The sequence below is a fragment of the Rattus norvegicus genome, chromosome 12, assembly GCF_036323735.1.
Source record: "Rattus norvegicus strain BN/NHsdMcwi chromosome 12, GRCr8, whole genome shotgun sequence".
NCBI classification, from domain to species: Eukaryota; Metazoa; Chordata; class Mammalia; order Rodentia; family Muridae; genus Rattus; species Rattus norvegicus.
In genome coordinates this window covers 9,446,678-9,518,766 of record NC_086030.1, presented here as the reverse complement: position 1 = coordinate 9,518,766, position 72,089 = coordinate 9,446,678, and the positions used below count along the sequence as shown (strand labels likewise).

General features: G+C 43.7%; 1 protein-coding gene and 1 pseudogene across 1 annotated transcript; both read left to right on the top strand.

The window, feature by feature from the left end:
- Nucleotides 1–36,582: 36,582 nt before the first annotated feature.
- Rps29-ps3 (ribosomal protein S29, pseudogene 3) lies at nucleotides 36,583–36,761 on the top strand (annotated as a pseudogene).
- A 6,856-nt stretch (nucleotides 36,762–43,617) lies between these two features.
- Zfp958l1 (zinc finger protein 958 like 1) lies at nucleotides 43,618–68,810 on the top strand. The gene is made up of 4 exons (XM_063271846.1): nucleotides 43,618–43,774; nucleotides 61,837–61,963; nucleotides 62,286–62,346; nucleotides 64,807–68,810. Exons 1-4 carry the CDS (start codon nucleotides 43,709–43,711, stop codon nucleotides 66,017–66,019), a joined length of 1,467 nt encoding a protein of 488 aa, XP_063127916.1. The 5' UTR covers nucleotides 43,618–43,708; the 3' UTR covers nucleotides 66,020–68,810.
- The last annotated feature ends 3,279 nt before the right edge of the window (nucleotides 68,811–72,089 follow it).

The following is a 72,089-nucleotide window of genomic DNA, read 5'->3' as shown; positions in this document are numbered from 1 at the left end:
TGCAATTCCATTTCTTTCTTTTTTTTTTTTTTTGGTTCTTTTTTTCCGGAGCTGGGGACCGAACCCAGGGCCTTGCGCTTCCTAGGTAAGCGCTCTACCACTGAGCTAAATCCCCAGCCCCTGCAATTCCATTTCTAAGAAGTTGGAGGGAAGGTGGCTGGAGAGATGGCTCAGTGGTTAAGAGCACTTGCTGCTCTTCCATAGGTCCTGAGTAAAAATCCCAGCAACCCCAGGGTGGCTCCTAACTATCTATAATGACACCTGATGCCCTCCTCTGGTATATCTGAAGACATCACAGTATACTTATATATAATAAATAAGTAAATCTTTCTTTTTTTTTTTTTTTAGAAGAACTTGGAGTGAGAGTCAAAAGTTTCTGGACAACCTTAACTATTCAGGGGGTTCATGGCCTGCCCAGGCTGCTTTGACTGGGTTATTATCTTGAGAAAGTATCTTTGAGTAGCAATGGCTGTTCTACCACTGGCTGTGTAGACCAAGGTGGTTTCCAACTCAGAGATCCTCCTGCCTCTGCCTCGAATGCAGGGATTAAAGGCTTTCATTACCACACCCAGGCTCGGTCCTTGCTATGAATGTCTGGCACTGAAGCATCAAACAAGCTGGACAGTGAGGTACATGCTTTTAACCTCAGCACTCAGGATAGTAGATCTCTGAGGTCAAGACTTGCTTGGTCCACATAGCATTCAGGGAGACCAAGTCTATACTGAGAAATCCTGTCTCAATAAACCTAACCAAATAAACAAAATTCTACCTTTAGACTTTTCTGAGGCATAGAGATAATAGTTCATTGTTCAAATGGGGCACAAAACAGGGGTGGATTCCTGCCCACCTTTAATCTCAGCACTCAGGTAAACAGAGAAGAGGAACTCCCTTTGAGTTCAAGGGCAGCCTAGTCTGCATAGTGATTTCCAGGATCAACAGGGCTTTGTTGAGTCCCTGACTTTAACAAAACAAAAATAAAAACAGGTCCTATGTTAACTACGCTTGAGTAATGATACCAAACTTCACTAAAAGTAATCACACACATGGACACACATGCCTCAATATGACAAGATACTTGAAGCAAGCCGTGCTATAAAGTTTTAGCTGACAGTTTGAGAAGCTAGGAATCCAAATGTTACTGGTTGGGCAGTGTCATACTATGGTGAGAAGACTTACATGACTGTGTACTTGGTCTCTTCCCCCTCTTCTTCATAATGTTACTACAATTCAGATATTAGGTCTCTACTCACATGATCTTAATCCTTTCCCAAAGGGCCCTTTGTAAACACCACAGTCTGGTTAAGTATCTACCCTCTTACTACCATTAGACTAACACAGGCCTGCCTTGAATGCAGGGAACAAGTTGCAGCTTTCAACTCCTAGCTCTTTTTTTAAAATGTTTTTTATTTATTTTATGCATATGAGTACACTGTGGCTGTCTGCAGACACACCAGAAGAAGATCTCATTACAGATGGTTGTGAGCCACCATGTGGGTGCTGGGATTTGAACTCAGGACCTCTGGAAGAGCAATCAGTGCTCTTAACCACCGAGACATCTCTCCAGCCCTCAACTCCTCGCTCTTACTGGTTCTTAAAAAGTCACATCTTTCTTACAAACAAAAAGCCCATTAAATAATCCCAAAGTCAGGGTTGGGGATTTAGCTCAGTGGTAGAGCCCTTGTCTAGCAAGTGCAAGGCCCTGGGTTCGATCCTCAGCTCTGGGGGGAGTGGAGGGGTAAGCAGCCACTTTAAAAAAAAAATCCCAAAGTTTTAAACTTATCCAAGCACAGGGTCACAAGACTCCTCTCAAACTCACCTTCTCTCCTGTGGGCTTTGCTGGACTCCACCCCTGCCTCAACCTTCATGGGCTGGGGTCTTCTTGTGTTTCCGCTGAGGCTTGACTACCTTGAGGATCAAGGTACATCATAACCTCATACTCTTTGCAGAGAGACTCCAAACTAAAGACTACCTTCCTGCTCTCCCTGGGTTTCTTCCTCAGTTGTGGTGAGAGACCTCCGGCCTCCATAGGTCTCTTCTTCAGGCCTTTACAGGTCCCTGTGCAGCAGTGATAGCAACAAGGCCCGCAGAGTGTAGAGCTCGCATCCTGGCCCCTCGGGATCTCCGCTGACTCTGAGAATCCTTCTGCCAGCAAACTCGACTTCCCAGAGAGCTTTGGGATTCTCTTCTGGACTCCCCTCAAGGGATCCTCCTCATTGCCAGGATTCCCCACAGGCAACCTCAGTTCCTCAGCTTTGATCTCCTCAGTCAGGGCTTCTTCTGGAAGGCCTTTTTTCTTTAGATGCCGGTGGCTCCTCCTCTGGCTTTTCTGTCCCGCTTTCTTTTTAGCCAGCTTCTCCTTCAAATGATCCCGTTGCATTCTCATTCGACAATAAGCCATTAATAGCAGCCATGCTGCAGCCTGAATGCTTTGGTGTTTCCTGATCTCCTCTGCTAGGTGCACTGGTCGAGCCTTTGGATGTTTGTTCTTCCAACATGACTCCGGACAAGGACACAAGGAAGCCAAACTCTGAGCCACAAGGAAACAGGGATGGTCTCTATTCCAGTCCCCAGCCTGGTTCTCCTTTCCATCAGAACCCTCATCTGCATGACCTTCAGAGTCCGCATTCCCAGCAGCCTTCCGGGTCTCTGGGCCCTCACCCAGACCCTGGGCTGTATAGCAGTCTGATCTTCCCGTAGCCTGCTGCTCCATTGTCTCTGTGTCCTTCCCTCCTAAGGAGAACTGAAAGGTTTGCCCCAGCAACATTTTACTCTAGAGAGCAGGAAGAGGTCTACTTAACTCTGACCTTCTTGAAGGCAGGATGTCCAAGAGAGGATAAGGAAGGAGCTGCCAGTGGCTCTCTGTCTGTGTCTGTCTTATAAAGCCACCATGAATTCAGAGGCCACGCCCTACCCAAATTGTTTAATCTTGTCTCACTACCCAATGTATGTCCCTAGGAAGACAGATGAATCCACCCAGTCAATCTATTTAAATAAACTGGGGGTGTGTGTGAGGGTGTGGTTTCACACACCTTTAAGCCCCCAGGGTGTCACTACCTATCTTTAAAATTTCAGAGGCATTCCAGGAAGTTGTCCAAAGTGCCTTTAATCCCAGAGATCTGTAAGCAGAGGCAGGCAGATCTCTGTGAGTTTAAGGCCAGCATGAGTGAGTTCCAGGACAGCCAGGGCTACTCAGAGAAACTGTCTCAAAAAAACAAAAACAAAAACAAAAACAAAAACAAAAACAAAAACAAAAACAAAAAAAACCAAAACAAAAAACAAAAAAAAACCAACATAAAGTGAACAATTAAAAATAATCACATGACTGAGGATTTGTGGCCACCATCTTGCTCAGCAATAACGGGCTGCTCCCAAGTGTGACAACCAGAGTTCAATCCCCTGGTCCCACACAGAGGACAGAGAGGAGCCAGCCCCAACAGCTGTCCTCTAACTTCCACATATCTACTGTCACAGACACATTCATCCACAGGAAGACAAAGAATACGTGTAAGCAATAAAAAGATTGTGGATTGTGTCCTGCAGCTCTTCCGTGGGACAGACTTTGTACACAGTTAGCCACAGTGAACTCCTGCTCAAAAATATTAAAGGGACATGAATAAGGGTCACGTTGACATATTCACACTGTTACTCCATTTTTAGTTTGGAGGGGTTTATTTGTTTATTTATTTGATTTCTTTGACAATGTATCCCTGATTAGCCTAGAACTTCACTGGTAGACCAGGCTAGCCTAGGACTCCCAGACATCCACAAGCCACCATGTGGTCTTTGCCACCACACCTGCTGACAATTCATGAAATTTCCTCAGAGCTGAGTTCATAAAGGAAAGACCAGGAGGGCAGGGCCCAACACACTTTCCAACCCAGCACACAACCACAAGGCAGAGGCAGGCAGATCTCTGTGAGTCTGAGGGCACATGGTCTGCATAGTGAGTTCTGAGAAGTCCAGGGCCACATATATAGCAGGACCCTGACTATAGAGAAGACAGAGCTGTCCATGTGTCTGACTACACTCGGCCTTAGGAGCAGAAGGTGCCCCACCAAGTCCTCTCACTGTGCACCCAACCATTTGTGTCCTTTCCAGTTAAGCAGAGGCACTTGTAGAAGGACTGAGATTGACCTCAGGACCTTGTCCATGGGAGACGAGCACTGACACTGAGCTGCATGCACAGCCCAAGCAGGCAAGACTGTAAGGGACGTCTCTGTCTATGAGAGCATCTGAGCTACCCACAGTGATTCATTGTTTACATAACACAGTGGTTTGTGTTTGCCACACAGGCCAGGGGGCTTCTGATGTTGTTTTGTTTGTTCCTGCCAAGGTCTCACTGGGTAGCCCCAGCTGGCCTACTGGGTAGCCTAGGCTGGTCTCAAATTCCTATTGATCCTCCTGCCTCATTTTACCAAATGCTTTGATTCCGGACATGAACCACCATGCCCAGCTCCCTTAACGTATAGAACCTGACTGTCTGAATAAATAGACTCTGGGGACCAGATGTCTGTCCCTGAATACATTACGTTTCTTTTAAACAGCTGCGGAACACGTCCAGAGAACTGAGTGACCATCAGAGGAACCTGACAGAGGCCACTGCAGGCATCTCCACGGACCCACTGCACATCGAGGAGGCGTGGTCAGAACCACCCTTCACATCCACAGAGGCAGCCATGCAGTCCATGCTGAGTGCCTGAAGAACAATGACCTTTACAAAGCAGCACTGTGACAGATCAAGGAGTGCAGGTGACTCCACTCTTCCTCCCAAGGGCGCTTGTAGAAAGGACAAACTGAATTCTGAACGATTGGTGGGTTCCGACCCCTGTACTTCAATAGGATCCCCGTTCAGGTCCCAACACCCACAGGGCAGCTTACAGGGATCTGTGATTCAGTTTGCTGGCAATCCAGTGCCCCCTTCTGGCCGCTGTGAGCACTGCACACATTTGTATTGCTAACAAAGACCTAAACCTCCCTACTGCCTGCCTCTAATCTTGGCTGTGCTTTCTTTCCACAGAAGCCTGTGGCCCAGGGAGATCTTTGGACACAGCTCTGAGGACGAGGTCCAGACACTCCTGAATATTTATTTCCGGCACCAAACACTGGGACAGACAGGAACCTCGAGTCCCCCACGTTTTCTAAGCTTGCACTGCTGCCATGCTGGAACGACGTCATCAGTGTCTTCTCAGGCTTCACAGAGCTTGGACAGAGCATTCCCCTCTAGTTTCCTGGAGGACATTTTCTAAAGAAGATGACTCAACTTCCAATGTGACAATACTCTCCAAACCGAGGCAGCCTAGGACCTCCTGAGACAGACTCTACCCATCCTGATGTGTGGCTACTGTTGACCAAGCAAAGGCACCCAATACTGGAGACAGGACTTTGGTTCCCTTACCACAGCTGAGCAGACAGAATGGCGCCATCCCTTCAAGAGACACTTTAGGATTGGCAGAAGTGCAATGCTTTTCTTCACAGGAAAACAAATTTTTATTCTGAATGTTGTACATTCGTTCCCTTCCTTTCCCTTCCTTTGGGTTGTCTTTTCTTTCATTCATATTCTCTCTCTCTCTCTCTCTCTCTCTCTGTCTCTCTCTCTCTTTCTCTCTCTCTCTTGCTCTCTCTCTCTCTGTGTGTGCGTGTGTGTGTGTGTGTGTGTGTGTGTGTGTCTTCCTCTCTCTCCTCTTGAGATGTGTTTGTTTTTTTGTTTTATTTAGTTGCAAAAGGAAAGAGAGAGAAAGAAGCTGGCCACTGAAAACCTGTGAGATGGTGAAAAGCTGACAGCCTGTGTGCTTGAAAAAGTAATTGTAAATGAGTTACAGTTTCATGGACACGGTGTCTAAACCAGGCTTTTATGAAGTACCTTACTTAAGGTGCTAGGCTGCCGTTTCTGAAAACCCTGGATCTCTCTGTGCCAGGAAAGATCCCGATGGAATCGTTTTCAGGATCATGGCTGCTTTTTACACACAGGTTGCTTTAATAGGCATCGGTTATACCACAGAAGACGAGTGTTCGTTTGCATTACCTTTGCCATCTTGTAGAAAAGCAAGTTTTTCACAAAAACCCCAAGTAGTGTCATCTGTGTGCGTGAGTCTTTAGTAGCCCTGTGGAGAGCCACAAGTAGAGATACACAGGGAAACCATGAGTTGCCGCTTTAAGGATGATGACCTATTTGATCTGTAATGAATCTTTCTCTCTTTTTAAGGTTTATTCATTGATTAGATATAAGTACACTGTAGCCATCTTCAGACACAGCAGAAGATGGCATCAGATCCCATTACAGACGGTTGTGAGACACCTCGTGGTTGCTAGGATCTGAACTCAGGACATCTGGAAGAGCAGTCAGTGCTCTTAAACAGTGAGCCATCTCCCCATCCCACTAAAGTGTCTTTCTTCAAAGCAGCTCAGGAGCCACCCTGAACTAAACAGTGAGTTCCAGGACAGCCAGGGATACACAGTGAGACCCTGTGCCAAACAAACAAACAAACAAAAACCAAAACAACAAAGCAACCTTAAAAAACCCATAACAAACAAACAAAAATAGACTTTACAACTTTTTTTTAAAGATTTATTTACTATATATAAGTACACTGTAGCTGTCTTCAGACACACCAGAAGAGGCCATCAGATCTCATTACCGATGGCTGTGAGCCACCATGTGGTTGCTGGGACTTGAACTCAGAACCCCTGGAAGAGCAGTCAGTGCCCTTAACCTCTGAGCCATCTCTCCAGCCCGACTTTACAACTTTTATTTATTTATTTTTTCCTTCCCCGGAGCTGAGGATCGAACCCAGGGCCTTGTGCTTGCTAGGCATGTGCTCTATGGCTGAGCTAAATCCCCAACCCTAAAAATAGACTTTAAAAATGTCAGAGGAACCCCTCCTCTAGGATGTGGCTGAGCTGAAGCACACAGGCGGGAGACTCTGCAGAATCCGCGGCCCTGAGCATCTGAGCGTGCTTCAAGTCTCCGATTAAATTTTAAAAATGGCCTCCAGGAAACTACATTGCAAAAAATGGGGAAAAAAAAAAAAAACAGAATGGAGAGAGTAAAAGAGTTGAAGAGGCAGAGCCTGAAGAATTTGTGGTAGAAAAAGTACTGAACCGTTGTGTAGTGAACTATTTCGTGAAGTGGAAGGGGTTTACAGATGCCGATAATACTTGGGTACCAGGAGAAAATTTAGATTGTCCAGAATTAATTGAAGCACTTCTTCATTCTCGAAAAGCTGGTAGAGAAAACGATTGTCCAAAAAGGAAATCTTTATCTGATAGTGAATCCGATGAGAGCAAATCGAAGAAGAGAGCTGCTGCTGACAAGCAAAGGAGGCGAATATGAAGTGGCCTCAGATGGTCATCGCCTTCTATGAGGAGTGGCTGACTTGGCATTCTTGTACCGAAATGAAGTACAATAGTTGTTTGCATATATGAGTACACAATATTATATATATATATATATATATATATATATATATATATATATATATATGAATGAATGGATGGATCTTGGGTTTTGAATTACTAGTGTGGAACAAATAGCATCCTGATGAAAATCAAGTCTGATATGCTAGTTTTGAAAGTATTGGCAGTAGTTGGGAGATTTTTGGTTTTTGTTCTGCGTCAAAAGGCACTGACTCCTTTGAGCGAGTGAGAGCTCTCTGTAGTTGCTTCCTGTAACAGTAGAGTACTTGACACCATGTTGTATTTCCTCGGCTTGAAGAACAGCTTTTCTTAAACGATGGGGAGATTTTACAGTCATGACTCAAGTCAGAACTTATTTTTAACTGGGACACGGAAGGACCATTCTGGTGTGTGTGTGTGTGTGTGTGTGTGTGTGTGTGTGTGTGTGTGTGTGTGTGTTTGTATGCAGTGTATGCATAAAACACTTACATAACCTGTCTGTTTTAGCTTGTTTTTAATACACAAAAGAGCTGAACGTGAAAACACAGGTTGATGAGAGGCCATCACCCTGAACATTTTCCTGAAACCATAACCTTTCAGATTAAGCAGAGTCTGTAATGTATTGGATAGTTTAAAAACAAGCCCATCAGAATTGATGTATTATCAAGTAAATACAGTAGTTTATTTTCATACCAACTCCACCTTCAGAAAACGGAATTAAACAAAGTAGTAGCTTGATTTAACAACAAGACTTGGCCTAGTGTGGTGGTGTGCACCTTTAATGCCAGAACTCTAGAGGCAGGTGGAGCTGTGATTTAAGAGGCCAGCTGATCTACAGAGGCAGGTCCGAGTCAGCTGGTCTGTGTAAAGGTTCCTCTGGTTGAACCATTCCTTTGTAGGAAGTTAAAATCTGTACTAAAAGGTTATGATTCATGGAATCTGTTTGATGTGGAAGTAGAATCATGGTTAGAGCTGATGTTGGCCATTAAGTCCTGCTGTGGTTTAGTCCCTGGAAGCTCTGGTTGGTTGGTGTTGTTGTTCATATGGGGTCTCAAGTCCCTTCAAGCTCTTTTAGTCCTTTCTCTGATTTCTTCAACTGGGGTCCTGTTCTCAGTTCACTGGTTTCTGGCTGGCATTCACCTATGTATCTGCCGTATTCTGGCTGTGTCAATAAATAGTTTTATATTCCTTTAAAAAATGTCAGAAGAGAAACGGAAATGACAGGATGTTCACAGAATTAATTTTTAGCTTCCCAAAGGTTTCTCATTCTCCTCTCTAGGTTCGTTTTAGTCCTTCTTCACTACACATAACTTCAGAACTGAGAAGTAAACTCATCTTGTTTTCATAGATGGGCTTTAATGTCTAAGCCCATCCCTGAATATTGACTGGCACAGCTCTCTGACTACCAAGCCCGCGGCGTGTGATTTCTTAGATATCAAGAATTCTCTCATCCTGGAAGCTATTTAGAAACAAGTTCATGTAACACTTAATCCCTGTGTACATAGCAGAGGAGTGATTCACTAATTATATAATGAGGAGTAGGAGAGGGAAGAGAGGAAGGAGGAGAAAGAGAAGGAGGAGGAGGAGATTAAGAAGGAGAAGAAGGAGAAGGGTTGGGGATTTAGCTCAGCGGTAGAGCGCTTGCCTAGCAATCAAAAGGGCCTGGGTTCGGTTCTGAGCTCAGGAGCTCAGGAGCGCTTTGAGTATTATGAGATGGGAGGAGTTTTTTTTTTTCTTTTTTTCTGGTCCAATCTATTTGGAGTTCTGCAGGCTTCTTGTATGTTTATGGACATCTCTTTCTTTAGGTTAGGGAAGTTTTCTTCCATGATTTTGTTGAAGATATTTACTGGTCCTTTGAGCTGGGAGTCTTCACTCTCTTCTATACTTATTATCCTTACGTTTGATCTTCTCTATGTTTCCTGTATTTCCTGTATGTTTTCCAGTATCTTTTTCCATTTTACATTGTCTCTAACAGTTGTGTTGATAATTTCTATGGAATCTTCTGCTCCTGAAATTCTCTCTTCTTCCTCTTGTATTCTGATGGTGATGCTTGTATCTACGGCTCCTTGTCTCTTCCTTTGGTTTTCTATATCCAGGATTGTCTCCCTTTGTGCTTTCTTTATTGCTTCTATTTCCATTTTTAATTCCTTCACCTCTTTGATTGTGTTTTCCTGTAATTCTTTCAGGGATTTTTGTGATTCTTCTCTATAGGCATCTACTTGTTTCTTTATGTTTTCCTGGGTTTCTTTAAGGGAGTTCTTTATGTTTTTCTTGAAGTCCTCCATAATCATGGTCAAATGTGATTTATAATCTAGATCTTGCTTTTCTGGTGTGTTTGGTGGGAGAATTGGGCTCAGATGATGCCATGTAGTCTTGGTTTTTGCTGCTTGGGTTCCTGCTCTTGCCTCTTGCCATCACGTTGTCTCTGGTGTTACCTTGTTCTGCTATTTCTGACAGTGGCTAGACCGTCCTATAGGCCTTTGTGTCAGGAGTGCTGTTGATCTCTTTTCCTGTTTTCTTTCAGCCAGTTATGGGAACAGAGCATTCTGCTTTCAGGTGTCTAGTCTTTCCTTTCTACTGGTCTTCAGCTGTTCCTGGTGGGCGTGTGTCCTGAGTCCACCAGGCAGGTCACTTGTAGAAAAGTTGGTCTTCCTTCTGGTCTCAGGCCTGAAGTCGCTCCTTGGGGGCTGCGTTTCAGCTCTCTGTGAGGGCAGCAACCAGAAGGGCCTGCCCCACCTTTTCTCGGGTCCCTGTGCACAGGGGGCCCAGATGGCACTAGGCTGGCGCTAGGCGATTTCCTCTAGAGTCAGAAATGTGGCAGAGTGTAGTCTCTTCTGGCTTCCCAGGCGTGTCTGCCCCTCTGAAGGTCTAGGTCTCCCTCCCACGGGATTTGGGTGCAGGGAGCTGTTTGACCGGGTCCCTTCAGATCTGGGTGGTGTCTGGACCACAGGGGAACTGCAGCTTAAGTGCCCCTATCTTCCTGTACCCAGAGGACCTATACAGTTTCCTCTTGGGCCAGAGATGTGGGCAAGAGTGGGCAGTACTGGCGGTCTCTGCTGCCCTGCAGCCTCAGGAGTGCCCACATATCTGGGTGATGAGCTCTCTCTCCCATGGAGTTTGCTGGTTCCAACTCTTAACGATCTATATTGACTGTACATCTCTCAGAAGTTTTAGAGATTATTACTGTGTGGCCACTGAGGAGGAAGGTTGTCTAGAAGTATGTCTTCAAAATGTAGTTAGATTTCAGAGGCCCTCGAGCCTTTCCCTGAGCTCCCAATAGTAAACTATTTTCAGATTGATATATGACATGGGGTCCTGGTCTTTGATATTTCTTTCTCTCTCTCTCTCTCTCTCTCTCTCTCTCTCTCTCTCTCTCTCTCTCTCTCTCTCTCTCACACACACACACACACACACACACACACACACGCTAACAACAACAACAACAACAAAAACAACAAACACATTAAAGGAAAGGTCTGAAAATTGCTGGTACCCTAATTATTCCAGTTTCTCCCCTAGAGGGCGCCAGAGGCCTTCTGCCAGTCAGGGGCCATGCAGGCCATCACAGAGCCGCCTTCTGCAGATCTGGCTCACATTGCTACCTTCAGATGGTTGCATCTTGGTTTCAGGTAGGAGTAGACAGACAGAACAAAATAACAGAGAAAGACATGTATGCAGCTCAAGACTCTCTAGGGTGTACGAGTAGTTTATAAGATCTGTCAGCAGAGTCTCTGCCTTTCATCCTGTGTTTTCCGTTTGGCACATCTCTTCCACGGCACCCATAGAACCCTTGTGATTTCCAACAGATTTTCCCAAGTATTGTGTCCTAGGAGCCTCGGGCTTCTGCGAAGACTGCAGAGAAGGCTCAGAGGCCCGCATTGTCTTTGGCCAGCAGGGCTGTTTTATTTGGGACACTGAGATGGTAGGGTGGGGAGAGATTCCCCCACTCAGCTAACCCAGGACCAGCTCCACTTTGTGTATGAGGAGGACCAGGAGCCAGGTTCTGAGTTAGCTGCTTTGGGGTGGGTCCTGAGAATGAGCCTTCTCAACCGCCACGCCCCCATGCTACCAGTCCAGAGACTGAGAACGGCTTTAACACTTACCACATGTTTGCTAATTTGATCCACACCCTGTAACTACATGGGTGGTGTCCCCGCCTGTGGAGGAACTCACCTCAATAGCCAGTCTGTTTCACTGCTGAGGAAGATAAATGAATAGGTGTAAATACTGGGTTCCAGGGGCACATTGACAGAACGTGGTACTGTCCAGAGCAGGCCCAGGTTGTCTGCTCCTGAAGCTGTCTTTGAGAATTTTCTTTAATAGCAGGCAGTTGTGCTTTTCAACTGTTACTTGGAAGATGCTTGACACTTAACAGGGAAGGAACTGGCTTGAGTCGATAACTGTTGAACATATCCCACTACAGTTATGTCATAGCTTCCCTCCCTGGTTTCATCAGTCTCTGCTCTTCAGCAACCGAGTAAAGTGTTTCCTCCACACAAGCTACTTCGGAAACTCGTTTATTTGAGCTTTACATGGAGTATAATGTAAGGAAGCAGGAAGAGAGGACCTTCCCTGTTTTCATCTATGGTATAGTGTAGAGATAAAAATACCCTTGAGTGTACCTAAAATTATCAGAGGAGAAACAGAAAATGCCAAATTTCACCTCTTTAGAATTGTCTGTGTAAATGCTGTTGGGTTTCCAAAAATAGTAAAGTTCAGCTCCAACAGAACTATTTGTTTGCTTTTGACATTGTCTCAATGAGTAACTGCTAGATCTATAAAAAAGTTCCTGACTACAAATCCAGTCTCCAGCTTAAAGGAATTTACAGTGAAGTCGGGGAGAAGCAAAATGTTCATAATTAGCTACAGTACCACGTCGGGCAAATGGAAGTCCACACACGAGGGCCGATTTCACTTAGGGAGGATGGATGACAGCTGCAGAAGAGGGGGTATCAACAAGGCAGGAGGACCTTGTCTGTATGTCTTCCAGACAATGAAAGTCATGTGCGAAAAGACTCAGGTGGGCCCCTTTATCTTTGGACTGTGCAGAGTGACTTCGGACTGTGGAGTGAGTCCCTGAAGACCTTGGAGACCTGCATGTGGGTCAGAGCCATGGTACAGCAGAAGCCAGGGCAAGGCAGCTTTCAGGGATGAGGTGAGAAGAGTGTTATGTGCAACAGTAGGAAAGCCGCCCTGCCCCATAGGCTGACAGAGTTAGTAAGCTGTTCAGGGAATGGGTTCACTAAGTTTGCTGTGACAACTGACTCCTTGGACTTCGGTTTTATCACCTGGTGCTGTGTAAGCGAAGGGTGTTGGGTGTACCTGGAAGAGAATGGGGGACAAGGGACACGAAGAAGGACGCCAAGACAAGAGTCTGATCAAGGCGACAATTTTATATTTTCCCAAGGCTGAATTTATACCATAACAGGGATAACAGAGGGAGGAGGGGGAAGTAAGAAACATCAACGCAGGCCAAGGACACAATATTTGTGTGCCTTCACACGGATTTCAATAATAAGTAATATTCGTCAGGGGATCGACTGATGTTGACAGGATGTCAGAAAGGTCACAGGTTTGTCATATATATTAGCAGGATGTTGGTTTTTCAGAAAGGTTACAGGTCATCACATTGGGTGTCTTGACGTATCATATTATTATTCATTTTGACCACCAGATTTGTATTAGTCTTCTATAGCTGGCTGGGGATTTTCTATGAACCCAGCTATACTTAATTCTAACCATAATAATAACATCAACAATGGAGGGCTTCAAGGGCATCGTTCCCAACAGTGCTGGGTGATTCTGTGATTCCGTGTGATTCCCTTGTGATCTGTGACTCCGAAGGAAGGCCTTATGCTTGGTGAGCATAACTCCGGGTGGCTAAACTCACCTTCTCACCCTTCAGATTCCCAAAATGATGGGATTCTGTTTGGTGAAATAAGATATAACCAAAGGTCCTCTCGACCTAGCTGTGGTTTTCTAGCAGGACTGAGAAGATAGAATTCCTGACTTAGACCTTGAATTCTGACCCATCTTCTTTGGAACTGACCTGTGTGATAGCAGCTTTTCTTTTTTTTGGTTCTTTTTTTTTTTTTTTTTTGGAGCTGGGGACCGAACCCAGGGCCTTGCGCTTCCTAGGCAAGCGCTCTACCACTGAGCTAAATCCCCAACCCCGTGATAGCAGCTTTTCAAACATAATGTACAAGCAATATTCATCTTACTGGGCTCATAGACATGAGAAGGCATGGTTCCGGTTCTGAAATCGAGCAGGTGACTTAGGTTCTATCTTATAAACACAAGGGTTTGTATCAGGGGCAGAGATCAGATTTCATGGCTATTACCAGAAATCTCAGACAACAGAAGAATCCCACAAAACATCACTTCAGCCAGAAAACAAAGTATCCTACCCATAGCCCTTAATCTCAGAATACTTAGGGAAACCTAAGTAAGTTGGAGGAGCCTGGGGTCTTGGCCTGTGTGTTGTGGTGTGTGTGTGTGTGTGTGTGTGTGTGTGTGTGTGTGTGTGTGTGTGTGTGTGTGTGTGTTTGGGCACGGGCGCACAATGGTCTAGCTCAGGCTCCAAACAAAAAACCTTTTGTTCTCTGGGGGTTGGGGGTGGGGTATGGGAAACAAAGATCAAGCCACAGAGAAGATTCAGGGGAGAAAAATGAATCACCAGCCACCAGGAAACACCAGGAGTTCTCTAAATAGAGGGGAATCCTGTGCTTGGGTGGGGCAAATGACTTAGGAGCTGTAGTGGAGACAGGCTAAAGGAAGAGACGCTCCAGGAATGCAGCAAAGGAACAAATCCAAAGCAACATGAGGTTCTGGCAGGAGCTACCTAGGATCCTTAGTGACAGTCCACCAGCAGCTGCCCCAGTCCCCGTGTCTACCACGAGCAGCAGCATCTGCTTAAATATGTGGAGAATGTTTCCACTGTTCCGTCCTTGTCCAAATCGGCTTTGTGAATGAAGGGGCTGCCCATGCAGCTGGTGCCTGCACCTTCAAGCAGCAGCCTGGGAACACTGACCTCTGACCTCAGCAGGAGCTGCTGCTCACTGAAGAACGCACCTATGGCCTGGGGAGGTTTTAAGCACTCTTTGCTAGCTCCTGAACCCTAGACCATCATGGGATTTGAACTGAATCTCTTTTGATGTACCGTACATCTTTAATTAATTTGCTTTATTATTTTTAAATCGTCCTTATGCTAAAAGCTCTTCATTCTGCTTGGATCTTCTTTAGTATTTATAAATAAGTCTTCTTTTTTTTTTTCTTCAGTAGACTTCATAATTTTTTGACAGTTTAAGGTTGTAAGATTAGTAAGGAGACATAAGGAGATACCATAATGAACTGGCATGACCTAACTCATTTCTACAAGTGTTCTGCTAAATTTGTTCTGCCCCTGTCCACTTTTTCTCTAGGTATACTAAGTGGGTCCCAAATTTACAAGGGTCATCTGTGAGTGATTTGAAACTTACTTATAGCACATAAAGCTTTTTTTCAACATGACAATACTGCTACATCTGTAACAAGAATGATTTTCTTTTTGTATCATAACATAACCAGCATCCCACTCTCTTTTAAACTTTAGTTTATTGGGTCATGGGGTCATGGAATCATGGGGTCATGGGATCATGGGGTCATGGGATCATGGGGTCATGAGGTCATGGGGTCATGGGGTCATGGGGTCATGGGGATGAAGTCCAGAATGTCAGGCTTCTACTGAACCTTCCCTCCTGAATCTCCACTTCCTCTGCTTGTCTAACATGCACCCCTTAGAAGTGGGTTGTTTGAGACCCATGCAAGGTCCATACATAGATATCAGTTCCCGGCCTTTTACCATGCTCTTTACTTGAGGAGAGGATCCAGTCATGGGTCCTACGGAATTTCCCGAATTTCAGACTGGCTTATTGCATTCTTGTGGTGTTTTTTCAAAGAACCCTTATTCCTTTTAATTGAGACAAGGACTTAGAGACCATAGACTCTGGTCAGGACACATTCTTTGTTCCCAAGTTGTTGTTTATGGGTTTTTGTTTTGTTTTCAGAATAAACAGAGTTGAGGAACACATATACATTTAAAAATGAGAAATGAGGACTTTGTCTCCTAACGTGTAAAAGCTTGGTTTGCCTCTTTGCTGGTAGTTTGTAAGTATTTACTAATTTGAGTATATCACACAGTTGTAGTTTTAAAATCCCAGAATCCATGCTACTTCCAATGAAAGTAAGTTTCTTCCAATGAACATAGGAATGTTGGTTAGGTTTTGTTTTGTTTTGTTTGTTTTGTTTTTGTCAACTTGACACAAATTAGGGTCATCTGGGAAGAAGGGACCTCAATTGAGAACTTTTCTCTTTAAGATTACCCTGTAGGAGACTCTGTGGAATATTATTTTTCTTTTGATTGATGGTTGCTATGGGGAGCCCCAGCCCCATTGTAGATGGTGACATCCCTTGGCAGGTGACTCTAGATTGTATAAGAAAGCGAGTTGAAAGAGCTGTGAGGAGCAAGCCAATAAGCAGGACTCCATCACGGCCTCAGCTTCAGTTCCTGTCTTCAGCTGCTGCCCTGCTTTGCAGCATGACAAACTGTAAGCTGTAAAACAAAACGAACCATTCCCACCCCCCAACCCCTAGTCGCTTTTGATCCTTCATCACAACACAGAAACCAAACTAGAATTAAGGTAAGATTTCTTTGCAGGAGTCCTATACGGGTAATATTATCTCTTAAGAATCCAGGGGTATCAATTATAGTGATTTTTTTATATATATAGTAATGTTTTCCTTCGTTCTTTTGTTTCTGTTTTTATTCTTCAGGCTTCTCTAAGTATTTGCTGATACCTGGCTGTTGTTTCAGAGATAAAAGATGCTTAAAACATACATATTAGTAATAGGGAGACAATTCAATACATGTGAAAAATCAAAGTAATTGAGTAGATGTCCCAAGGATTCCTATTTATATTAGAAGTATCACTGTGACCTCGATTTTTTCTCTTAATAAAAAGGGATTCATGTTTTACAAAAAATGCTGTGGATCAAACTTATTCATGCTAGATAGCATACCACTGAGCTAGATCCCCAGACACGTAACAACCATTTAGATAGCACACACACTGTTTTGGATACCAGTAATCTGAAGAGGACTTAAGGTAGGCAAGAGGGTGTGGGTGGGTTACGTGCAAACCACATGCCATTTGATTTAAGGAACTTGAGCATCCACAGAAAGAGGAGAGCCAATCCCCTTCAGAGACTAAGGGGTGACTCTGAAATAAGTACAAGTTCTGGCTGTGTCACCCCAGGCATCTCAGAAACAGGCCTTTGATGTCTATTGGGAATCACAGTATTTCTCATTTTTTCTGTAAGCAAGGCTAGAAGAAGATGTGTATGCTTGGTTAGGGAGAAGAAATAATTTACTTTTGCACAGCTGGTATCTTCTTTCCAGTTCACCAAGCCAGGTGGTGGTGGCACACACCTTTATTCCCAGCACTCGAAAGGCAGAGACAATTGGATGTCTGCACACTCAAGGCCACCATGGTCTATAAACAGAGTTCCAGGGCAGCTAACACTATCACACAGAGAAACCCTGTCTCAGTAAAACACACAAACAAAACAGAACAGAACACAAAAAAAAAAAAAAAAAAAAAAGAAAAGAAAAAGAAAAAGAAAAGAAAAAGAAACAAAATCAAGTGCTGGAGAGATGGCTCAGGGGTTAAGGGCACCTGACTACTCTTCCAGAGGTCCTGAGTTCAATTCCCAGCAACCACATGGTGGCTCACGACCATCTGTAAAGAGATCCGATGCCCTCTTCTGGTGTATCTGAAGATAGCTACAGTGTACTTATATATAATAAATGAATAAATCTTAAAAAAAAAAGAAACAAAAGCAAGAAAGCAAAAGAAAAAACCAAAACAAAAAAAGAAACTCACATTCAAAAGAACATTTGTTGTTGTTGATGATGATGATAATGATGATGATGATGACAACGATGGAGGAAATGGGTCTATAATCCACACTCAATATCAAAGGAAGATGCCCCTCTTTGCCTTTTTGAGTTTGGATTTATATAAGCCTCAGATGGCTGGATCTCAGGTGAATTTGGTAGGGTTTTCCCTCCAGTCTGGGAAGTAGTTTGCATAGAGACACTTGAATAATTTCAGGGCACCCCTCCAAATGAGAAAGCTTGAAGAGCAAGCTGGGTCACACCTGGGCAAAGGCTGTCCCACAGCATGAGCCCTGGGGGATCTCAGCAGTACAGAGAGTGAAGTTCTCAAGGAGAAACAAGCACGAACTATACAGTGCCAGAAAGTGTGTGTGTGTGTCTGTGTGTCTGTGTGTGTGTGTCTGTGTGTATGCCTGTGTGTGTGTTTGTGGGCATGTGTGTGTGTATATGTCTGTGTGCGTGTCTGTATGTGTGTCTGTGTGTGTGTCTGTGTGTATGCCTGTGTGTGTGTTTGTGGGCATGTGTGTGTGTATATGTCTGTGTGTGTGTCTGTATGTGTGTCTGTGTGTGTGTGTGTGTGTCTGTGTGGGTGTCTGTATGTGTTTCTCTATGTGTGTCTGTATGTATGTCTGTGTGCGTGTCTGTATGTGTGTCTCTGTGTGTGTCTGTATGTCTGTGTGTGTGTCTGTGTGTGTGTGTCTGTGTGGGTGTCTGTATGTGTGTCTGTGTGTGTGTCTGTATGTATGTCTGTGTGCGTGTCTGTATGTGTGTCTCTGTGTGTGTCTGTATGTATGTCTGTGTGTGTGTCTGTATGTGTGTCTGTGTGTGTGTCTGTATGTATGTCTGTGTGCGTGTCTGTATGTGTGTCTCTGTGTGTGTCTGTATGTATGTCTGTGTGTGTGTCTGTATGTGTGTCTGTGTGTGTGTGTCTGTGTGTGTGTCTGTGTGGGTGTGTGTGTCTGTGTGTGTCTGTGTGTGTCTGCTTGTCTACGCATGTGTGTGTCTGTGTATTGTGTGTCTGCATGTCTATACTGGGTCTGTATGTGTCTGTGTGTTTGGATTATGGCTAAATATTGTGGTTTATGTTTTTTCTCCTTTTTAGGTTATATGTACTAGTGTACCATAAAGAGCGTGTTGAATCTCTGTAACAAAAATAAAACTGTGAAATACATTGTTACTTTTGAGCTTCAAAGGAGTTTCAGTGAAAAAGCAAGTGCTTTTACCATGTGAGCTGTCCTCTGTGTTTTGGTAAGAGGTGACTCCAACTCTGAAATTAACAAGAACAAAGAGAAAGGGTAAAGAAATACAGTAGAACACAAAGTATAGGAAGAACCACAACACTGTGGAGCAGTTGTAAATACAGCAGACCACTGAGCATGCGGACAGAGCCCAGGACGACTCAGCTCTTGGTCTGAACAAAGAAAATTAACACAGCAGCAGAGAGAGGGGCTGAACCTCTCCACAGAAAGCTCGTCCTACAGGGCTGAGCAGGGGAGCTGGGATCCAGTCAGCCCTCTGGCTGGGCCTTTCATAGCAGAAGGAACACAATCAGATCTCCAGGACGTTGGGTGGGATTGTTCTGGTCAGCCCACAGTTGGTTGGAAATGCTTTCCTCACACCTACCCTACAGAAGACAACAGTTCAGTTGTGGTGCACTGCTCCGTTTGTGACTATCCATCTGACTGGGACCCACTATTGCTATAGAGAGTTACTTACATAATTAATTGCCCCTGGCCCAGGAAGAGATCGCATTGTAAAGCACACAAACAAGAACAAACTTGAGGAGTCTCCACAGTGTAGGGCTTAGGAGGTCTCCATGTAGTCACCCCAGGGTGGTGGCTCAAAGTTAGCCATAGAAGAGTTTAGTCCATTGCATCTCAACTATTCAATTTTATCCGTGAAGACTGGGAAGCCAGATGCTGGGGTGAAAGCCTGCTGACTCAGGGAGGCAGAGAAAGCACAGAGGTGACCTTCCCCACCTTCCTGATGTCACCAGGAAGGCCCCCCTCTCACAGCCAACCTCCCTTTTACATTCTGTGTGTCTCTCGCTCCTGCTTCCTGATTCCTTCTTACTCTCTGTGGGTTTTTCTTGATAATCCTGTGCTCACTTCCTGTCAGCAGTTGCTTGCTCCGTCTCTTGACCTACGGTTGACTCCATTCAATCCTGCTGCAGTATTCAAGCAGAAGCTCTTGGATTAAGTGTGCTGAGGCTGAGCCACCTCACAACTAAAACAGGTTTTTCCAGTGAATCTCAATCTCAGGTTCACAGTGTGATCAAATGTCCTGCAACAACTGCCCTTCAGTCCTCATGGGATATTGATTCCTGAGCATGTGCACGCGCACACACACACACACACACACACACACACACACACACACACACACTACCAAAAATGGTGTAGTGTTTGCATGTAACTTACACATATCTCCTGTCATACTTCAAATTATCTCTATATTGTACCAGATTCTCGGACCACACTGACTGTGATGGTTTGTATCTGCTCGGCCCAGGGAGTGGCACCATTAGTGGGTGTGGCCTTGTTGGAGTAGGTGTGGCCTTGTTGAAATAGGTGTGGCCTTGTTGGAGTAGGTGCATCACTGTGGGTTTGGGCTTTATAACCCTCATCTAGCTTCCTAGAAGTCAGTATTCTGCTAGCAGCCCTCAGATGAAGATGTAGAACTCTCAGCTCCTCTTGCACCATGTCTGCCTGGATGCTACCATGCTCTTACCTTGATGATAATGGACTGAAACTGAACCTGTGTAAGCCAGCCCAACTAATGTTGTCTTTACAGGAGTTGCCTTGGTCATGGTATCTGTTCACAGCACAAGTAAAACCCTAACTAAGATACTGACAGTGTCATGGGCCCTGGGGAAGAACCTACCACTGTTATTCTGCTTCAAGGATACATTAATAAAATGACTCCCAATGTACATTGATGGGGCATTGCCCCTCCTCCTTAAAGAAGCTTTTCACAATAAATAAATGGTAAGTAACACCGAGACTCACCCCTGGTCAGAGCAAGAGACTTTGGAATTCTCATCCCTTAACAGGAAACCTCTGGATCATATTCCCCCCTTCAAGGCTCAGGGATCTGTGTGGAAGAGGGAGACAGAAAGCTTATAAGAGCCAGAGGTGGTGGATGACCTCATGGAGGCCATGTTTTCTAGATGCAACAGGACAGACACACATAAGAACTCAGAGACTGTGACAGCAGCACACACAAGATCTGCAAAGGCTCAACCTAGACAAAATAACAAGTATGGAGGAGTGGAGGTTGGCATAAAGTCCTGTCGGTGCCCGCACCGACATGGTACCGAGAATCGGGCGAAAGCCTGTGGGATGAAAGAAACACACACACACAGGTTATTCGTGTCAAGCCAGAAGAGGAAGAGAGCTTCTGGTTTCTTTATTGACCAAACTATATATCCAAAGAACACCACTTAGCAGGTATCTGCCAAGCACAGTGGGGAACCCTGGCTGAGACTTCAGTAACAAAGGACTGACTATATAGCCTGAATAAATTAGGGAAATAACCAGGAAGGCCAGCCTAAATCTGACTCAGGTGACAAGTACCTGGCCAGACTGCCAGTTGGGAACAAAAGGCTTCCACTTGCAAGGGCAGGGCTCAGCAGGGGTCAAACCTTGCTGGAGACCCAGAAGGGTCTTGTTCCAGCTGAAAACATTCCATGAATGCAAACTTCTTGTGTGTAAATTACAGGGAGAGGCTTTTGATCCTACAATCTAAGACTAAGGCCAAACAGTGACAAAGCAACCAGGCCCAAATCCAATATGGCTCCCACAAAGTCCCACCCCTAGTCACTGAGTTATTGATAGTTGATGGATGCTGGGAGAGGGACAGTCTGTTTTCCTCAATGGATTGACACTAGGTGCATCAACCACACTGCAGGGCAGTCCCCAAGCTCTGGAAAAATTGGCCAGTACAAACTAGACTCTCTCTCTCTCTCTCTCTCTCTCTCTCTCTCTCTCTCTCTCTCTCTCTGAGTGTTTTCTCATTTGGGGGAGTTGTTTTGATTTTGTATGTGTGTGTGTGTGTGTGTGTCTCATTTGGGTGTTATTTTGATGTTGTGTTTGTGTATGTGTGTTTGTGTTTGTGTGTGTATGTTTTAAGTGAGATAAAATATGGGGTTGGGTGGTTAGAGAGATGGGAGAGGATCTGCAAGGAGTTGGGAAAAGAGATGTGTGTGATCAAAATATATCATGATGCATTCAACGAATACATAGAACAGATAATGACAATAAAATGTCTCTGTACACCTTCAGTTCAGTCATTTTCTTCAGATTTTTTTCTGTAATTGGTAAAATATGAGAAAGTGGAATTCATAGATACTAATGAAAGACCCCCGGAGAGGACCTTTCCCTCAGGAGGAGTCCCAAGCGCCCAATGACCGAGCCGAGTCCACTCGGATGCAATCAGCAAGAGGGTTTATTGGAAAACACAGGTACCTGCGGGCACACAGTCTCTTCAGAGGACTTGCGCGCCCAGCAGCTCCAGCATGGGGCTTTTATAGGGATTGGGGAAGCAGAAGCGGGCGTACAGAAGCAGATGCATAGTTACGGGGATTGGTGGATTCAAACGAGGCACATAGACATGTTCACATGTGATTGGCTATTTCACATGATGAGGTAATAAGGTATAGCTACACACATTGGCAGGTTTGGGGCGTCCTGGATGTCGGGGGCTGGGGGCTTATCTCTTCCTGCCAGGTGGCCTGTGAGTCAGATCCGGTACTCCTGGTCTATTCTGCATTCCTTTCCTTTTATGGTCTGTTAGTTCTAGCAGCAGGGTGGGGCTGCCTGGACTTGCTTTTCACAGTGTTTAGCTCTGAGTCTGAATTTAAAACTTATTCTTTTAACTTCATATTTTTAAACCTCAAATCTGTATAATTTTCCTTTCATTCCCCTCTTCTTCTACTAGGTAATTCTAATCTTAGAATTTTGATATCAAGTCTCATATTTGGTCTTACCAGTTGTCCTAACTGACTGGTACTGTTGTCTCAGAACCATCAACTGCACAGCACCCACTCGATTTTTAACAAAAGCAATTAACCTGTATGTCACGCAGGGTCCAAAAACTAAAACCAAGAAAATTATTCGTAATGGCCCAGCCTTATAGCAGAGAGTAGGGTGTCATCCAGGGAGACCGAGTGAACCAAGACTCAAACCAACCTTGTTGGGCATTTCTATCTTTTTGTAGGAGTCAAACCTATTAACTAGTTTCTTTAACACACATGGACCTATAATCAGAAGCAGAAGCAAAATTAAGAAGGGTCCCATAAAGGGAAGATATCAGGGTAGTCATCCAAGGAGATCTACTAAACCAGCTCTCGAACCATCCCTGATACGCTTCTCTGTCTTTTGTCTAACCTTTCTCTAAGTTTACTCATGGAGTCTTTAATTACTCCTGAATGGTCTGCATAGAAGCAACATTCTTTCAGTGTAGCACACAGGTTCCTTCTTTAAGGAATATCAGGTCTAATCTTCTCCTATTCTGAAGGACTACCTCTGAGAGGGAGGTTAGGTATTCTTGGAGGTCAGCTAAAAAGTCTTTCACTCTTTCTATATCTGAGTCAATGGCAGTTCTGAATTCTCTATAAGCCTTTCATTGCAGGGCAATGGCAGATGTCCTTGTGCTGCCCTTGCAGCACCTAGATAGCCTTAAGTAATTCTCAACTCTTTTTTTTTTCTTACTAAGTCTTTAGCATCAGGATTCCAATCTGGACACTATCTAAACCTACACACCAAGGTCATGACTAGCTTTTAGAACTTCTAAACTTATACAGATTGTGATCCCTGAGGCACAGTCCCAAGAAGTGTTAGGAGGACTAACATATGCAATGTTACATCATTTGTAATGGAAATCAAGCCCATCCCCACACCTATCTTGATAAAACCCGGGGCAAACATGAAATTAAGTCTAGGGAGCTTTTTGAAGATCTGAGTTTCCCTCTAGGTCTCAGCTCTCAGCCCCAACAGCTAGTACACGGCTGGTGAGGGCTGAGAATTGACGGCTGTCAGGGTGGTCAGCAGCACCAGGTACGGTCCTTTCCAGTGAGTATCTGGGTTCGGTGCCATCGTATGTAGCCGAGTCTCCGACCTGGAACTGGTGAGATGTCTCAGGGGTCCCCAGGGCATAGGCTGCTGCCAGCTCTGAGCAGATTTCTTTCTGTATCACCTGTAGGTCTTTTAGCCTGGCATACAAATCATTATTACTATGACATGTTGGTTCAGTAACATCATCTAATACAGTCAGAGGAGCTGAGGCCCCATATAAGATCTCAAAGGGGATAAGGCTGAATCTGGAAGGGGTATTTCTTGCTCTGAAGAGAGCAAGAGGGAAGGAGTGCCACCCAGTCTGTGCCAGTCTCCATGGTTAATTTAGTCAGGGTCTCTTTTAGAGTTCTATTTATTTACTCTACCTGTCCTGAACTTTGAGGTCTGTAAATACAATGTAATTTCCAATCGACCTCTAAATACTTGGCCACACCCTGGCTTACCTTGGCAATGAAAGTAGGGCCGTTGTCTGACCAGATTACCTTGGGCATTCCAAATCGGGGGAAGATTTCTTCCAGTATCTTCTTGATGATTGTAGAGGCCATCTCTCATTTGGTGAGGAAAGCTTCTATCTATTCCTGAAAAAGTATTACAAGCACTAGGAGATACTTGTGATCATATTTTTCTGGTTTTATCTCAGTGAAGTTCACTTCGACTTTTTACTAAACTCTCTAGGTCTCTTTGCCCTGTTTGCTTGCTAAGCATTCACTACTGACATACCTTATATTTTTTACTGTCTCTCTGGCTAAAATCTTAAAGTCTATTACATACACCTTAACTACTTGGACAAACTTCTTATCTCCTAAATGAGTCCATTTCTGTATTTGGCAAAGTGAGTCTTTTCTTTGTTCTCTGGGAAGTATCCCCTCAAGTGTGCCATTGTCCTTTATCTTTTAAGCAATTTGGGCCTTTTCTAAGTGAGGCCATCCCTTAGTCTAATCCCAGTTCCCAGTGGCTGTCTCTTGCAGGCCTGTAACCAGGATAGGCTCCTGCATAGCCATTTTCCGAGCCACTTTATCTACTTTGTTACTGCCCCATGCCACTGAATCTCTTCCTTCCTGATGTCCTGGGCAATGAATAGTACTCACAGTTGTTGGCTTCACCAGGGCATCTAAGAGATGGCAAAGGCATCTGTGGCACTGATGTACTGGGGGGTTGAGGTTCAGCCATTCTAGATGACATTGTGTTGTCCACCATGGCAGCACCCACTTGTCTCTCTCTGACCTTCATGAAGAGAACTGTTCCCGTCTGTAGACAAGGTAGCCTCGGCTTTCAGCAGGGGTCAATCAGCCAGTCGAAGAGGTCTTTCCTCCACCCATGGGCTTCTGCCAGTGCTTGACACTCATGTTGCAGTGGCTCCAGGTCAGGATTGGGCAGCAAGGTGACCAGATTGTCCCCAACCAGTGGAAAATCTAGTCCATCGCAGCTGACCAGTGGTCCCATCTTTTGGGACATTCTATTCAAAGGCAAAACATCAGCCACTCTATCACAGTTTAAGTCCTGGATTGGGTGATAATTGTTAGTGCCCGGCTGGCAGGAGTGATATGTTCCAAGCAGAACAGCGCTAAGCCATTCATCTCCCAGCATCAGGTACTGGTGCACTGAGACAGATCTTAAGCTCCACATACACAGTCTGTAGATATGCATACACATGGCCTCACCCAGCCATTTTAGCCCATGCAAGCCATTTTGGAGAGCAATTTTCTCATGAGCAAGGGATAGGGGCAATCAGGGATGACCATGAGCTAGTGGGTTACCCGGCCCACGCCAAGGTCCACTGTTCTTCGAGCAGTCCATAAGTATTGTTTGTTGCCAGTAGGCCCCTGTACCCAAGGTCTTTGGATACTGGCCCACTGCGGGGGGGCATAGGAGCACAGAGCATTGGGTCACTGTATCCACACTTCCCTCCTATCTCTGCACATAGCCAGCACTCAAGGACCGAGAGGCTCTCCAGTGTTCCCTCTTGTTCTTTCTGGGGCAGTCCCTGACCCAGTGTCTTTTTTTTCTTTGCATTAGGCACACTGATCTTTAGCCAGGAATTCTCTTCTGTTGCCAGGTACTGTCTTCCTAGGTTCCCTAACTACTGTGGCCAGTATATGTTCCTCTCTTGTCTTTTATCTCTCTTTAGCTCTCTAGCTTCCTCTTCTTTTAGTCTCTTTTCTTCCCTAGCTTCCTGCTCTTTTTACCTTCTTTTCTCTTTCTCTTTGTTTAACCTTACTTTCTCTGTAACTTATACTAACTCTCAGCAACTTAGCTTAACCCTTCAAATTTCTGTAACTTTCTCTTCATACCCTTTCCTTATCTTAGCCAGATTGGTAGGGCATTTTCCAGCCCCTAGGAGACCCACCCTTGGAGCCTGGGGGCAGACCCGGAGCACTCCCTACCTTCAGGCGTATTGAAGTCAGTCGGGAGTGAGGGCCTTCCACCCATGTCTGGAACATTCTTTCTGGCCTCTAGTAGGATTCTGTCTTTCCTCAGTGGTAAAGAAGACCTGTAACAGTTACTAACAAGCATCTCAAATGGGATGGTGAGAAAACAAGAGAATCTTGAGAATAGAGGTCCACTGGAGAGGGCAAACAGCATTTAGTCACACAGCTAAACCAAGAGGCTTTCTTGGACAAAAAAAGCCAAAAAAGGCAGCCTATCTGTTACCGGCTGTCTCTCTGGACTTAGATTTTCCCTTAAGGAGTACCTACCTCCCTTCAGTGTCAGCTTGGTGGCTTTGCCTCTCAAGAGAACCAGCCTCCAAATGACACTAGGCTTCCAGTAAGAACTAATAACAAAAGGATGGAGAGATGGTTAGAACCTGGGTGCTAGATACTATGCAGCTGACAAAAGAATTGTAACCAGTTCACCTGGGGCTTTCAGGACTTTAGTAGCAGCCCTTTACCAAACTGTCTCAGTGGGCTATAGGCCCATGGAAAAGAAAACATTAATCCTGACTGGCAAAACAAAGTTCTTCACAGTTGTAGATTCTTTTTGAAACTATTTTAGGGGCTTCTCTGCCCCCCAACCTGGGGCATCTCTCCTTGGGGAGGAGGCTCAGGAGAGAAAGATAAAACTCCTGGCAGAAAACAACTTCTCTCAAGCAAATTATTTTCAACTTTTAACTTAAGCACCAACAGGACCAAGTAAAACTCTTTGACGAACAAAGCAAACAGTTTCATGATTTCAAACACAGTCGTCAGTCCAAGATTTTAAACACAGTCGTCAGGCCAAATTCAAACACGAAACAAAAGTCAAAAAGACACTAACAGACACCAACACGTCCAGAAAACCACAGTCAGGTCACAAAGAAGACAAACAATTCCAACAGCCAAACAAGTAACAAACAGACGCGCCGCGCGGCTTCGGTACCAAACTGAAACCAAAAATTCAGACAGAGTCAGCAAGGGTCTTGGATCCTCTACTCCAATAAAATTCAGACGGAGTCATCAAGGGTGCGGATCCCTCCGAAAACGGATGGAGGTGCCACGGATCTGGATCTCCCTCTCCTCCAACCACCCTTGGAACGTCTTCCAGGGCTGCGGGGGAGAAGTCCGAGCTCGTCAGCTCCTTCTCTGGCCCGCCCAGATAGTCCCCAGATCTGAGCCTATTGATCGATTGTTCACAGGACAAGACACAACAGACAAGACAAACACCGGCCGGCTTACCTCCCGGTGGGTGGTCGGTGATCTCTGGGTGGAGGGTCTCCAAATCCCGGGGCGAGCCCCCATAATGAAAGACCCCCGGAGAGGACCTTTCCCTCAGGAGGAGTCCCAAGCGCCCAATGACTGAGCCGAGTCCACTCGGATGCAATCAGCAAGAGGGTTTATTGGAAAACACAGGTACCTGCGGGCACACAGTCTCTTCAGAGGACTTGCGCGCCCAGCAGCTCCAGCATGGGGCTTTTATAGGGATTGGGGAAGCAGAAGCGGGCGTACAGAAGCAGATGCATAGTTACGGGGATTGGTGGATTCAAACGAGGCACATAGACATGTTCACATGTGATTGGCTATTTCACATGATGAGGTAATAAGGTATAGCTACACACATTGGCAGGTTTGGGGCGTCCTGGATGTCGGGGGCTGGGGGCTTATCTCTTCCTGCCAGGTGGCCTGTGAGTCAGATCCGGTACTCCTGGTCTATTCTGCATTCCTTTCCTTTTATGGTCTGTTAGTTCTAGCAGCAGGGTGGGGCTGCCTGGACTTGCTTTTCACAGTGTTTAGCTCTGAGTCTGAATTTAAAACTTATTCTTCAAATCTGTATAATTTTCCTTTCACTAAGAACTGACTGTACTACAAAACACAGTAAATGTTATAAATCAATACTCTTTTCTTTGAAGAATCAATTATTAAATATTTACAAGTGCCAAGACAAACCATTAACTATTCAAGGAAAAGCTCAGGGATTATAGAGCAAGCCTAACAAAAATTCAAAATTATATAAACACAGGCACCAGCCACTTCCCTTCTCTACCCCAGTCCACTGCAGAGCACCAGGTTTCTGTGAGCCAACTCTCCAAACACTGGCTATGTTGGAGCAGGAAGCACCCACGCACTCTGATTCAGGCCTGAGAAGGTTATGGTACATTCACAGGATGGGACTCCTTCCATCGACAGTCCCCACACCTCTAAGAACAGAGGGAAACTTGAGCTATCCCTTTAAACTCACAATGAAAACAGAAAAGAGATGGAGATCAAACATGCCCTCCGTGGCACTTGAACTTGTAGAGGGGTGTGTTTAGATTCCTTAATTTTTTTTCTTCAACATCTGCAGCTGCCTGCAGCAGAATAAGAGCAGAGGCTCTTTTGACACAGTTTTTTTTCTTTTTTTTTTCTTTTTTTTTTTTTTTTTCGGAGCTGGGGACCGAACCCAGAGCCTTGCGCTTGCTAGGCTTGACACAGTTTTTTAAATGTCTGGAGAAGCAGTTCAGTTTTCAAAGGCGAATGATTAAAACAATTCCTCGTGGAATAGAGGCAGCAGCAGTGGGTATTCAGCCTGAGCTATATATTAAGAATGTATTAAAAACAAAACCCCAGGAGCTGGGATGCAGTTCAGCGGTGCTTGTCTGGTGTACACACAAGACCTGGACAGAATTCGACGCCTAGAACTTGGAAAATAAAGATGCTTCCTGATCCCTAAGTGAATAGATTTAGATATGTAGCCTCTAGCGGTATAATCACCTTATCAAGGGTCTATCCATGGCAAACGATGAAGGAGAGGGAGGGCGGCGGGGAGACAGTACTGAGCCCACAGAGTCACCTAAGCTTAGAGCTGCTGCTGAGTCAGGCAAGGTAAAGAGGAAGGAGCTTAATAAGGGCTCAAACAAAATGGGGTACAGACCTAAACACAGAATTCTCAGCTGAGGAAGATCAAATGGCTGAGCAGTACCTAAGGAGATGGTCAACATCCTTAGTGATGAGTGAAATGCAAATCCAAACAACCCTGAGATTCCACCTCACAGCAGTCAGAATGGCTAAGATCTCAAACTCAGAGGACAGCAGATGCTGGCAAGGATGTGGAGAAAGGGGAACACTCCTTCATTGTTGGTAGGATTGCCAGCTGGTTACAACCACTCTGAAAATCAGTCTGGAGGTTCCTGAGAAAATTGGACATTGCACTACCTGAGGACCCAGCTGTACCACTCTTTGGCATATATCCAAAAGATGCTTCAACATATAACAAGTACACATGGTCCACTATGTTCATAGCAGCCGTATTTATAATAGCCAGAAGCTGGGAAGAACCCTGATGTCCCTCAACAGAGGAATTGATACAGAAAATGTGGTACATCTACACAATGGAATACTACTCAGCTATTAAAAACAATGACTTCATGAAATTCATAGGTAAATGGATGGAACTAGAAAATATCATCCTGAGTGAGATATCCCAGTCACAAAAGAACACACGTGGTATGCACTCATTGATAAGTGGATAGTATCCCAAAGGCTCAGAATACCCAAGAAACAATTCACATACCACATGAAGCTCAAGAAGCAGGAAGACCAAAGTGTGGATGCTTCAGTCCTTCTTAGAAAGGAGAACAAAATACTCACAGGAAGAAATACAGGGACAAACAGTGGAGCAGAGACTGAAGGAAGGGCCATCCAGAGACTGCCCCACCTGAGGATCCAACCCATATGCAGTCACCAAACCCAGTCACTATTGCTAATGCTGAGAAGTGCTTGCTGACAGGATCCTGATACGGATGTCTCCTGAGAGGCTCTGCCAGAGCCTTATTGATACGCATTAAGATGCTTGCAGCTAACCATCAGACTGAGGACGGGGACCCCAATGGAGGAGTTAGAGAAAGGACTGAAAAAGCTGAAGGGGTTTGCAACCCCATAGGAAGAACAACAACATCAACCAAACAGACCCCCCCCACACACACACAGAGCTCCCAGGGACTAAACCACCAAGCAAAGAGTACACATGGGGGGACCCATGTTTCCAGCCCCATATGTAGCAAAGGATGGCATTGTCTGGCATCAATAACAGGAGAAACCCTTGGTCCTGCGAAGGCTCATTACCCCAGTATAGGGAATACCAGGGTGTTGAGGTGGGAGAAGGAGCATCCTAATAGAAGCAAGGGGAGGGGGAGAGGTGAGGGGGAAACCAGGAAAGGTGATAACACCTTTTTAAAGATTTATTTATTTATTATATGTAAGTACACTGCAGCTCTCTTCAGACACACCAGAAGAGGACATCAGATCTCATTACAGATGGTTGTGAGCCACCATGTGGTTTCTGGGATTTGAACTCAAGACCTCTGGAGGAGCAGTCAGTGTGCTTAGCCACTGAGCCATCTCTCCAGCAACATTTGAAATGTAAATACATAACTATCCAATAAAAAATCTCTTGAAAATAAAAAGGAATCAAACAAAAACAAAACAGAAACCTGGCTGGGAGATAGCTCGGCTGGTAAAATTCTTAAGGAAGCTGGGACCCAGTGCAGGGGAGAAGGAGACCTGAGGCTCTCTGGGGCTTAGTAACTGGTGTGCTCAAGCTTCAGTGAGGAATCCCACTTTCTTTTTCCTTTCTTTCTTCCTTCCTTCCTTCCTTCCTTCCTTCCTTCCTTCCTTCCTTCCTTCCTGTCTGTCTGTCTTCCTTCCTTCCTTCCTTCCTTCCTGTCTGTCTGTCTGTCTGTCTTCCTTCCTTCCTTCGTTTCTTTCTTTCTTCTGTCCTTTCTTTTTCTGTGATCTATAATTTCTTTTCTTTTATTTTTCTCTCATATATTACATCCCAACTGCAGTTTCCTCTCCCTCCTTTCCTCCCAGCCCCTTTCCCTCCTCCCCTCTTCCTCCTTTGTTTCCCTTCAAAAAGAGGAGTAAAAACTGGCCTCACAGGGATTATCCATTGAACGCGGCCTAAAAAGATACATTCAGGCTAGTTGCAAACCCTCATATCAAAGGCGGACATGGTAACCCAGCAGGAAGAAAAAGGTCCCAAGCACAGGCAAGAAGGGTCAGAGATAGTTCCTACTCCCACTCTTGGCAGTGAGAGATCTCGTTCCAAAAAATAAGGTAAAATGTGATTAAGGAAAACACCTAATATTGGCCTTTGACCTCCATATACATGCACTCATGTGCACCCTTATACACACATACTGACATACACACATACGGACATACACACACATACGGACATACACACACATACGGACACACACACATACACAAATGAAGAGCGATGATGTGATTAATGGTCAAGTTGAATTAGACACTTAGCATCTATCATAAAACTCTCCAGCTATGAAATAAGGACAGCCTGGGAGTAGGGGTATATCATTAGCACTTTGGTGAGTATTGTTCAATTGTAGTATTAGTCACTAATGTCGAATCCTCCAGAGAAGCAAAGATGGACCAACTTCTGTTCAAGATTTACCCCTATCAACCTGAAGCAGGTTTTCACTGACCAAGACCAAGGATGGGACTTCGCATTTCTCACTGACTCACCAGGAGAGTGGTACATGGATTGACAATTCCATTTTTAGCGTAAATGGGGCTGAAGGTAGTTGTAATTAAGACATTGTATGAGAGATGATTAAATGAGCTGGTGCCTTTTTTGGGAGAAGGCAAAATGAGCAGCTTTGATACGGTGGAGCAAGGACTAGATGTGAAACAGAAGGCTTGGTTTCAAATGTGGCTTAGCCCTTATGGGCCGTGCATTTCCATCTAAGCTTCCTTGTCTGTGAGGCAGAGGGAATGCCTTCTGCAGTGATTCCTGAAGAGCTCAGTGAGATGACTGTGAAACAGCTTTGTAAACACTGAAGCACCTTTCCAGTGAGAGTCGCTGCCACTGTTTGGAAGTCAGGTGTCAATAACTCCTGGACCTTTAAGGATTATCTCCTGCCCTTTGCGGGTTTGTGGACTGTTCAAAGAGCCCAGGCCAGGTGTGGAAGATGACCCCAGATGGCTCTGGTTCAGACTGAATGCCTCGGGAAGACTAATTCTCAGCCTCACCTTTTCCCTCACAGGAAGGCCTCATCTGCCAGCAAGAACACTCACTCACCCAGAGAAAGAAAGCTCCCCCACCCCTCACACTGCAGCCTACCACGCACCCAGCGCACACCCCACACACTGCTCCTTCTCTCTCTCTGAAGGTGTGTCTAGGTGTCCTATATGTGAGTGCCCAGCAACACTATGTTTTCCAAGGACAACCAAGATAGGTAGGATAGGTATTTTCCTTTTCCATGGAGAAGACTGAACAGTGCTGAACTTGCGGAAGAGTCCGGGCAGGCATGGCAGTGCAGTATCCACCTCTGAGATGTCTTTGAAGACAAGTGGGAAACCTTCCTAATATGTCTCCAGAGCATCTGCTCTCTATTCGTTTGATTGTCTGATTCTGCCACCCATCCCGAGACCAAAAGAAACAGAGCTTTTTAATTACCTTTTGTGGACAGGGCACTAAGAGCTGAACAGTGTCTTATGCGTGCCGGGGAAATGCACACCACGTGCTGAAATATATCCACAGATATCTTTTGACTTTTTGTTTTGAAACAGGGGCTCTCTAAGTAGCTCACACAAGTCTTGAACTTGAGATCCTCCTGCCTCAGCCTCCTATGGAACTGAAATTATAGGCCTGCACCCCCAGGCCTGGTTCTTCTACAAAGCTTACCTAGAAATAAAACTGTCTCTTTGCTTAGATAGATGTGTACTTATCAAACATCACATGACACCACCTCAGTGATAGGAGGGTGGTGAAAAGGAGTTTATTTTCAGTGAGACCTGGGCAATGTCTGCGTCTTATGCAAACCACCTACTGTTTCAGTGCACGCTGTAGCTAATCAGTAAGAAGTACTTCCTTGGGTGAGGATGATGTCCATCTGAAGACAATGAGGTGGGCAGGAGGGATACAGGGTACAGACGTCCGCAGTGAGGATGCCGTCTGCAGGACACAGGGAGGCACTGGCTTCAGCTAAGTGCAACTGCCATTCACTCTGAGCCTTCATCTCACGTTCTGGGAATCTTGAGGGGATGGCAACTGGGCTTTTCCAAACTGTGACTTCTCTGGTGTGCTTGGTGCAGAGGTTCTGTTCCCATCATTCTGTTCAGCAATGGCGATGATCTCGAGGTACACACACTTTGTACCGGAGAGAGGTGGCTAATGTCCCTCAATCTGAATACCGCTTAAAGGGAATGTATTTAGTGACTTACAGGTTGCTCACCCACTCCTCCTTCCCTTCTTCCTCCTTCACCCCTCTTTACTATCTTTTTTTAAAGTACTTTGCTTGAGACAGAATCTTACTATGTTGTTTAAGCTATCCTCAGATTCACTCTGTAACTTATCCCAGCCTCGACCTCATGATCCTCCGGTTTCAGCTTCTTGGGTGCTCGGTTTATATGGTTTAAAAATAATCATTACGCACGAACCATTAGATTTTTTTGAATATTTTCAAGAGCCCCCAAGAGCATAGAAAAAGGCAGAAAGCATTTAATCTGCTTTGGCTATCCTGCATTACCATGTGTTTTGTCTCCTGGGAACCGTTTTCATTACATCACCAGGCAAATAATAGTCCCAAATGCACTGGGTGCCTGCCTTCAATCACTGGTAATTAAGTTAGGGAGGCAGATCATACACATCCAGAACGGAAAATGCAAGTGCAATCCTAGTGTGTAAAGCTGTTAAACATCACTGTGTTCCTGTTCACACCATGCAAATCTGATAGCAGCTGGCAGAGAAGGCCAGGCTCTTTGAAAGCCTTCCCCTAAACAGTTTTCAGAATGTCCACGTAGGCACACTGTGTCTGTGTCGAGACGGAGGCTGGTTATTGAAGACATACTGAGTGACAAAACTGGGGTTCCAAGTCCCTAATTCTGAGCGCCCTACACAGGTGAGTGCCCTGATTGTGAACACGTGTGCATCCTACCTGGTCTTTACCATGGTAGCACATGCAGGCCCCCAACCAAGATGCAGGCTAGACTCCTCCTTCAGGACACTGGTAACACTTGTACACTGCCTTCGGTCTGTGCAAGACAGCCTATTTCTTCAGCAAATTCTTAGTTGGCATCTGCTACGTGGCAGACTGCAATATGGCTCAGCAGACTTAGGAGACAGTGGTGCATGAGACCAGACGGTCTCATCCCTTTTCATGGGAATCATATGTTAGTGCAGGAGCAAGACAATAAACAAACGCACATCCATCGACACAAAACAGAAAGAGCCTAGCATGAGGGGCCCATTCTCTGCAGAAAGCAAAGGAGCCCTCATGTGCACACAGAATTAAACACTTCACAATACCAGAACCCCCTTTACATTCATGCTTTGGTTAGCCTAGGCCAAGTCAGGAAGGAGAGTTGTAAAGATATGTCTGATCAATTCTAATTAAAGGATGATTACTCAGACACAATAAGATACATTAAATGTCAGTAGACTGGCCAGTAAACAGTCCAGAGCCACTTTCTTATTTCGGACTCTCCTGGTCACCACATTTGTGCTAGAGGGTTAAGGCTATCCTCAAATATAAATAATACACATACATTATTGTCTAGGAATGTTTAAAGCCATTAGTTGGTCTCTTCCTAGCAAATTACCATATGAGGTTCCTAGTAAATGCAAGGAATCAGCAAGTAACTTTGACTACTTGGAAAACCTAGATTACCATGTCTGCGGAACAAAGTACACCTTCACTTGTCTAGGACAAGGCCGATTTAAGATGAATAGACACAGGGTTATTCATAGAGATCCATTTCATCAGAATAGATACTTGCAGGAATCTGATTTAATTGATCTAATTTTGGAGTACAACATTCCGAGGAGAGGTTTTTTAAAAATCATGCAAAGATTTTTGCATACCTTTCTAAGAAAATAATTGGGGCATAATTTACATAATTATTTGCATATCCCCTTATTTTCTCACATCCTTGGCTCCTCTTGAGACTCTGAGTAGGCTCAGCTTAATTGGTTAGGGCAGTGATAGATGTCAATATTTGTGTGTGTGCGTGTGTGTGTGTGTGTGTGTGTGTGTGTCTATGTGTGTGTCTGTGATTATGTGTGTCTGTGTCTGTATGTGTGTGTGTGTTTGTGTGTGTGTCTGTCTGTGTGTGTGTCTCTTTGTGTGTGTGTGTGTGTCTGTGTGTGTCTGTGTGTGTCTCTTTGTGTGTGTGTCTTTGTGTGTCTGTGTGTGTCTCTTTGTGTGTGTGTCTGTGTCTGTCTGTGTATGCCTCTGTATGTGTGTGTGTGTGTGAGTGTGTGTGTGTGTCTGTATGTGTGTGTCTGTGTGTGTGTGTCGGTCTGTGTGTGTGTGTGTGTGTCTGTGTGTGTATGAGGTATGGATGGCTTAGAACTTAGGTACGGCCTCAGATATGAAGTGACTGGTATTATACAGGAAGTGGCTAGGCTTGGATGCACAGTCTTATAGTCTCAGCATTCATTCTAGAAGTTAAAAAGGTGGAGAATTTCAAACCAATTTTTACTTTAAAGTGAGATTGACTCTAAAAAAAAGGAAGGGACCAGACATGGTGGCACCTACCTTTGATCCCAGCACTCGAGAGGCAGAGGTAGGTAGATTTCTGTAAGTTCAAGGCCAGGAAGTGTGTAGAGTAAAGTAAAGCTACAGAGTGAGGCACTGCCTCAGAACAAAATAAAACACACAAATGAATAAAAGTTTAAAGAAAGGAAGGAAGAGAAATGGAAACCAGGGAGAAGAGGTGCATTAGCTGTTGCCAGTGCAGTTCTAAGGGTGACATAATCAGGTTCTATTTGAACACTGTGTCCTAAGTTGATGTCGTGGGGTAAGTCCAGTCATGGACATTTAGAATTTAACTCTTTATCCATTAGACTTTTGACCACATATCTATGTGACCATAGGTGGCCAACCGGAATGGTCCAAATCGGCGCCATCAGAGGGAAAGTCTTGCAGGTCTCATGTCATGATGCTATGCAGTGAGAATTATAGGTATTTTTGACAGATCAATCATTTTGGAAGAGTGGGGCAGCTCTGATTATAAGGCACCATTGGTTCATTCTATATGCTTAGGACTTCAAAGCAATATTACAATGATATTTCTTTAAATGTTTTAACTGCAAACTTGAGATTTTTTTAAAAAAAATCTAGCTTTTCCTGGATTATGATTGTTAAAGTAAATTTGATCATCTGTTAAATCTCCTAGGTTAAAAACTGTTTTCGGCTCATAGTTTTCTGAAATTTGAAGCGATTTGAGGCTAACCCACTTCCCGAGTTACTTCCTGATCTCTAAGTGTAAAAACGTAAAGATGTGGCTTCTTAAGGTATCAAGTAGTGTGGGAAGTTTTTGGAATGGCCAATGTGATATCTTCCAGGTGGAATAAGTTGTTGTATTCAGTTTGGTTGATTTTATTATGTATTACAAATCAGTTCAAGCAACCACCTTAGAATGACAGTAACCACACCAGTGGGTCCTACTCACTGTGTCTAATGCTTGGCCAGTGTGCTTTTATTTAAATAAAAAAAAGACCCTTCATTTAAATTATGGAAATAGATGTTTGATGGTCTCTAAAATATATTTTTCTAATTAAAGTCATTGCTTGAAGTACCCAAAGGAGCTAGACAGCCCTACGGTTTTTGTTATGTGTCAAAATCATGAATTGTGTTTCGACTTAGATCTCTGCTCATTGCATATGCTCACATCAGAACTAAAAAATTAATGTTGGTAACAGAGTTTCTAGAATCTATACACAGTAAATCTATATACAGGCCTCTTTCCTCCTTGGGCATCTGAAGGCAAGATGGTTCACCAGCAGCTCTACTGGAGTCCCCGCGCAAGTTTGGCCAGGGTTCTTGCTCTTGCTGTGTCTGCTCTAACTGCCACGGTCTGATCCATAAACATGGGCTGAACATGTGCCAACAGTGCTTCTGTCAGTAGGTGAAGGACATAGGCTTCATTAAGTTGGACTAAGCAACCTGAATGGATTATTCAACTGTCTACCCAGTGAAACTGACTGTCTACCCAGTGATAGAAATCATGCTAGTCTTTGTGCACACAGAATAAAAAAAGTGAAGGCCTCAAAAAAAAATCTATGTACAGTAGATCCATCTATATATAGTAAAATTTTATGATTATTCTTAAGATGTAAGCAGTCACTGAATAATTTTCTATTAGACTTATTGTCAAAGTTAGACATTTCAGAATAAAGTATGCTTAGGGCTTTCCTGGAGTATCAAGAGAATCATCTGTCTATTTCAGAGAATACAGAGGGCTACTGGGTAGGGTACAGCAGCATTTAACTAGAGCATAGTGATGTTATAGATGGCAATCTATTCGCCAATAGTGCTTGTTCTGTTGTATGAGTGCAACAGGCAATCAAGATAGAAGGCCTGTGGGTAGGAGAACATCGAGGAAGGCAATGGGCTTAGGATACGTCCCTGTATTTTACTGAGGGTATTTAAAATGGACATTGTCATTAATATCCGAATACAGGCACTGTCAGTCATCTCTGTAGTTCATAGCGCTAACTAAAGTACAAAGAATATTAAGCACCCTTATTATGTTAGTCACTTTACTTTTATAAGATGAGGGGATAAATTTTTTACCCAGAGGCCATCTAGAATACTGAAAACACGGTTAAAAGGCAAATTAATCTTGATTTTTAAAGTGCTGTGTAATGGGTATAGCTTTAGGAGAGACATAAGAAGATTTCGTATGTATAGGATGTTGCTTAATGAACAACACTGCATAAGACTCCATCTCTGTGACAACTTGGAGTGCGAACAGTCTGCACTGCTGCTTGTGCAAGGCAGCAAGTGGCCGGATGAGGCTCGTGTTGGAAATGGAAAGACTGGGACATACATGGCACAGGAAGTGAATCGATGACTTGGAGGATGCCATGAGTACCTGGAAGAGAAAGGGCTGGGGAAAGCAAAGGTCACATCTGCCTTTCAGTCCCAGGCTCCTGGAAGAAAGAATGGACAGGGGTAGGGAGCCAAAGTAGCAAAATCAAGAGGAGATGGCACATGTGAGTTTAGGAAGGAGAGAACAGAAGGAACGAGGTAGTTGTTCTCTGTCTTCCCATTCACTCAATATACCACCGAGTCCATAATAGAGTTAAAGTCAGCTATAATTACACACGCTTTAAACTGAGGGGGGAATTGGTAAGAAAAAGAAAAAGAAGCCCAACCAATATGAAATCCAGATGTGGTGTTAGCTTTGCATTCTTAGATACAATTTTCTGAATGCTGGACTGACGGTGTGGGTCTGACACGGGACTGCTGAATGTCGCATGCAGACCCAGAAGCACAAGACCCATCCCTCAAGATTAGGATTGCTGTGTGCCTGGGTTTTCTTCTTTGGGGTGTGTTGGTATAAAAGACATGCAGTTATTACAATTTCACACTATTACCCTAAAAAGAAAAAGAAAGAAAAGATGTAGAGGCCAGTGGTTAGGGCTGGAGAGATGGCACTGCTCTTGCACATGAGTTCAGTTCTAAGCAGTCACATCAAGCAACTCATAGCCATGACTCCAGAGGATCCAGTGTCCTCTCCTGCCTGTGTGGGAACTCACACCCACATGCACACCTGTTGCAGTAACCTCTCCAACCCGAATCGGCCCGTACAAAGAAAATGCAACTTGGTTAATATGAAAACAATCTAGCGTCTAGATTGGACAGATCCACCCTACACTATCCTATTCCTCGCTCCCAAATCCCTCATCACTTGCACCTTTTATTTCCCAGGTCTCCAGCTTCTCCTTCTCCCAGGACTCCTCTCTCCTCGCTTTTTCTCCTTTCTCCTCCCCTCTTCTGACTCCTCCCCTCTCGCTCCCGACTCCTCCCTCTGCCCAAATCTCGAGCTCTTGCCTTTATTTTACAAATTCAGTGGGAGCCTCTGATAAGGTCACCTGAGTCCTGAGTAGTGACTAGGCAGCCATCCTTGGGGGAGCAGAATCAGCATCAAAACAGAGAGAACTCCAAGGCAAACCACAACACTCACCTCCCCCAACATGCATAATTTACAAACAAATTTAAAAGGTGTAATTTTTATTTTAAAAATATAAATGTGCGTGTGTGTGTGTGCATGCATGTGTGTGTGCATGCATGTGTGTGTGTGTGTGTGTGTGTGTGCACATGCGTGTGCATGTGTACATGAGGGTAGCTATCCTAGTAGGCAGAAGAGAGTACAGACTCCCTTGGGGCTGGAGGTACAGGGTGTACGGTGTCCAGCATAGATGATGGGACCTGGACGTGGGTCTTCTCTAGGAGCCATATTCACTATTACCCCTCTCTATCCCCCTATTTACCTGTAAATCTATCCCACCATTATGGTTTTCCTAGTGCTTGCCCCTTGGGACGTTGTTGATTGGTGTAATCAATCATTGGACCCTATCTCTCTAACCAACATCCTCACAGAATTTGTGTTCTAGTGCACAGAAGGTTCAGACTAAACTCCTGTGATACAGGGATTACAGCCACGCGGACAGAGGCCAGGCAGGCCTTCTTCCTCAATGATACAGAACGGAGAGAGACCCGTGGGTCCTCTCAAGCTGGGAGACATCCCTAAACATAAAGGCAGTGGTTATAAAACAACAGGTCATCACCCTTCAGCTCCATCCCCCTAAAGATTTCTGGGACCACGGCTCTCAGAAAGTTGAAGTAGGAGAAAAAGGTAGGGTTCAAGATGCATTTTAGAAAGCCCAAAAATTAGCATACAAAGAAAGCTTCCTGCCAAAGAAGTGGGCTAGACACCTCAAGACTGAGGCTATGGAGAGCAGTCAGGAGGGGCACAGGTTCGGTGGCACTGCATTTCCTCTAGGTGACTCCCTATGGACTGCACGTAAGAGAGTATGTATTAGAAAGTCTACACTGTACAAATGACCCCCAAACCTGCACCATGTGAGAGGAATGTCCCCCCACTGTCCCCGACCCCTCACCCTCGCATGTGTGTACCCATCCTCTGTGCATCGTTGCACTGAACTTCTAACCCATCTGTGCTTCATCCCACTCCCTCCCTCGGGATACCATCTCTCTTCACAAATCCTTTTGTGTTGCCTGCCTCTTTCTTCATACCTCTGTCCAATCTGCTCCAGGAAACAAGAACCTGGAAATCCCAGTGGGTGCCCACGGAATCCTGATATTAAAATAGTAATATTCTGGTCAACAGAGATCTGGAGAGGAGGAGGGAGTGCACTATTACCCACAGGCTTCCTGAGTGAGGTAACACGGTTGAAAATAATACACATGGTATGCACTCACTGATAAGTGAATGTTAGACAAAAAGCTCAAAATACCTATGATACAACTCACAAACTATACGAAGCTTAAAAGAAGGAAGACCAAAGTGTGGATGCTTCAGTCCTACTTAGAAGGGGGAACAAGGCCCCTGTGTGCCACAGACCACTCAGACAAAGGACACCTCGGGAGAAGCAGGGCTCTGGTACTCAGGAAGGCACAGGTTCGACGCAATGACAGACGACACAACACACTCAGGGTGGTTTGAATCTGCTGCGATTTCACTGAAATCTGCTTTGTGGTTACATACAATGCTTGAACAGGAGCCAATTTTTTGGCCCTTTGACAGGGTACACTCAAATAATAACCAAGAAAAAGTTTAACAGTTTACATGAAGTTCAGAACAGAAAGCAAGACAGGAAATAAATTTTCCTGAGAATCAGAAGGTGCCAAACGGTGGTCATATACCTCATTTACCTCAATCTCTAAATATCATCTCTTGGATAAGAACAGGACAGCCAGCTGTAAGGAATCTTTAGTCTTTTTCTCTCTCTTAGCCAATATTCATGTAATTTTCTTTTTAAAGATAGGATAGTTCCTCTTGATAATAGGCAAGCACGGGGACGTGATCTGGCTAAGCATTCTATAAAATTTAAAGAATAATGTAGTACTCTCTTCCCATCAATATTAACCCATCTATCACCTTCTTCATCATATGTCCCTGTGTAGGGCAATGGCTCCGCAGTAGTCCTGTATCTACTCATGCTGTTTCTACCTAAAGGAGTGGCCCACCACCTTCCTCTAATTAAATAATGTTTTCTTCCATGTAACTACTTGATAGGAATTCCTAAATGTTTGGATTTTTCATAATTGACAGGACTTTCCCCTCTAATAGCTAGCGCCTTAATTCTTTCACTATCTAAGAGGTCTGGATTTTCCACAGTTAATTCTTCCTGTTGTAAGTTATGGATCACATCTCTTAGAATTTCATTCTGATTCTACTTAATTTTTGCTAGTGCTTTCAAAGAGGCATGGTCCATAAAGACCAAATCGGGTCTCGATGTTCCTGTAAGTAAAAAAAGAAACAAAAGAGTCAGTATGTAACTCCAGATCGTACCCATTGGAATCAGCTAGGCAGAAAGTCGAGCAGGAAGTGGCCAAGTATCTCCAGGAGACCAAGTTCCGAGGAACACATATCTCTGGCCTGCTGACCGGGATTGTTTCATGTCAGGCAGGCTCCACTGGAGCTGGTGCAGCACCTGTGCTTTTAACATTCCAGGCTTCCCTAATGATTTGTGAGTGCAAGGGCTGTTAGAGAATAGGGAGCTAGGACACACATGATTGTTCACAGGATTGTCCTGAGATTTAGCTCCAAACCTCAACATCCTGTTGCTCTTTAAAAAGTAGAACTCTCCTGCAAGTTGGTGAACTAGTCTCAGGCAAATGAGCTCCCCCTTCGAGTATCTAATGCAACATGGTCAATTCTGAAACCATACACACAACCAACAGAAATGGACTCAGCGAATTTTATTAATATATCTGAGTATACTTATCCACACATACTTAACAAGGAAGAAATTGGCTGGGAAGAATTTGGGAAGGGATGAAGAGAGGACTTCAAGGGGGAAAGTAATGTAATATATCCTAATTTACATGCATAAAAATAAATTTTAAATTAAAAAGTGGCCAGAAAGATACATTGGCAGTTAAGAGCAATAGTTGTTGTTACAGAAGACCTAGGTTCCATCCCCAGAAACCACATGGTAGCTATCCATTTACTATAACTCTAGCCCCAGGATTCTCCTGCTTTCTTCTGACCTCTTTTGGCACTGAACACAGACACATACAGACAATGCACATGCATATAAAATAAAAGTGAACCTTAGGAACATAGAACTCTATACCGTGATGTCACAGCCCTGAGATGGACAGCAGTGAGGACCAGTTCACATGAGCTCCTCTGGTCTGTATGGAAGCAGCTGTGGCATTCCTCTGAGCCAGCCTGCTCAGGGGCAAAACAGCCTCATCCTGAGGCTAGACTAGCTCAGCAAAGCTGTCCCTCTAAGAAAGGCACTCATTCACAGTGCTGACAGGTGACTTTCCTGATGTGTAGCTCTGTGTTCTTAGTGTATGTGAGAATTGAGGCATTGATATCTCCATCTGTCAGATCACACATCATAATTAACATAATTGACTCTTGAGCAATCTACGTTCACAGTGTCATTTACTTGTTTTCAGCTAAGACCTTATGGTTCAAGATGAACATTCCGGAGTCATTCCTGTCCATCATTTTTATAATTTACAGGTGTTTCTGCATGAGCTCGAGCAAAGAACGTTCTTAAATTATGTCTGCTATTACACCCTGAGCACATTCAGTAAAGGATTTAACTTAACACGCTTAGGATTACACAAACTTATATCATATCCGGACTCCATAAGTAAAATGTCAATGTTTCCTTTGTTGGATAAAATCATTGCTTTGAAATGTCTCTCATGTTTTCCTGGTCTGCCACAGGGTGTGGGAGTAGAGTGAAAATTTTCTCAGTTCTTCTGCCTTGGCTGTTGTGATGGCTACTGTTCTTATTCAAATTGACTACATCTGGGGTTAACTAAAACCCAAAGAGTTGGGTACTGTGGAGGCTTGGGGGGAACCCTTCTTTAATCTGAGGCAATTTTGAGGTAACAAGATCCAGTTTTAACCTAGACCCCGGTTTCTGTTGGCAGCCTGCATATTTGAAGAACATTGACATGGTAGTTCTTTTTCTTTTTGCTTTCCCGACCTTTGGACAACACGTTCTTTTTTTTTTTTTTTTTTTTGTTAAGGCATTGGAGCCTGCTGCTTGAGGATTATGTTATATGCTGAAGATCACTGAGACATTCAGCCACATGGGCTGAACCACTAGAGTATTCTTCAACTTTCCATGGGTACACAGACACTTTCTATGTACAGAGACTCAATCTATCACTTCTGTCAATCTGGAGATCCTAGACTAAGACAGCTGTGGTTTCTGTTGTTTTCCACCTTCCCACTGAGGAAGATGTGCTGGGTAACAATAGTGCTCCACAATGTTTGTCATCTGTTTCCTGCTTTCCTTCAAGTCTTGTCTTATACCTCCCAGGTGAAAGTAGTTGAACCTAGCAGGAAGCCACAAGACAAAAATCTTGTTCCCTAAAATCTCTCTTTAACGCTTAATATTCTGAGCACACTTCCACTTGTGGGACACATTGATAATTCCCCGGCAAGCTAACCACCTTGATTCCAGGAGGAAAAGGGAAGGAAGTGCGGTGATGGGAGCCCAGGCAAGCTCTGACGTCACAGGAGAGGTGAGAGCGTGGTCAAGGCCAGTAGAGGGGAGGAGCAGGCAGCTGCGCAGCAAGGAGCTGAGTAGTGGGGGCCTCACAGGAGCTGGCTGTGGTAGCTATTGGAGAACAAGAAAAAGTGCTACTGAAATGCGAATCTCTACGCATCCGGAAAAGATGGGCCCCTGGACTGGAAGCCCGGCCCAGGAACCACTGTGTTCAGCACACTCTAACCCTAGGGAGGCGCTCTAGCGGCTCAAGACTCACTGGCCAATCAGAGTCTCCAGACCGACCTGTCAGTCAGAAGAGAAGGAGGGCTCTTCCGGGTGCCGGATCGCAAGTCCAGCTCTGCAGCTGAGCAGGCTTGAATGGTTCCGTGTGATGTGCTCTGTGCGCTGCAGTTTGGTGCGGCGAGGGAGCTCAGGCGAGGTCTGCAGTCACGGCATGGTGAGAGCAGGGTCACTGCCCACGAAGGGGCAGAGCAGCGGGAGCGAGAGTGGTGGGTCCTCCCCAGAGGCTGTGCAGGAAGATAGGCACAAGTGCTACCGAAATGCAGACCTTTGCTTATCTGGAAATGGTCACACCCTGGTCTGAAAGCCTAGACCTGGAACACTACGCCCTGTTCCCTCAGCACACTCTAACCCAAAGAGAGGTGCTCAAGCTGTTCAAGACTTGTTGGGTAATCAGAGCCTGCAAGCGGACCTGCCAGTCAGAAGAGGAGGAGGGTTTTGTTTTCCCCCGGGTGCCCTGCTGCAGGATTCGTTCTGTAGCTGAGCAGGTTTGAATGATTTGCTATGCTGTGCTCTGTGCGTTGCTTCTGGGTGCTGTGACGGGAGATCAGGCAAGCTCCAAAATCCTGAGGTCGTGAGCGAAAGGTCATTGCCCACAAAGGGGAGGAGCAGGCAGAAGAGCGCTGGGAGCCAGAATGGTGGGTCCTTCCTGGGACTGGGTGAGAAGCAGCCCCCTCTGAAGTCTTTCGGGGTCCTTGGACCTGGCGGTGGCCTTGGAATTACTTCACTTCGGAGGCTGGAGTCTTGTGTGTAGAAACATTCTTGGCAGGAAGCCAAGCTTAGAGAGCCCTCCTTTCTCTTGTGTCTTCTACAAGTTTTGCCCTTAGCATTTAACATTTAGGTGTCAGATCCATTTGGAGTTAACGTTGTGGAGGTTGTACAAGGTATCTCAAGTGTTGGGTAGCAGCACTCCAATACTTAGCTGCGACGTAGGAGAGGAGACTAGATGATGTAAAAGATTTACCAATGCATACAAATAGTAAGTGACATCAAATAACATTTAAGCTAAGACACCCTACAGGCAAGAAGCACGCTAACCAGACCTAGTAGAGATTAAGAGGCTAGGATACACATGTTTGTTGACCATGATTGTCCAGAAATTTGGCTCCAAAGGATAATAAAGGAGACCCCCTGATTTACAATCACTCATGAGGTTCGTTGTCACATCCAAGAACAGGCCTCTTAACAAGCTGCCCAGGGGGCATTACATGGTCATAACCAACATTAAGACCTGATGTGCCCTATAGGTACATTTTCTCCTGTTCTGCCACATGGGCAAGACTACACTGGGTGATAACTCTTTGAAAACACAACACGGTTCTGTTAAGGGCTGGCCTGGTCAAGCAAGTCTTTCCAGGAGGCCCTCGTGTATGGAGAATGACAGCTTTTTCTCAGGCCCAGGAACATGCTTGTCAGAGCTAGCAACAGCTTGGGGAGGGAGCTTCCCCTAAGGCCCTGATTTATTGAGAATAAAATAGAGCTCCTTCTCTGTAACGGTTTGTATATGATCTGCCCAGGGAGTGGCACTATCAGAAGATGTGGTCCTGTTGAAGTGGGTGTGTCATTGGGTGTGGGGTTTAAGACCCCCATCCTAGCTATCTGGAAGTCAGTGTTCTCCTAGCAGCTATCAGATGAAGAAGTAGAACTCTCAGCTCCTCCCACACCATACCTGTCTGGACACGTGTATGTTTATAGCCATCTCTTTCTTTGGGCTAGAGAAGTTTTCTAGGACTTTGTTGAAGATGTTTTCTGGCACTTTGAGCTGGGAATCTTCATCCTCTTCTATCCCTATTACTCTTAGGTTTGGTTTTTTTCATAGTGTCCCAAGTATCCTGGTTATTTTGAGTTAGAAATTTTTTACATTTAGCATTTTCTTTGACTGATGTATCAGTGTCTTCTATGGTATGGTGTATGCCTGAGATTCTCTCTTCTATCTCTTGTATTCTGTGGGTGATGTTTGCATCTGTAATTCCTGTTCTCTTTCCTAGGTTATCTATCTGCAGGGTTGCCTCCATTTATGTTTCCTTTCGTGCTTCCATTTCCATTTTAGGTCTTGAGCCATTTTATCCTTATCCTTCACCTGTTTAATTGTATTTTCCTATATTTTTAAAGGGATTTATTTACTTCTTTCCCCTTTAAGAGCTTCTACCTATTTGATTATATTTTCCTGTATTTCTTTAAGTGATTCATTTATATCCTCTTTAAAGGCCTTTATCATCTTCATGAGGTGAGATTTATGGTCCCAGTGTTGCTCCTCAGGTGTGTTAGGATCCAGGGCTTGCCATAGTGGTAGAACTGGTATCTGATGTTGTCATTTTGCACTGCTTCTGTTGGCTATGTTCTTGCATTTGCTTTTTGCCATCTGGCTGACTCTGGTGTTGGTGCCTGGTAGTCTCTGGGTAAGTAAGCCTCTGGGACTCGTTGTTCTGGATAGCTGCAAGCCTCCCCAAAGGCCAGCAGAGCTGTGGGTTGGAGTATGTGGTGCAGAACCTCAATTGCAGGTGCAGGTATGGATTGGAAGGAAGAGGGGTCTCTGATAATTCAGGGCAGAACCGTAGCTGGTGTGCTTGCTGTGGTCCCCGCATGCAGGAGGACTGGGTCACAGGGGTCTCACCTATGTTTCTCAGTTTCAAGCAGGACTCAAGGGAGGCAGGCAGAGCTGTGTGGGTATGTAGTGTTTTTCTAATCTGAAATTGTATGTGGGGATGTGTACTGGAAGGACTACTGATAGGGACAGTATTACTATTTAAAATTCATTTTATTTCTGCATCTTTGCTCTAATTTCTTATTTTTTCTGTTTTCCAGTCATTAAGAATTTTATTCCTTTTTCTCAAGTGCTTTCATATTTCTGTTTAGAGTAACATCTCCTCTTGCTCATTCTTTGGTCATGCTATATAGTTAAGATTTGCTTTGAACCCCTAATCCTGCCTCTGATGCCTAATGCCTAGAAGAGTGTCATAAAACTCTTGTCAGGCTAGACCCTGACTGTAAATGAGTGAGGAGGAAAATAGACCAGTGAATGTGTGGCCTCTAAACTCTCTCTGACTTTTTCAGGAGAATTAAAAGACAAAGAGTGACCTGTGTATGAGTTGGGTTCACTGATGAACTTCATAGCTGTTGTAGTCACAGCACAGAAAGGGATGGAGAGAAAGAAAATGAGAAATGTTAAAACTACTGTTTTAGCAGTAGTTGGCATTAGCAATGTCGGGTAATCAGTAAAATTCCAAACTGGCCATTTTGGAGTGTTCACAGACCAAGGCAGTCCAAGAATCTGAATGAGAAGCTAAACTTATTTCCAGAAGCCCAATCAACCAACATAGACAATCTGGAAAAGCAGGTGTCACTGTGCCTAACAGGAATGGTGCTTTTCCTCTCTGAAAACACACACCCTGAAAGAACAGCTGTAAATAATACTTGGTGTGCTCTAATAAGTTTGTCTAGTCCCTGAAGAATATTGGAGCATAAAGCCTGTTTCCACTTTTGAAAATAGTTTTTGAGATTATAATTAAATAATTTCAACCTTCTCCCCTGGACTTCTCCATTCCCCCTACTGTTAAGTCTCAAACCCTGAGACAGATGGTTGAGGTGCCTATGTAACAAATCAAAGCAGACTTGGCTGCAGGTCCTTCTCCCTTGTTTTGGTTACTTGGTCTTTTTTATCTATCATTTAACCTCCTGGTTTGTTGGTCTGGTTCTCCCTCTGCTCTCTCCCCTTTTCTCAAATGGCTCAGGGTCCTGCCTACTCTGGACTCCTCCCGATGTCCTTGCCTCTGGCATTGCTCTCCTTTTATCTGTAATAAACTCCATGTTCTACTGTCTCTAGCAGCAGCCATGACCTTTCCTTTTTATTTCTGTTTGTCACTCGCTTCCCATGTTACTGCTCCTTGCTTTAAACTTCATGGCCACTTTTGCTTTAATTGTTGTTAATGTTTGATTTTGACTGACGTTTGGTTGCAGGATTTCCCAGCTATGAGGGAGATGTTAGTGTGTAATGGACCCCGTGTCTTGGAAGAAAAACAGAAAGTGCTCTAGAAATTGCACTGAAGTGCCAACTTCCCAGACTAGGTTTCTCTCTGCCCCTAGGATAGCAGGGCAGAGCTGTGAAGGCCTCAGTTGTCTGGGTCTTTCCATCACCAAGTAGAGGAGATGCTATTGTCCTGAGGCCCAGCTCTGATGTCCAAGATAATGAGGGACTCTGGGTAGACCCAGCAATCAGGACCAGCCGTGGGAGGTACCGTGCAGGTTCTTTCCAGTATTCTTCTCTTTTGCAACTACAGGGAGCTATGAGGAGGACCACAGACCATGCCGTGGTGAGTGTAGTCCTCCTCGTAGCTCCCCAGGCCAGAAGGAGCAGATCTGCTGATCTATCCATATCTGATCCACTGGGACTGAGACAGAATGTGGGTCAGACGTGGTTATGTGGGTTCAGGTGGTGACTGGGCAGAGAGAGGCCCTTAGACTCAGACCCTCTCTGTGTAGGATTCCCTCAGGCAGGGCATACTCTGCAACACAGGCAGTGGTAAACTGGCGTTGCTTTCGGTGTGTAGTAGTAGGAAGACAGATTGGGAAAGTGAAGTCTGGTTTCTAGAAGTTCTGAACATTGCGTCCCACATTCAATTTTGTGGGATATTTTATAAATCGTTTAGATACTGGTAGGAAAGAGCTGATGGGTTCATCCTTCAGCAATATGTGATTAGAGTCTTTTTGTGTCCCCACCCCCACCAGCCACAGTGGTGTGACGCAGGGAAATTCAATTCCGCAGGGAAATTAAATTCCGGGCTACAGAGGGAGCTTCTGAGATGCAGGGGTTTGTCCATGTGCACGGTGTTGTGTGATGTGGGTAAGGCAGACTCCTCATCGTGTGTCGTGGTCCATGTGGTAGGAAGCAGACATTAAGTTATTCTCCAACACTGCTTTGTGTGTTGTCTTTAGTGAGGCTATGTGTGCTTGAAGCCCCAAGGGACACGAGGGCCTGCTGAGACACAGCTCACCTGTCTGGTCACCTCCATTCTAAAGAGAGACCTCTAGAGCATGGGGCCTCTCTGTTTGTAAAAAAGAAATCAACAGAAGCTGGAGGGTCAGAAATATAACAGTTTTTGGGTAATTTTGAGTTTTTTTGGTTTTGTTTCTTTGGGTTTTTTTGTTTGTTTGTTTTTGTAGTTGTAACATCTGTGCTTATTTACCTTGTGTAATGTACAATCAGGAAACATTTGTCAAGTTCACATTTTTCCTGGTGGACCTTTCCTTAGGTCTTTTATGGAGAGGTTGAATATATTTTAGAATTATGGTTTTGGCCTTTTCATCCGGTCTACTTATTCTTTCACAAATATTGTATTCATTGTTCATTGTTGTAGCTTTGTGGTAAGTACAGAATTCACATTACCCCATTATGTGTAATATTTCTTTATAATCCTAATGAGAATTCTGAGGGTTTGTTTTTTTTTTCCCGCTGTAAATTGTTAGGAATTTCCTTTGGGTTGTATTGGATTTCTGGTGTAAATTGAACATAGCCAACATTTTTTTTAATACATCATTTTAATGTTGTTGTTTATATAGTGTAAAAGAATAAAAGATGTTATTCTAAATAATTATTCATTTAGTTAAATACAATAAGGTTGTGAAACTGAAACTGATGTGAAATGATGTACAAAGGCATAGAAAGAGGACTTCAGTGAATACATTATCCTGGTCACGTAAAAGTTCTTGCACCAAGTATGATTTAAATAGGAAGAATAAAAGGAAACTAAAACATGATCCAGAACCATTCGTCAAACACTGAATGTGAGTGTGACTTGGGACTGTGTGTTAGTACGCTAGATAAACTCTGAGAGCAGTAGGTGGGGATTGTCCACAGATATTAACTAACGTTAGTTAAAACCATGTTGCACTGTTACAGTTGATGTAAAATTACAAGCATTCACTGTATGTATTATGATGCAGGTGGACATATTACCTACACTCACAGTACCCCATTACCACGAACACATTCTCACTCTATGTTTTTGTGTACCTACACTATACAGAGTTCTCATAAAAATAACAATATTGCCCTGGATCCCACTAATATTGTCAGTGTGTTTTCTGTGCATTTGAAATTAATTTTAAGAAGTATCAGAATTCTTATTCTCCTTGAGTTATGTTCATGGTTACTTGAGGTATAAAATAACGTAAATGCTCATTTTCTCAGGACAAGCTGGCGCCTGAGGAGGGCACTGTGCTAAGTGAATGAAGACAAAGAGCGAAGGCCAAAGGATTCTAAACTCTCACAGTCAGTGCTGAGTGGGTTTCAAAGCAGCACGTGGAGTTATAGCTCTTGCAGGATCGATAAATCCTCTTTCTCCCATCTGAATTTTATCTTTAATAAACTCTCATTTGTCAGATGGATGTGAGAACTTCTTCGGCCTATACTTAAGATAGCCATATAAAATGAAGGGCGGAAAGAATAGAGAATCGAGCCAAAGCAATCACCTTCAAAGGCTTTTTTCTGATTATTGTTTTAGTTGATTATGGAAAAGGAAAACTAAATTTCAAGCTTTTATAGCAAGAGAGATGAGAAGAAAATGTGCTGTTATTGTATCCTGTAAACGTGGAGAAGCCACTTTATTTGGATGGTATGAGAGCTTTCTGCCAAAGAGTCATACTGCTTGAAAAAGGAAAAATGGGGTTAAGAAATAGACTGACTTATTATGTTTGAATTTAAATAATGACAAAAAATTTTACTTTAACAAAGATTCAATAGTCTTAGGCAAGTGACAGATCTCTCTCTTTTCTTCTAAATTACCCACCCTTTGCTTTGGAGAACTTGTTTAAACATTTAACATTTTTATATATCAGTTTATATGTCTAATGCATTATATATGTGGTGGTTAATGTATATATTTATATGTTTTAACATACTTATATGTTAATGTATTATATACTTTCTCTAGCAATACTCTATAAGAATATATATATACATATATATGTATTTCTATTATTTGAATAGTTTTTCAAGTTTTCCTTAAAGAGGAACAAGAATACTGTTTTGAATTGAAGCAGTAGGGACCTCTGTAATTCCGCCATCCAAACTACTACTAAAAGCTAACACAAGAGAGTGACCTGGGTCTGTTTCCTACGTGCTGTATGTTTCACATTGCTGAAAGCGAAGCTTCTGACCTCAGAAATCTAGACAGGGCCCAGGAATGAACTTGTCATGAACTGCTGTGCGCTGGTCATCCTCTACATAAACAGAAAGAGACCTGTATCTATCAGAATCATCCTTTTCCTGTCTTCATGACTTTGCTTCTCTTCGTTCATTATTGCTTCCAATCTTTGCACTTTGATTCAGGGAAAATTGAATTAACGTTTTTTATTCAAATAGATTCTTCTCTCATTACAGTCTATTTTGACCAATTTTCCTTCCCTCCACTCCTCCTAAATCTAGCCTACCTCCCATCTCCCCCAGATCCACTTCCCCTCTTGTTCAGGCCTCTGAGAGAGGACAGGTGAACAAGAGCAAACAATATACAAAATAAAAGACAAAGCATTGGACCTAATGTAGAAGGCCAACCAGTAGAACTCTCAGCTCCTCCTGTACCATCCCTGCCTGGATGCTGCCATGCTCCCACCTTAATGATGATGGAATGAATCTCTGAACCTGTAAACCAGCCTCGATTAAATGTTCTTCATGAGACTTGCATTAGTGATGGTGTCTGTTCAAACAGAAAACCCTAACTAAGGTAGAAGTTGGTACCAAGGACTGGGTGTTGCTGTGATAGGCCTGACTATGCTTTTGTTTGGAAGAATGTGGATTTTTGGACTTTGTATTTGGAAAGCAGTGGGATGCTTGAAATGGGGCTTAATGGGCTGTCCTAGTAGGAATGTGGAAGACTGAGAATGGTTTGAATCGTGCAGGCCTGACCCAAGAAGTTTCAGTGGAGAATTTCAATATGTGGTCTAGAGACTGGTTTTATGGTGTTTTGGTGAAGACTGTGACTACTTCTTGCCCTTGTCTGAAGAGTCAGCCTGAGGCTGAGGTGAAGAAATTTAGATTAATTGCACTGACAAAGGAAGTCTCAGAGACACCCATCATAGACTTTGTTCTCTGGTTCAGTCTCATGAAGAGCATTTTAAAAAAGCATAGCAAGCTGAGAAAGGGGAAATATAAAATGTATGGATCAAGCATAAAAAGGATACCAGGATGTAAAATGGAGCTGCATCCTTGTGTTCAAGGACATTAAATTGATGGAAACAATTAATGGAATAGTGATTTTTGGGGCAAGATCCCACCCAGCTAAATTTAGGTCCAGGCATGGTACTATAAGCCATTAATCAACCCCAGGAGGCAGAGACAAACAGATCTCTGAGTTCAAGGCCAGTCTAGAGCAAGTTCTAGGTGAAGGAAAACTTAAATCCAGGTTTGGTAGATCATCACACCTTTAATCCCAGGCATGCAGATCTCTGAGTTCAAAGTCAGTCTATGGAGCAAGTTCCAGACAACCAAACTTAGGCAGTGAAGGAGTTGGAACACAGAAAGCTGGTGATGATGTAATAGAACAAGGGGGCATGTTCTAGCCCCAGCAAGCAGCAGAACTTGGCAGCTTCTGCCATGTAGCTCTGGCTATAGAGTCAAGAAGGGAATACTGGGACAGTTGATGCTAGTTAGCTAGAGCTAAGAAGTTAGTGATGATTAAGAAGAGACCAGAGGGGTTGGGGATTTAGCTCAGTGGTAGAACGCTTGCCTAGGAAGCACAAGGCCCTGGGTTCAGTCCCCAGCTCCGGAAAAAAAAAAAAAAAAAAAAAAAAAAAAGAGAAGAGACCAGAATCACCGAACTGAAATCTTCTGGGGATTATTTTGTGAGAGCACAAAGAAGCTGTGTTCCAGAGATAGCAAGGATTTACCTTGTGCTTCAGCTGTACTTGGTATTGTGAGTCACCTGGGGAGTACTGGTTTTGAAGGCATGAAGAGGTCATAAAGAACAGCTGGGGCTTGGCACTGTGAGAGGCCATGGAAGGCCATTGGTGAAAGTGCAATCTCAGTTGCAGCTGATGGCCCAGGACTGAAGGGGTCATGCAAAGGATTTGAGACTTGACACCGTGAAGAGAGCCTATGAGAGGCTATTGGTGAAGCCTAGTTGCAGCAGAAGACCCCCAGCATATTGGAGATGCCAGTACTATGGGATGATCACCAAGAACAGCAGTGGCAGTGGGGTGGATCAAGCTGAGCTTAGAGTGCTACGGAGGGCAGAGTTGGAGAAGTGACTCTTCCTTTAGAGGAGCCCAGAAGATCATGTGGGGGCCCCAGACCTTGAAACGAGAAATTGTAACCCTGAGGTTGCCTTGGTGACCCCAAGATGTTCAAGATGCCAGAACCGAGGTGTATCTGATGAGAAAAGCTGGTTAAGAGGAAGTCGAACCAGCCTGGGCGAAAAAAGTTTATTGCAGCCATCAAAGATGAGAAGAAGGAGTTGGAGATCTGAAGACCACTTTGATATCAGACATAGAGGTTCAGATTTAGAGTTTGCCCAGCTGGTTTCCTGTCTTGCTTTGGGGATTACAGTTAAATGATTGGATGAATCTCATAAGAAACCTTGATCTTTGGACTTTTAACATTGTTGAGACTGCTATAGCCTATGGGGACTTTTAAAATTGGGCTAAATGTATTTTTCATTATGATATGTTTAGGTGTGGCACCCATAGACTCATGTTTGAATGAGCCTTTGGGGGCCATGAGTGGAATGTCATGGTTTACATATGCTCGGCTCAAGGAGTGGCACTATTAGAAAGTGTGGCCCTGTTGGAGTGGGCGTGTCACTATGAGTGCGGGCTTTAAGACCCTCATCCTAGCTGCCTGGAAGCCTATATTCTGCTAGCAGCCTTCAGATGAAGAAGTAGAACTCTCAGCCCTTCTTGTACCATGCCTGCCTGGATGCTGCCATGTTCCCATCTTGATGATAATGGACTGAACCTCTGAACCTGTAAGCCAGCCTCAATTAGATGTTGTTCTTTATAAGCCTTGCATTGGTCATGGTGTCTGTTCACAGCAGTAAATCCCTAACTAAGACACCCATGCACTCGCTATGCTCGCTATTTAAGTCTCTGAGATTGCTGGCCATCCAGGTAGTGTAAGGCGTGGATTTCCTCTCATGTGTGGGCCACAAGTTAAACCAAAAATTGGTTGGCCACTCAAACCGGTTTGGTGCCTCCATGCCACTGCACATCTTACAGGAAGGATAGATTTTAGGGAATGGGGTTAGCTGGGTTTCTGTCCAGGTTTTTCTTTCTGTAGTATGTAGAATACCTTCTTGCCAGTTGTTCAGTTTCTATTGGTTAGTAGGCTTTCTGTTTCTGTAGATGATATGCAGCTTTAATCCATGGTAGTCTGTTAGGATGCAGTTGATTATTTCCATTTTCTAGTATCTGTTGAGACTTGCAGTGTGTTCAAGCATGTCATTGATTTTGGAGAAAATTCCACAGGATGAGAAGAGGATATATTCTTTTGTTCTTGGGTGGAATGTTCTGTAAATATCAGTTGGGTTCATTTGGTTTTTAACATCATTTAGCTGAAGTATTTCTTTAGCTTTTTGCTGTTGTTGTTGTTGTTGTTGTTGTTGGTGGTGGTGGTGGTGGTGGTGGTGGTGGTGGTGATGGTGTGGTGTTTGCTTTCAGTTTTTTGAATCAGGGCTGTTTTGTGTAGCCTAGTCTTTCCTGAAACTCATTGTGTAGACCTGATTGGTCACAAAGTCGGAGTTCCACCTGCCTCTTCCTCCCTGGTGTAGGGATTGAAGGCCTGTGCCACCATGCCTGGTCTCTGTATTTAGTTTTTTACTGGAAGACCTGTCTGTTGTTGAGAATGGGATATTGACTCTCCCATTGCTAGTGCATGCTATTTAAGCTGCAGAAGTGTTTCTTTTACAATGGGGTGGGGGGTGCTGTTATGTTTGGGGCGTAGATATTAAGAATTGAAATGTTAGGTTCTTAGAACTTTTTTAGTTTGAAGAGTATATACTGTCCTTTTTTGTTTTTGTTTGAAGTCTATTTTGTGTATTAAAATGGCTATACCAGCTTCATTCTTACTTCCATTTCCTTAGAATATCTTTTTTCCTACCCTTTACCTTGAGGCATTGTCTATCCTTGATGTTTCTATTATATAACAGGAGGGTGGATCCTGTTTTAGCTCCATTCTATTAGCTGTGACTTATTAGTGGATTAAAGTCATTGAAATTAAGGGATATCAGTGAGCAGTGATCTATTATTCCAAGTATTTCACTGGTGGTGGTGGTCGTGGAATGTATGCGATTCCTTTCCGTTTTGCTGATAATGTGAGATTATTTATGTCGTGTGTTTTCATTTGTAGAGCTAACTTCCTTGGGTTGTATATTTTTCTTCTAGCACCTTGTATAGGGGGTATATTTGCAGGTAGATATTGTCAAATTTGACTTTATTCACAGTGTCTTATTTTCACCATCTTTGGTGACTGAAAAATTTCTGGGTATAATAATCAGGGCTGGCTTCTGTAGTTTCTTAGTCTGCAGCACATGTATCCAAGCTCTTCTGGTGTTTAGAGTCTGCATTGAGAAGATGGGTGTAATCCTAGTAGGTATGCCTTTATATGTTTAAAGTATTTTCTGGTTCTTTGAGCTGGTGTTCTTTTTCTTCCTGCATTCCTATTATTCATAGTTTTTGTCTTCTCATAATGTGCCACAACTCCTGGATGTTCTGACCATGGAATGTTTATGCTTGACATTTTCTTTGATGCATTCATTCCTTCTATTCTATCTGTGAAAGACCCCAGCTTAGCAGCAGTAACGCCATTTTGCAAGGCTGTACTTAAGATGACTGGTTCAGGGAAAGGTTAAAACACTGAGTACAAAGCGGCTGCCAAGCAGGATGTGTTTGGTTGAAGGCCTGGCAACAGGACGACTTCGGTTGAGCACCTGACAATGAAAAAAAGCCCTGGGAGAGGTCCCACACCCTGGTGGGGGGCCGAGTCAGCCGTTATGTTCCAAGAAGGTAACTAGGAAACTTGCCCCCGGGCTAAACCCTTGCCATATTAGAATCCACCAATTATATCCCTGTAACCATGCATTTGCTTCTGTATGCTTGCTTCTGCTCCCCAAAATCCTATAAAAGCCCATCCTTGGTTCCGTGGGGCGCGCCAGTCCCCCGAGTGACTGAAGCGCCCGCAGGTGCCTGTGCCTGTGTATCCCGACAATAAACCAAATCCTCTTGCTGATTGCATCCTGTGGTGTCTCGGTCTGGTCTTTAGAGTTGGAGGGTCTCCATCCCGAGGGAAAGTTCTCCCTGAGAGCTTTTCATCTGTAATGTCTAAGATTCTACCATCTCTATTCTCTGGGTGAATTTTGCCTCTGCAGTCCTAAAATTTTCATTTCCAGGATTTCCTCGGTGTGTGCTTTCTTTATTGCTTCTATTCCCGTTTTTTGGTCTTGAACTATTTTATGTGTTTCCTTCAAGTGTTATTATTTGTGTTTTCCTTTATTTCTTTAATGAATTTATGTATTTCCTCTTTAGGGATCCTATCATTTTCATATAGTTGGTTTTAAGGTTTTTTTCTTGTGCTTTCAGCCATGTGGGCACATTCAGGACTTGCCGTGGTATGATAACATGGCTCTGTTGGTGAAATATTTCTCTGGCTTTTATTGATTATGTTCCTATTCTGGTGTCTAGACATCTGAGGTTGGGGTGATTATAGGTCTTGGTGCTAATTTCTGTGTTTGTCTTGTTTGGGTGGGAGTATTTTCCCCCTGGGTTTCTTTCTGTTTGCTCTCTGAATTTTCTGAAAGGCGGTTTGCTGAGTATTACCTCTTTTACTGACCTAATTGGTGGATGTGTGCCAAGGGGAATGCTTACTAGTGTTGGGGGCTGGGGAATAGGAGGCCATGGAGAGATAATCTTAGCAATCTACTCGAGGTTTAGACACAGGAGAGGGGAAGCTGCCTCTGGTGTTCTGTTCCAGCGCTTGCAGCAACTGTGAAAATTTGGTCTGGAGTAACAGATAGTCTGGTCGATCTCTGGACAGCCTGCCTACCTGGTCTTCTGGCAGGATTATCAGATGGTTAAAACTTTCTCATATATTTTTGTCTCTGTGGCCTAATTAGCTTTAGTTTCTCAACATTTCAGAGCCTACAGTCATGTGAGGGAGCCCCCCTCAGTTGAAGGTGTGCCCCCATCAGAATGTCTTGTTGCTGCGTCTGAGAGATTATGTTGGTTGATGATTGATGTGGAAAGAATCTTCTACTGAAGGTGGCAATGTCTGTAAGCAGGTGTGCCTGGGTTGGATGGGAAAGTTGCCTGAGCGTGAGACAGTGAGCACACCAGAGAGCAAGCCAGGAAGCAGTTTTTGCCCATTTTTCTAGCATGAGTTTCAATTCTAGGCTCAAAAGTGACGGACTGTGATCTGACAGAATCATCCAAAAAAAAAAACAAAAAAACAAAAAAATGTTTATCAGCTGTGATGTTTTTGCTTAGAGGATTCAGTCACAGCAGCACAGTAACAAGTTAGAACCACAACCACAAAATAATATGTAAAAAGGGATTTTGCTGCCGGAGAGAAACTTGAGGTGTTCTCTTTTGGAAGAGTGTCAAAGATGTTAGAAATTAAGGTGACCAATGACATGAAAGGCTGTACACAGAGCTTAATCAGCTGTTCATGTAGGACCTGGAAGATCAGAGATTGAAGAGTAATGTAGGCAAAAGTCAAGGCCATGGGATTTCAGTGAAAAAATAGACTCCATGAGAAATTTACCATGAGGTCATTTGTGTGATACTTTGGCCCCAGATCTTTCTTATTCTGCCCATACCCTGAGAAAATGAGTAAGGCAGACTTGAAGAAAATAACAGACTGATTTCATAGACAAAATATTGAATCTGTGAGATGGTTATTGCTAATGACTCAGGACTGTGGTGAAAAAAACCATGTGGGACAGAAATAATGTAGTCTGTGTTTTGTAATTAAAAGCAGCACTGGGTAGTTTCAGGTGGCAGTCAATGCTGAAACAGAAGCAGGGTGTTCAAGGAGATTATCACCATTAAAGAGAAGGCCCAAGTGTGTGCCCTTATGGTAATGCTGCTAAGCATTTAATAAGTGGAAGAAGTAGGCAGAGTTAATCCTAGTCCCAGGAGAGAACTTCATATAAAATCTGCTGCAACTGTGCGTCCAGTGCGGCGCGGGGTCTGTCTCAATGTCGACGTCACATTGACAGGAACACCCATCTTGTGCTGGCTCTGGAGGCTCAAAGGTGAGGAATTCTTCCTCTGTGGTTTGGGTTCAGCACACTCACTTCATCCCTGTCTCACAGCGTAGGAGCTCCAGTGAAGAGATTCTAAACATTCCTTGGATGAAGCTGTCAGGATGAATCCTTGGTTACCTTTTGAGACCACAGGCTGTTGAGGTACCCAGGCTTCAAGGCATCTGCATGGAGAGCAGCATATAGGAGATGGAAATGAGCAAACTGAGAAGTATGAGAAGTCGCAGGGATAGGGACAGCTGATCAACTTGAAACTGAAGCCCCAAGTGTCTGAGACAGAGCTACAGGATCTGGTGTTGCCCTGCTGGGTTTGTTGCCATGGTTCAATCTTCCTTCACGGTATCCACATTCCTTTTTCATTGTAATGAGAAGGGGTATTCTGTGCCTTTGATTCTATAAGGTGTGGTGATTAAGAGATTGCTTTGAGTGTCAGAAGGAACTTTGGACATTTGAACAGTGTAGGAGTTGTTGCAGAGAATGAGGATCACTGAAGTTAGAATAAATTTATGTTCATCACAGGATGACCACGAGTCAATAGTGACCAGACTTCAAATGCAATAAATTGAATCAAAAAGCTCTCAGATAGTACGATGTCTTTGAGCACTTGTCTCTCTCTTTTGTAATTTTCGGGGGGAGATTAAGGAAGCTTTTGTAGTAGGAGCCATTCTAGATTCCTTATTGGGGGTGAGATTCGAGTGTGTATAAAGTCAACCCATTTCCTGTTTTTTATGTCTACTCTGTGGTGGATGAACCTGATCAGCCACATTCCTCTCAGGCTGGTATGCCCTCACCATTATAGACTATTACTTCAAATCAGCTAAGTTCTATCAGAAGCACTTACTATTCAACAATAAGTTATTTGCTAGCCAGATGTTTTCATATTGTCAATTTTGTTGTTTTTGTTTTTGAAGATAAAGTTTCTCTGTGTAACCTTCCCTGTTCTCAAAGTAGAAAGAAGCCCATGCAGACTTTGAACTTAGACATCCACCCGAATCCTGGCTCTAGAGTTCTGGAGGCCAACACGCTTGACTGTTTTATATATATATTATTGGCTGGTGGGCCTGGAGTGTTGGTTCTTGTCAAGTCAAGCGTACGCTATTGCGACGACCATCCTCCACATCTTCAATTTTTAAGTTTGACGGAGAGTGTGTTCTGTTTGTCAGGACAGCATGCCTTCATGATGTTAACAGTCCCTGAGCCTTCTAAGTCATAGGATTGCAGATGTGTGACATTATTCCTACCTTTCATGTTTGTTTTGAATTTTTTTATTAGTTATTTTATTTACATTTCAAATGTTATCCCCCTGCCCATTTTCCCGTCCACAACCCCCCTATCTCCTCCTCCCTCCCCTCCCTGCCTCTTTGAGGGTACTTCCTCACCTGCACACCCACTCCTGCCTCAGCGACCTAGCGTTCCCCTATCCTGGATCATCAAGCCTCCACAGGACCAAGGGGCTCCCCTCCCACTGATGCCGGATAAGGCATTCTTCTGCTACATATTCAGCTGGAGCCATGGGTACTCCCTCTTTGGTTGGTGGTTTAGTCCCTGGGTACATGGTGAGGGAGGTCTGGTTGGTTGATATTGCTCTATGAGGTTGCAAACCCCTTTAGCTCCTATAGCCCTTGCCCTAACTTACCCGTTGGGGTCCCTGCACTCAGTCCAGTGTTTGACTGTGTATATCTGCATCTGTATTGGTTCGGCTCTGTCAGAGCCTTTCAGGGGACAGTTATACCAGGCTCCTGTCAGTAAGCACTTCTTGGCATCAGCAGTAGTGACTGGGTTTGGTATCAGCAGATGGGATGGATTCCTAGGTGGGGCAGTCTCTGGATGGCCTTTCCTTTAGTGTCTCTGCATTTCCTTTGAACAGAAGGAATTCTGGATTCATATTTTTGAGGTGAGTGGGTGGCTCCATCCCTCAACTGGGGGCCGTGCCTATCCACTGGATGTGGTTTCTACAGGTTCTCGCTCCCCTTTGTTGGGTATTTTGGCTAATGTCCTCCCTGTTGGGTCCTGGGAACCTCTTGGGTCCCTGGCATCTGGGACTTGCTAGTGGCTACCCCCAGTTCCTCTCCCCCACTACAACACACCTACTTTCAAATTCCTGAGCCTCTCTATGTCTCCCCCATCTCCTCCCATATCTGAATTGGCCCCCTTTTCCCTCCCCTTCCTCACTCCTCCTCAGGTACCTCTCTCTACTCCCTGAGATTATTCTCTTCCCCCTACTGGGTAGGGCTGTAGCCTCCACAGTTTAGAATGATCTTTCTTCTTGAGTTTCTGTTGCGGTAAAAATTAAAAAGGAGCACGTCCGGTTCCCATGCATCACCATTCCACACTGGACCCCTGGCCTTAGTTCGGGCACTGTAGGGCCATACAGAACTAACATCAATTTATCTCAGCTGCAGCTGGTTCCAGTATGATGCCACGCCACGTTAGCCTAGCTGTCTTCTAGCCCCAGTGGTCTCTCCATTCCCATTGCTAGTCACCCTGGCCAGCCCTGACCAGCCAGGAACTCTGGTCCCAGCTACCTGGTAACACCAAGACTCAACAAACTGTAACTCTCAATCTACGATACATCCACAGAGTAAATTCACTGCCAATGAATAAAGATAGAAACTGCCCACCTAGACAGGAGAAAATTGACCAAACAAGAGAGACCACCTGGATCTGAATCATCTTCCTCCATCATCTCCATCTTGATTCCTCTCCTGCACCTGCTCCTCCTCCTCCCTCCTTCCTAGACTTTAACCTGCCTATCCTTATCCTGGACCTGCCTTGCTGCATAATGACATCATCCTGTAAGTTTCATATGATCTGTGAGTTGTATCGTGGGTATTCCGAGATTCTTTTTGGCTAATATCCACTTATCGGTGAGTAAATACCATGTGTGTTCTTTTGTGATTGGGTTACCTCACTCAGAATATTTTCAAGTTTCATCCATTTGCCTGCGAATTTCATGAAATCATTGTTTTTAATAACTAAGTAGTACTCCAGTGTGTAAATATACTACATTTTCTATGTCTATTCCTCTGTTGAGGGACATCTGGTAAATATTAGTATCTTGCCTGTGTGTATGAATATGCACCGTTGTGTGCCTATTCCTCATAGTAGTCAAAACATGACCTCAGAATTCCTGAAGTTGGAATAGTAGATAGTTATTAGTCACCTTGTAAGTACAGTTGATTCCAATTATTTGCAAGACTAGCAAGAGCACTTATTTTACTGGTAAACCATCCCTCCTGCCCTATGTTGCTTATTTATGATTAACATTTATATTTCTAATGTTTTATCCATGTATTCGTAACTGTAAGCATGTATTTCCTATTAGTAAGCTCTTACTAATATTACAGTTTAAACTGGGGCACTTAAAGTTTCAGGAAGATGAATACAAAACTGTATTCAATTTTATATCTCTGCAGGAACTTCAGTAAAGACCTCTGAGTTCTTTCTATTTTGTTTGTTTAATTGATTCTTGCAGGGGAATCAAGGTCTTAATATATACCTCTGCATGCCCTGTGTCCCATTACATGGACTAGCCTGGCATCCACCTCAGTGAGATAGGTTTGTCTCTGGCTCCTGATTGCTGGGATTAAAGGCGTGAGCAAGTACACCCATCTTACCTATCCTTTCTGTTGTCAGTAATCATTCAAATCGTGTCTCTGATATGTACTCCCTACTGTTGATCTGTTTGCTCCTCTCTCTCTCTCTCTCTCTCTCTCTCTCTCTCTCTCTCTCTCTCTCCACTAGTAGGTGTTTCTCTTGCAAGAGTATATCTTATTCAAAGGGCAGAGAAAATGACGGGTCACTATCCTCTTCAGTTCTCTTCAACAATTGCTTGGTAATTCCATTATAACATCCGTATTATGGAATAGACGTTGGAAGTACCAGGATTATAAGACTGTATTGTCAATGTAGTATACATTGAGAGTGCTGCCAATAACAGCCTTTTTGTTGTACACATGTTTGAGATATTTAGGATGCAGTGACCTTTAACGATGTGCATGTGGACTTCACTTCCGAAGAGTGGACTTTGTTGGATCCTTCCCAGAAAGGTCTTTACAAAGATGTGATGCTGGAGACCTACTGGAACCTCACTGCTATAGGTATGACAGTAAATGTTCCTTTACTTTTAAAAATAAGGGGCAACTCTTTTTGTTATTGATCCTTTATTGTCATTTCTTTTTTTTTTTTTTTTTTTTTCTTTTTTTCGGAGCTGAGGACCGAACCCAGGGCCTTGCGGTTGCTAGGCAAGCGCTCTACCACTGAGCCAAATCCCCAACCCCTCTTTATTGTCATTTCAATTGCGAATGAGAAAGAATGCCGTAAATAAATCAGGCTTGGCTCTAAGGTTTAATGAAGATAATAACTTGAATATTACGTAATTTCCAATTATAGAGCATACGTTTTTCTGATACTATATTTTAGGTTACAGTTTGGAAGACCATAATATTGAAGAACATTTTCAAAGTTCTAGAAGACACGGAAGGTAATTTTTATGTACAAGCTAATACAATTGTGCCTTTGAAGAAATTTTTACCTCTGACATAGAAGGGTTTTAAAAAGCAACATTTTAAAAAGCACTGCTTGAAGTATATTTGTGATTATTAAATTCTCACAAAGCCATGTGTATTAGTCAGGGTTTTACTGCTATGAACAGATACCATGACCAAGGCAAATCTTATAAAAACAACATTTAATTGGGGCTCGCATACGGGTTCAGAGGTTCAGTCCAGTATCATCAAGGCAGGAGCACGGCAGCATCCAGGCAGGCATGGTGCGGGAGGAGCCGAGTTCTACATCTTCATCTGAAGGCTGCTAGTGGAAGACTGACTTCCAGGCGAGTAGGATGAGGGTCTTAAAGCCCACGCCACAGTGATACACCTACTCCAACAAGACCACACCTCCAAATAATGCCACTCCCTAGGCCAAGCATATTTAAACCATGACATCATGTATCCCAATGTCAGGTATCTGATTTGTGTTTGCACATCATTCCTCTAAAAAGAATTCAAGGAAACAATGCCTTAGCAGACGTCACTATTGGAATCATAGCTGTATTAGATCTATGCTACAAAACAGCCAATTTGTTTGATCTTGTAATACTCAGATATTGTAAAAGTTATACACTTTGAATAGGTAATAAGTATATCACCAAAACCTTCTAATAAATAAATCATCCATTTTAATTAAAGCTAGTCTTACTCTTATCCCTGTAGTAATGTTGCTAAGTTTGTGAGAGGGGCAGTTTATGAGAGTCAGGAACGTTGTTGTGGACAAAACCTAATCCCTATACTACATGTCTATGAGAAACAAAAAGTCCTCAACACTGTGTGAATGCAATGTGGGAACCTTTCATTTGTTATTCTTTCAATAGATGTATCATGTGTCACAATGAATACAGGCCATGTAGACATGGAGATATTGAAAGAAGCAATGCACTTCTTTCTCCAAAAGTAATTTTTAGAAGATATGTAGTCATGTAAGGGTCTGTGATTGACCGAAGAACAATATCTCCTACTCAAATAGTCTGCAAAGGCCAGTGTCGATTCTGCAAAAGTCCAGCATTCATTGTCTACCATTCATCAGGATAGAAGACAGAGATGTGAGCGTCACAGGCTTAATGTAAAGCCAATTTGAGGAATTTCAGGGAAGCCTCGGTGTCCTTTGTCCTGTAGTTTATCCTGGTTGTCTGCATTTTCAGGGGTTTACATGCCTCTGGGAATGGCTAAGGCCCCAGGGAGTTTCCACAGGCAGCCAGGTGATGAGGCAGCTCGTGATTGTCTGCCCATGGAGACTCTGGATTTTCTAGTAACTGACTTGCCCACACTTGTCCAGTTTAAGGAACAGAAACTTAGGCCTTGTCTGGCAACCTGTTGGTTTGGGGCCTGTCATGAAGTTTGCCTGACTTAGTCCTTTCTGTAGTCCCCACCGAGTAAATTTTCTGAATGTGATCTAAGTCTATAATTTATTAGTTTTCCAAGTTCATTGGGAATACAACCCCAAACGCACACTGCAGAAGATCCCTATGAGTCCTGGGAATGTGGAAATTCTTCTGTTTGTCCTGGTTCACGTTACAAATGTAGTTATGACTCACACTACAGGAAAATTTATGAATGCAATCAGCGTGGTAAGGTTCTGCGTTCTTACTGTTCTCTTCTAATATGTGAAAACCATCAAAGAAAAAGGGAAAGGAGGAAAAGGAGTCTATAAATGTAAATCATGCAGTAAATGCTCTTAATGAAAGAACCTCGCTCAAGTCTCAGGATGGTGCACCCCAGGAAACACGAGAGACCGGTCTTGATGTAAAAGCAAGAGGCCGTTTAATAATAACGAAGCTCCGGGCCAACACGTGTCTCACGCAGGAGACAGAGGAGTTGACCCCGAAACTCAAAAGTCAGGGGTTTATATAGGGAAAGCTAGGGCGTTTTGGCGCGGTTACACACAATTGGCTCATTTAAACATAGCAGTGAGGTTACAACAAAGAAGAAGAGTACGTGCTAGAAGTCAGGGGCTTATCAGGGTCTGGAGGACATCTAGCTAAAGTGTGACCCTGAGTAAGCTGGGGGGATGTCTTCCTGCCCGATGGTTTATGGGTCAGTCCTTGATAGCCTGCGCTGGTTCCTGCATTCCTTTTCTCTTATCTTTATGGCCTGCTATTCCTGGCTGCAGGGCTTAGCCCTGAGTCTGTGGATTTTGGAGCTTACTCTTTTAATTTTATATTTTTAAACCTTAAATCCGTATAATTTCCCTTTCTTTACTATCATGGGTATCTTCAAAGATGGAAAGCTACCCATAATGAAAGGACACCTTAAACAAAGTGATAAAATGCTAAGATCTGATTCTCCTTACAGTTAGATCAGATTCTAAAATTAATTCATTCAGATCAAAAGTTTAATTGGTGTAATGAATGTAGTAAAGATTTTACATATACCAATTATCTTTACAGACCTGAAAGAAGTCATACTGAAGAGAAACCCTATGAAGATATGAAGTGTGGTGAAGCCTTTGCACATTGCAGTAGTCTTCGAGCACATGAAAGGACACACACTGGAGAGAAACCCTATGGATGCAATCAGTGTGATAAAGCCTTTGCGTATCACAGCAGTCTTCGAATACATGAAAGGACACACACTGGAGAGAAACTCTACAAATGTATTCAATGTGGCAAAGCTTTTTCAGATCAGAACACTCTACAAAGACATAAAAGAACCCACTCGGAAGAGAAACCCTGTAAATGTAATCAATGTGGTAAAGCCTTTGCATGTCATAATATTCTTCAAAATCATGAAAGAACTCACACTGGAAAGAAAACTTACAAATGTAATAAATGTGATAAGGCCTTTACACAACGCTATTATGTGCGAATCCATGAAAGAACACACACTGGAGAGAAACCCTATGGATGCAATCAGTGTGGTAAATCCTTTGCGTGTCTCAGCAGTCTCCGAGTGCATGAAAGAACACATACTAGAGAGAAGCCCTACAAATGTAATCAGTGTAGTAAAGACTTTGCGAGTCAGAGTCATCTTAAAAGACATGAAAGGACACACACTGGAGAGAAACCCTATGAATGTAATCAATGTGGTAAAGCCTTTTCAATCCAGGATACTCTCCGAGTGCATGAAAGAACACATACTGGAGAGAAACCCTTTGAATGTAACCAGTGCGGTAAAACCTTTAAACTACACAGTCAACTTCGAATACATAAAAGAGTACACACTGGAGAGAAACCCCATGAATGTGATCAGTGTGGTAAAACCTTCGCATGTCCCAGTAGTTTCCAAAAACACAAAAGAATACATTCTGGAGAGAAACCCTATGGATGCAATCAGTGTGATAAAGCCTTTGCAATTCACAGTAGACTTCGAAAACATGAAAGAACACATACTGGAGAGAAACCCTTCAAATGTAATCAATGTGGTAAAACCTTTTCACAGTCCAATAGTCTTCAAGTACATAAAAGAACACATACTGGAGAGAAACCCTATGAATGTAATCAATGTGGTAAGGCCTTTCCGTATGACAGCAGTCTCCGGGTGCATGAGAGAACCCATACTGGTGTGAAGCCTTACGAATGTAACCAGTGTGGCAAAGCCTTTGGCTACCACAGTCATCTCCAAAGGCATGAAAGGACACACACTGGAGAGAAACCTTATTAACATAAGCAATGTGGGAAAGCCTTTGTAAGTCTCAGCAAACTTCAGAGGCATAAATGAATTCATCCTGGAGAGAAATCTCAAGAATGTATTTAATATGGTGAAGGCGTTAAATGGTTTTATAGTCTTCATCATCACAAAAGTATACCAGAGAGAAATTCTATGAGTGTAGGCAATGTGCTGAAGTCTTTATGTTATGGAGCCCACTTAGAAATCCAACACGACACAAAAACCAGGGCTACGGGTATTCACTATGTAGTTGATCTGTGTCCACTGATGCAGGCAGGATGTAGGTTTTACAGTCTAAAGATCATATCCATTTTCTCTTTGTGGTTAACAACAGGTATTGTGTTTTGGGGTAAAAAAAGATGAATAACAGAAACTGTCATTTGGAACAGTCAATATGTTTTGTGAAATAGGAAATGTGGTTAGGAACAATCATGTTTTGGGAAACAAAAATGAATTATGGAAGCTTATCAATTATTAGGGAGTCTCCAGCTCCCTTATGTTCTGGGAACTTGAATTTAGTTTCGCTCTATGATTAAATGAAGTCTTATAGCAAAATGGCTGTACTTAGGACAGTTTCTTTTACTTGTTCATGGTATTTGCATATTACAGTCATCTTCGAATTCATAAAAGTGAGTACCCCTATAAATGGAGTCAATATTAGGAGGCCTTTTGTCAGAACAGTTATTTACAAATATCTAAAATAACATGTCCTGGCAAGAAACCCTACAAATGTAATCAATGTGATTAAGCACAGTTATATGCGACTAGGTAGAAGAACACCTGCCTGAGACGACACTAGGAGGTAAGCAATGTGGTAAAACCTGTGCGAGTAACTGTGCTCAGGAGAAAAAGCCATAGTGCAAAGAAACCTGTGAATGCAGTCATTGTGGTAAAGCTTTACGTGTTATGATCTCTTTATGCAATATTAAAAGCCTTAGTGTGCAATTAATCTGTTAAAGGCTTTACACATCACAGTAGTATTTAGGGACCTGAAAGAATTCATACTATAGGGGATCTATAAGGATCCTATAAGAACTGTAGCCAACATACTTCAGTTGCACAAGATTATTCTGAAGAGAACATCTGACCAGTGTTAACAATCAAGCATTATGGTGTTCCTCTTGATTTTATTTGTACTTGTAAATTCATATGCGCAAGTGTATGAATGTAAGTGATAGCCCTTTTAGACTTCACAATTCTCTTCAATTACTCATCCAGATGTAAAAGTTTACGGGTGTGAACTACTGCCTTTTTTGTTGCTATAATAAAACATTGTGCCTAGGGCAACTTATAAAAGAGTTTAATTTGACTTATGGTTCCAGAGGATTACGGGATCACCATGAAAGTGGCAGTGCAACAAGTGTTGCGCATGACGCTAAAAGAGGGGGCTTACACCTTACATCCTCAGTATGCAGCAGAATGAGTTAGACCTAGGAATTGTGTGCAGATCTAAACTCTCAAGTCAACCGCCAGTGATATATCTCCTTCAGCAGGGCACCATTTCTTAAATCTTCACACACACACACCCCCAAATAATACCAACCGAGCTACCTTGATTTCTCTGATTTCACGCCTATGTGCTTGCTGTTTCTATCCAGGATGAAGAAACACTGTACATAACCTCTTAGATGCCTTAACTCCTGAGTTAAAGGAATGGATGCTTACATAAGAAAAACATTCATGAGTAAAAATTATTTGTTTGAAATTTTCTTTTTAATTGTGCAATATCTCTCTCTCTCTCTCTCTCTCTCTCTCTCTCTGTGTGTGTGTGTGTGTGTGTGTGTGTGTGTGTGTGTGTGTGTGTGTGTGGATTCCTTGGATCCTGTAGGAGGAATACAGGGATTTGTCAATAACCTGACCTTGATCCCAGGAATCAACTTGTCTTAACTGCTTCGCCATATCTTTAATCCTGTAAATGTTTTAAAGACTATTTCACTTTGATGGTAGGAAATAAAGAATTCATACAGGAGAAATGCTGTATCTATGTGAGCAATCTTGTAAAGACTTTAGACATCATCGTCTTCAGTTTCAAGGGGAAAAAAATCTTGCTTCATTTCTTTTTCATCATAGCCGTAACAAAAGCAAATTGTTTTCCACGTTCACTCATGTGTAATGGTGGAGACCACCAGTTGTGGGTGTGGCTTATACTTTGCAACTCTTGGAGTGGCTATTGAAGTTTGGTGTATGTGTGCCAAATCCACTTACAGAAGTATGTTAGGCTATTGTAGTTCTTCTGTGGCTTCTGTTCGTCTTCTACTGCACTGTCACTTGGTAATAGTATTTGTCTGGGGCCATGTATGAAATGGGATCCCTATTAGCTGAGTGGTTCATTGTTTAGTATTAGACACTGTGTTGTCTGTGAAAGGGTGGTGGTTGGTGTGGTGGTTGGTTGTTCATTGTACAGAGCCATATTGGATTTGGGCCTAGCCGCTTTTTGACTGCATGGCTCAAAGTGACTAGGTGACTCTGGGCTGTTTGGCCACAGATATTCACCCCTAAGATGACTGCCATAAGTCTTAAGATTGTTGGACAGAGGCCTCTCCCATGAATTTACGGCACAGGAAGATAACATTCAAGGGATGCCTCAGCTCGAGCAGATACCAGTTACCTCCTGAGTCAACACCTGGTCCTCATCATCGTCTACCGCCTGACCTCTTTGTCTCCAGCTATCACTGCCTATATCCTCATCTCCCCCTCCTCTGTGTTTCACAAAGGACACTCCCCCTACCTGAAAGCCTTAAAAGTTGTAACGTTCACTCCAATAAAGGAGACCTTGACAACAGAATCTTGCTTGGTCTCCTTCTCTCGCCCCGCATTTAAGCCCAAGGGTAGCGCCCCTTCGGGACCCTGAATAACTGGGTCCCCGCTGGCGGGGACAGTTCATCACTGTGTTTTTTATATTTTCACAAATTCCTTGGAGGTGATGTTTGTCATCAAGCCTGACTTGGATGCCAATAATTAGTCAAGGCTGTATTTGAATTCTTGATTCTCGTATCCCAGCCTTCTGGGTACAAGTTCAAGAGTAGTAGGTGTACTCCCAATGTGTCCTGTTTTGTCAGCTCCATTTAACAATGCTAGTCAGAACACTGAACATAATACATAAATAAATCTAAAAAAAATAAAAATGCAAAACCCTTGCCAAAAAAAGGGAGAATTCTTGCCTCTTCCCTAAGAAGGTGGGTGAGATTTATTTGAGATGGCAAAAGGCTCTATGGTTATTTGAAGAAGATGGTTTGTTACCCATATGCTTAGCACCTAAACTACAGATAAGAAGATTCCCTTTGGTGTGGGAGGACAGTCATGTAAAATACATGTAGTTGAGCAAGTTTGCACATCCTGTCCTCCAGCTAGAGTCCTTTGGGGATCACATTGGGAATAGGCTACTGAAGTGTGCTTCAAAGACTCACCCAGAAACGATTTTTCTTTTAAAATTAAAGACCATGAAAACTTGTTTAAAATTTAATTTTATTCTAAATCTTTATTTTTAATTTTAAATTTTATTAACATATAATATATAATGTAATTATTAAATTTATCTATAAAACTATTATGACATTTTTCTAATAAAATAAGCATCACATGAACATTTGTGTAAAGAAAATTTACTGTACACAGTACAGCACCTTTCATCATCTCATTATATTCTACTGAAGTGCGTTCAGTAGAAGCCACCACGGGGTGCCCTCAGCGCTGTCTTCCACTTGTGTCCTACGTAAGGTGCGCTGGACACAAGATGAGACTAGAAAATAGACTTCTCTAGGAATGCAAGTTGAACAGGAAGAGGATAAACTTCAACAAAGAGGCAATGAGACAGTGGGGATGAGTCATTCACTTCTGTGGAAGAAAAATAGAAGTAGAGATCCCGGTGGAAACAAGAGACTGATTCTCACACCTACTACCCCGACAGTCCCTTCTCCACATCCACAGTCTGTGAACTCCCGTGTACCTATGTGCAGAGCGACGCCATGACAGGTCACTGATGCACCCGCTGCTGGTCTGTCCTACGTGTGAAAATCTCCATCAGTCATGAGGAAGAGTTTTCTTTAAAATAACATCCTGGTCTCAACTGGCAGCCACCAGGGCCCTTCCTCCTCCCTGCCTGCGCCTGTGTGATGTCAGAACCAAACGCATACGTCTTTTCTCAGAAGATGCGATTAAAGAATGTGGCTGAAAGAATAAGAGGAAAGGATTGGCCAGGCAAGCATCTACCACAAGTTCAGCTCGGCAGTGTGGGGGCTTTAATTCCCCTAGAATCCTGATTAAATGTCAGTTCTGCATTCTAAAGGGACAAAGGAAGAGGCGTGTGGGCATTTGAGCAAACTATTTACTTTAGAAAGTATTTCTAGTCTTGAAGTCATACCTGCCCCGAAACACTCAGTCTGCACATTGTTCACGCCACTCCTCCCTCCACCACACTACCTGGACAGCGGCTGACAATCACACACATATGTTCTTCCTACCTGTGACGATCCGAGTGAAAATGGCTCCCGTAGGCCCATAAGCAGTGGCACCGTTAGGAGGTGTGGCCTTTTTGGAGGAAGTTTGTCGCTGTGCGGTGGGCTTTGAGAATTCAGATGCTCAAGCCAGGCCTAGTTGTTCCGTTTCTCTTCTTGATCCCTGTCAATCCAGATGTAGAAATCCCGGCTACCTCTCCAGCACCAACTCTGCCTGCGTGCCACTGTGCTTCCCGTGGTGATAATGGACGACACTGTAAGCCAGCCCTAAGTAAGTATCTTCCTTTATAAGAGTTGCTATGTCCATGGTGTCTCTTCACGAGAGGAGAAACCCCAACTAAGACACCACCCATTTGATTTTGCGGACCTTCTTAGGTTTTCCTGGGATCCAGTCTGAGGGCGTGGGAAAGTTCTGAGGCAGGTGGCCTCTTACCTGTTCCTTTATTTTATTTTTTGAGACAGAGTATCACTATGTAGCTCAGGCTGGCCTCAAGGTTGCAATCCTCCTGCCTCGGTTTCTTGATTGCTGTTCTTATAGCTATGCAGCATCGCACCTAGAAAGCCTCACAGACTTCACTCTGGAAACCTCAGGGTTTCTGAACAATTGGGAAATGGGTTGAGGTAGGTTAAACAGTCCAGTCCTTGTTTGTATGTTTTTCCAATATTGAATTGGCTCAGTGTCTCGGCTCAGAGATGCTCGGAGGTAGGAAATTGTGAGGTGAGAAATAGCCAGTGCAGGCACATTGACAGCCATGAGAACCGACAGCTTGATAGAGTGAGTGGTAATTAGCTGACTGCCAGTCCCACCATTAGCCAGACCTCGCACTGGAGCTGTGCAGGAGCCAACAACCCCAGAATTCCTGGCCACTTCCAAGATGTCCTTGTGCTCAGAGCCTCATTAAGTAATTAATATTTACTATGAGGACCTTGGACCACCAAGAGGAGTAATTATACTCTCTACTCTGATTCCTAAGGCAGGCACTTACATAATACACTTAATTAACATTAAAAATTATTACCCTTTACTAAACTCTGTGTGCCAAGACTTGTGTACCATGTTTTATAGGGCTTATCTCATTGTAGAAATATTCCCATATAAAACAGCATTAACTAAAATATTTTAGTACATAAGCTTTAGTTGGCTGAAAATTGTACATTTATGGAGGTCGAACCCTCCTGGGCCCCATCAGTGGCTGCCCCTGCTGAGCCTTGCTGATGAGGTGGAAGCCTTTTGTTCCTGACACAGGAATATCCTGGCCTTTCTGCCTGGGTACTGAGATCTTTTGAAGTCAGCACTGGGTTTCAGTTTCTGTTTTCCTGCTGAGAATGTAAACTTCTTTCTCCATTGTGCTTTCACTCTGTGGGCTTGGGGTATATCTTCGGTGAACCTCAATAAAAGTTTTGGCATTTTCGTAACACAAATGGTTGGAGTATGCATTTTCTCTTAAACCTTGCAGGCCTACGCCTGGTTCTTGGTACTGTGGCAGCGCAGGCGGCGTCGTGTGGAAAACACATTTACTGAGGAGGCTTTGATTAAATAATGGCTTCCATGTTCTCCTTTGGACTGGGTGTGTGCATAAACACATTAATCATGGCAAGTGCGTTCAGTA

Coding starts and splice junctions, on each gene's coding strand:
- Zfp958l1 (XM_063271846.1), top strand. CDS start 43,709: ATGTGCTCTGTGCGCTGCAGTTTGGTGCGGCGAGGGAGCTCAGGCGAG. Junction 43,775..61,836: donor AGGTCTGCAGTCACGGCATG/GTGAGAGCAGGG, acceptor TGAGATATTTAG/GATGCAGTGACCTTTAACGA. Junction 61,964..62,285: donor CTGGAACCTCACTGCTATAG/GTATGACAGTAA, acceptor ACTATATTTTAG/GTTACAGTTTGGAAGACCAT.